The sequence below is a fragment of the Cupressus sempervirens genome, chromosome 9, assembly GCF_028749045.1.
Source record: "Cupressus sempervirens isolate cs-2001-9-10 chromosome 9, ASM2874904v1, whole genome shotgun sequence".
Lineage (NCBI taxonomy): Eukaryota > Viridiplantae > Streptophyta > Pinopsida > Cupressales > Cupressaceae > Cupressus > Cupressus sempervirens.
The window spans coordinates 52,454,645-52,526,733 of NC_143126.1; positions in this window are offsets into that span (position 1 = coordinate 52,454,645).

Here is a 72,089-nt window from a genome sequence, read left to right on the forward strand (position 1 = left end):
ACATAAATCTGGAGAATATTTCTCCTTTTAGCACCTCCTCTCAAGCTCCAATCCGAACTGGCTTTTACAATGCCAAAAATCTCCTTAAATAGACCCCGGAGAGTTAAGGACTAGGAGTACATTCTAGAAAGTGCTAGTAGGCATCCACCGACAAAATAGAAGGTTCCAGAAGTCGCGTTAGAAGTCGGTGCAAATCTAGAAGAATCCAGAAATGGTAGCCGAACTTCCTTACTTGATGTCTCCTTCCTAAATAAATCCTTCCACCAGACCAAAGATCTATCAACTAACCTAGACTGAGCTAAGTAAGGCCCTCCTGAGCCAATATGAACAGTATTTGAGGAATCATTAGGGCCAGAAATGGTGCAGGAGCACCCTTAGGATGAACTCAATTCCTAGTACAAATTTTTGTTTAAGGAATCAAGAGTGAGTCAAGGATGTAATAAGGGTTAATGAGAGCCTAATTTTATGTTTTGACTGATTTTAAGTTCTTTAAATATTTTCTTAGTCATCCAGTGCTTGGATACCAGTGGTGCCCAAAGTTGTCATTCAAGTGCAAAAGTTGCCAAGTGAGTCAAACTTGGTCAGCAAGTCAAAACATGGGTCAAGGATCCTAAAGGGCCTAAAATATGTCTAAATAGATTTAAAATTTTATTGGGTATCATTTTATATTAAACCAAGGCAAGGAAGCCAAAAATTTCTTAAAATTGTAGAAAGTTGCAAAAGATGTCAACTTTGCAACATTGTAACAATATTTTGCAAGAGGATGCAAATCATGCCACATAAGATGCAACCAACCAAGAATAAATTGGGCCAATTGGAGAATATCTATTTAAATCCATTTCAAGCCTTTAGTATGGTTGGATGGTCAATTTTACAAAAGGTGTATGCCACTATCTTGGAGAACTAATCATAGAGTTATGAAATTTTCAATATTGTGTGTGTTTTGGATTGAATAGGAAATGTTTCTAGTTTGATTATCTAGACAAAGTAATTTTACCTTTTTGTTTATAGGTTGGGGGTTTCTTAATAATTTTGGAGTTCTCTAATAAAATTCTTTTAGTCACTACCAGTTGTTGCCAATAATTAAGTAGTGCTTTGAAAATGGAATCTAGTTTCTATTACCACAATTGAAAATTCTTGAAACTCAGAGTAATGGAACTAGAATAAATATAGTATAGTTATAAAAAGGTTGGAGGAAAAATCATGTTGTCTTTTATTTTTTCTAGAAATCCCTAGGTGAGCCTAAATAAAGCTTGACTACATTGTACAGTTGGAATGTTGATCAAACTAGCGAAGGATAAAGAATGAGTTCAATTTTTGAGCTGAGGAAGGAATGATGAAGAGTAGAGAATCTCTCAAAATGAGCTTATAGAAATACCAATCTATTTCATAAATATTTGAAGGAAACCACCAATGACATGGTTTTGAACCCTTAAAACTCTCAAAAACCCTAGGTGTCGGGTCCAACATTCTATCGAAGTGATCTGAGGGGAAGACATAGAAAATCCTTTGAGTCTTCTAAAAGCGTATTCAAAAGTGGAATTTTTTGGTGGGTCACTAAGAGAAATTGGAGAAAAATTGCAAAAACTATATTAGGAGGCTTAATTGAGGGCTAATAGGCCTAAGAAGAGTTTTGGGATGGATCCAAGATACCACCCAAAGAAAATATTTCCTCAATTTCAGTTACCCTACATGCTCACAAGTCCACCAAGCTTAATAGTGAAGCCTAATGAAGGTCAAGTGTCAAGGAGAGGAAGAATAGGGTGAAAGGAATGCTTTGGATGTTTTTTCCTAGTAGATGGACATGTAATGTTGGGGAATAAACCTAAATGGTTAGGAGAGACCTTAGGGATCCTTGTAAGGCTTATTTTAGGCTAGATGTACATTGCCAAACTTAGGGCTTTTCCCATCAAGAAATTGCTAGAAAGAAAAAAGGTGCATTAACTTCATTCAAAAATTTAAAAAACTCACCTTTGGTATGTCCCTAATCTCCCTTATAAAGAGGTTCATTAGACCCTTCCGAGGAGACTCCATTTTTAACTTTTTATAGAATCATAAAAATATCGATTCCATACATCATCCTTAGGTTAGTATTTAATTGTGGTCCTTTTTTGAGATTTTATATTAATAGGTTAGTTTCTAGGTTAGATTTAATAAAATAATTAACTAATTAATTGCTAGAAGTTACTCCCATAGGGGATTTTTGAGTAGTTAATAACAACAAAGAAATGCTTTATAAGATTAAAATTTTTGCAATATAAGGAATCTAATTGAGTCAAGTTTAATCAATTAGATTTTATTTATCTTTTCTTTCATTTCTTTTATTTTCTATGAGATCTTCTCTTTTGTACTTGTACATTCATAGTGTCAACTAGTAAAGAAAATTATAATTCATTTGCATATCTGATGTAGCTCAAACCCATTCAATCATAACACATTAGAAAATAATAACAACATATATTTTTAGAATGCAAAATTATTCATTCCATTCTTCCAATTCTACTCTACCTCTACAATAAAAGAAAACAACCCTTATTACAAATTTAAAAATTACCATATTTGGCAGATTTTTGGGAACAACATTTTTTTTCATTTTTAGTAATTTTCAAAAGCCATCCTATGAATCTTCATTTTCCCAAGAAAATCCCCAACTAAGGCAAGACAAATTGCCAAATAATAACTTAAATCAAGAATATGATTTTGGATTTATTACAAAAATAATTTTCTAAAAAAATGGGAAGAAACACAAAAAAGTAGTTCAGAGGTTAAGATGATATTTTAGGGTTCCAAAAAAAAATCAAAATAGCCACCTATCAAGCTAAGCTCCATTGGAAATCCAAATAGTTACTCATGCAACAACCTATAAAACTTTAGCTAAAACCCATATCTAAGTCAAAAGTTATGACTCCTAGAAGTTGATGCATCATTCTCCCCTTCTTGAAAGAAACACAGCTCTTGCAAGTGGCTATATGTGAATTGTTTCAATTTTTTGGATCTAACTAGATTATTACCAACTCTAATAACCATGTACTCCTATTTTAGGTAACCCATCCTATTGTATCAGGTATATGTTATGCTAGCCATACCTTGTAGAAGTAGTATGCTTGTCAACAATTTTGGCAATTCTTCTTATTGGGAAGGCGATGTTGCCAATCCACTCCTTGGATGCAATCTACACTAGGAACATCTCCATGGAATGTGTATAAATTAGAAAAAATAAAAATAGGGAAGATGTCAAGATTTGATGGTAAGATAACCTCATAAGCATTATCATTAATCTTTTTGATGATTTTGAAAGGCCCAATCTTTTTATACTGCAATTTATGATATGCGCCAGTAGGAAACCATTCATGCCTCAAGTAAACCATCACTAAGTCACTTGTAGAAAATATTTTTTTCCATTGAGTAGAATTTAAAACAATCTTGTAACTCACACTACTATCCTATAACTTATGCTTGACATCTTGTTGGAGTTGGTGAAGGTTTTTAGCAAAGGCAACTCCATCATCACTAATTTTTTCTCCCAAGGGAAGTGACACAAGATCTAGAACACCTTGAGGGTTTTGGCCATAGACAATTTTAAATGAAGATTTTCTAGTGGATCTATTAACATAACTATTACAGGCAAATTTTCCTGGGGCAATGGCAAGTCCCCCTATTTAGGCTTCTCCCTCACAATGTAGCATAATAGATTTCCCAAACTCGAACTAGCTACCTCTATTTATCCATCAATTTGAGGATGATAAACACTACTAAACTGTAACTTTGTTCCTAATTTCCTCTAGAGAGTCCTCCAAAAATGGCTCAAGAACATAGTGTCTCTACTAGAGGTAATGATCTTTGGAAGTCCATGTAAATGAACAACTTCTGAGTAGAATAGTTTTTCTATTCTAGTTGCATCACTAATCATTTTCCAAGCAATAAAGTGGATCATTTTGTAAAATTGATCAAGAACCACAAAATAGAATAATTACCTCAATAATTTTGTGGGATATCCAATAAAAAATCCATATTAAAGTTGGTCCATGGTTCAGTGAGTATCAGTAAAGGCATGTGTTATCTTATATTCTATGAATGTCCTTTAGCCACCTGACAGATTCTACATCTTGCCACATATTTAGTGATGTCCTTCTTTATTTTGTGCCAATAATACTTATCTTCACCAAGTTTATTGTTTTGTCCTTGCCAAAGTGTCTAGCGAATCCACTGCTATGAAATTCCTTGAAAATATTTTACTTCATAGACTCACCTGGTAGGTACATAGTTTTTAACCTTTAAAGAAGTTTCCATTAAGCATAAAATAGTCACCTTTCACATGATCCAACTTACCAGAAGATGAAGCCTTTAGATGTTCTACAATTTCCCAAAAGTCATCATCAATTTAACACAAGGCCTTAATAGCATCAAAATGAGTTACCTTTGTTTCCATTGTGGTTAATAGTGTAGCATGCCTGCTCAAGGCATCAACAACCTGATTCTCTTTTCTAGACTTATGTTTAAGAACAAAATTATAGCCCTATAAGAAAGACACCCACTTGGCTTGTCAACTATTAATCCTCTTTTGTGTGTTAAGATATTTTAGAGCAATATGATCAATAAATAGCACAAATTCATGTCGGGCTAGATAGTGCCTCCAATGTCTTAATGTTTGAAAAATTGCATAAAATTCTAGGTCATAGGTAGAATAATTCTCTTACTTCATCCAATTTCTTGATAAAGAAGGATATGAAGTAACTTGCTTGACTAAGAATAGTGCCTATCCCAACATGTGGAGCATCACACTCAATTTCAAAAACTTTTTCAATTTTTACAATTGTCAATATAGGAGCTTTTGTTACTTTTTTCTTCAAGAATTTAAAACTCTCTTCTCTATCTATTGTCAATGTGAACTCCCTTGCTCTGGTACAGTCTATTATGGGTACTGCTATACTACTAAAATTTTGGATATAAAATTTCTATAGAAAGTTGCCAACCCATGAAAAGTTCATACTCCTATTATATTCTAGTATTTTAATAGTTAAATTACTAAATTAAGTGAGGTTGTAAATAATTTTAAAATGCAAAAAATGGGTTATTGCAAGAATCCCTAAAAGAGGTTTATCCTCTTTACATGTTAACTGCTAGCATAGTGTATGATGTGGTCCACTTCTTAGAGATTGTTATTTCAAGTTGTAGCATTTATTTACATGTTACTTGTTACTAAAGTTTTCAATATTACTTTAATTAGAATCATTTTTTTTTGTATTTTAATTTGGTCATATATATGCCAAATATTGTTTATGATTTTTAGGCCATTTTTGTTACACATGAGGACATTTGAAAAACTTACATCATTGTTTCACTATAGAATTTGACACATACAATGTAAGGAAAGTATTATAGGGTGTTGGAGATGATGGAAATAGGAGGGAACCTATAATTTTAGGCTATATTCTCACCCATATATCATAGTTGTATGAGAAGTAACTATTTGTGTCCATGTAAAGTCGGGAATTGATAGATTTGTCCCTAAACAGAAGAGGGGACTTGACCTACTCGTGTCCTTAGAAGAGAAAAGGGGTTTTGGAAACATGATTGTCCTTCCATGGAGTGAGGAGGGAAGTATTTGAGGATGATTTGTCAAGAGCTTGAGGACATGTTTCAAATACTTAGTGGAGATGCAAATTTTCAAAGGAATGACATCTCATGTGTAGACATATTAATGATGATTAAATTTTTACAACACTTGAGGAGATGCTAGCCATAGTCATAGGATATGTGGACTTTAAGATGAAAGAAACCTCATTTAAAATATTGGTGGGGGCATTTGACACAATCAAAGGAGATGTGGATTTTTAGAGAAAATGTGTTTCATTGTGCAGAGGAGGTGGCAAAACTCATATTATGAAGATAATTTTAGTTTTTGTTGTTAAGGGATTCACTGATGTGATTAGTTCAATGTTTCTTTAGTGAGCAAGGATGATTATTGAAGGGGCTTCATCAAAGTCTCTTGAGGGTTGGGTTAAAACCCTCATAACTTCCACTCTTAATCCAATCAATGTAATAAGGGGTAGAATGTTGGAGTTTTTACATTAACAGGTTAGCTTATAGGTTAGGTTTAATAAAATAATTAGTTTCTAGAAGTTATTAACAAAAGTAATTTTTTTGTAGTTAATAATAGGAAAGAAAAACTTTATAAGAACCTACATTAGGCATTATAAGGCATCCAATCAAATCCAATATAATAAAATAGCATCTGTTTCACATCTTTAGCATTATTTTATCTAGTTGAATCATAGTTACTTTAACAAATTTTATTCATCTACCAGTGCTCAATTTTCTTTCCTAGTTTGATTTATAGGATTTATTGTTCTTTTCCTTTGTGTAAGGAGAGTACGTGATATTGTTACAAGTATAGGAGGGGATTTCTCATCTCAAAAATAAAGGAAAGTTCCTACCTTTAGGTTTGGAAGGGATGAATGTAAACATTAATACAAAATTATGATATTTGATGATAAATTTTTTTTTTCTAAACATGTAGCACCTTTTGAAAAATGGAAGGATTTAAAAAGATGAAATTATCAATACTAATCTGGATCACACAATTGTCTCTTTTTGTCTTTTCAAATGACTATACCATGAAATGAAAAATACCAAGATTAAATAAAGGTCATTAAGAAAGAAAAACTAAATTTTTGATTCTACAATGGATGATAAATACTTAATTGTTAATGATGTTCAATAGAACCTATGGACTGTAGTGGAGAAAAAGTCAATGCTGCAATACCTTAATAATACTATGTATTCCGTAGAAAATGTAAAATGGAACTAGTCTCTATTGGAGGAGAAAATTACTAATCTTAGTGAGGTTCTTCAAATTTCCATGGACTAGATCCATAAGGTTATAAAGAATACACTAGAAAATGTGAATAAGATGGTCAATGCCCTTGACAAAGAATGCCAAAAAAAGTAGATTATAGAGATAGATCAAGATAAAGGTCTAGAAGTATCTATGCCCTGCAAGAGGAAAATAGCTAACCTCAAAAGAATAAATAATAATTCCCTTATCGAGCTTAAGAGCCTTATGAAAATTACTTAAGATATGATCAACATGGAGGAACAATAGTTTTAGGTTCCTAAGAAGCTAGCTTAATATTTTGTATTTTTTTTCTTTCCAATTCTTGTTGTCCTTTATTTGGTCCTTTTGTTGGATCCTGGCTACCCCATAATGGTCTTTCTTTTGGGTAGCTCATTTTGGTTATGTTATTTAATACTCTATATTTTTTGGATTGTGTAAACTAATATATCTCTACATATATTTTAATAAATATTTATCGGTCCCTTCAAAACATATTTTATCATCCTCCAAAATTAGAAATAGCAAATGTGTTATTCCCCTTAAACTTATTATCAAAATTAATATTAAAAACCCATTAAATTTTAAGAATAGGGGTTTAAAAAGGAGGAGGTTTTCCTTTCATTTTATTTTATTTGAGTAAGATTATTCTATATAATATACAATTTTAAATGTTTTCATGTCAAAATTGATATATGCAATGTTTATTTTATTCAATATAAATTCCATGTCAAAGACCTTTATAGATACAAATTTATTTAATTTATGTATTTCTATTATTAAAACTATGTCTTAAGATCCCATTATTAGTTCTTTATCAAGGTGGACAAAAATTTGCAACATACACCCTCATGTGTTATTTAGTTTACCTCAATAATTCAAAATATCGAAGAACTTATGTTGGTTGAAAAGAGATTAATTTCCCCTTCCTCATATAAATGTTAGAATGTTGATTTCATATATCACTCTATAGCTTATCCCACTTTCCACGATGTGTAATGCTATGATTAAAAATATTCTATAGAATAATTGATCTTTTCAATCCTAACTCTGATTTCCTATCTAAGAAATATGTGCAAATGAAAATGATAAACCCTAATAAATAGTGTCAAAAAAACAAAAAAAAATTGAGACACGCGATACTACTACATTGGATTCTATGATATACAGAAAGTAAAACTAGCCCTCTTTATTCATTTATATCTTGATTAACCTATATTTGGGCTCAATATTTATTGTGAAGCTGCCAAAGCTATTGGAAAATTTGATTTAATTTATGTCTTTAAAAAGCTCCATAGACAATCTAATGAAAATTTTGAAATTTAGGTTTGAATCTTCCACCTACTATCAAAAAACTATTTACACATGACTATCTCCCACCTTGAACCCATTTTCACTTTTGTATTTTTAAGGATTATTTATTTAAACATAAAGCATGGAGGATTATATGATAATATATCTCTATAAAATCTATAATTAACTTCTATATCCTCTTGTGAAAAAGATTAAAGATGTGGGAACTTATCTTGAGTTGTCCTTGGATTATATTGGCATGATTCTTTTTCATTTTCTACTAATCATTGCAAAGGTAGAGATGACTATGCTATTCTTGTAAGTACACAACTAGTTAGTTGTAGTCTCGATGTTCAAGATGTTCATAGGTTATTTTTCCTATATACTGTAAATTTTAATATCTTGTTGTATTTATAAACTTGTTTTTGCAACATTAGATAGCAACCAGGATGATGGGGGGTTGGCCCTGGAGTACACAAACAAGGCTTTAAGATAGCTAGAGGTTACCTCCCAATCAACTAACTGATACCAACTTTAAACTTCCAAAAGCACATAATGTCCATAACCAGATTAATAGTACTATCAGTCCTTAAACTAATATGTAGAAATGATTGAGAAATAAATGAACAACACTTAAACATGTCACTACTATTAGTCCTAATAAATAATGAAAGCATAAAAAATAAAACCTCATAGGGTACTAAGTTCATAGTCATTAGGAACAAAAAAACAAAAAACAAAACACTAGTCTCAGGGCTAGCTACCCTCATTCTATTCATGATAATCTTCCTTCTTTTCCTCAAGCACATCCTGATTCACATCCTCCCCCTCCACCTTGACTAGTTTGTCCAAGATAGTCTTTAGCTACTCCTTCACCAGAAACCCATAAATGGAGCAAGTTCTCTCACTTTCTTTGCCCAGATTCTTCTCTTCTTTACTTGCCTAAAAAAAGTAAAGGGTGGTGGCTATAGAATGCATGAATTTGGTAGAAAATTCCACCAAAGTATCAAATATCTTGTAGACACAACTTTTATTGTTGGACAGATCCCTCATAAACTTCTTAAGCCTATCTAGTCTAGCCTTACCGTAGGTCAATCTATGACAATGCTTGTCATTCTTCAGACCCCCACCTTTAGGATTTTCTTTCCCAAAGGATGTGATGTCTTCCCTCCTACTTTTATTTGGGGTAGCTTTGAGGGTGTCAGAGGTATGAGAAGGGATAAGAGGGTTGGGGATAAGCTTGGTGTCCTAGGGAAGTCTTCTTTTTTACAGGTTTAACATCAATTTCAGTAGATTCAGAGCTCAAATCATGCATGAGAGGGTTAAATTTTTCAATCTGGAAGCATTTACTGGATTACCTAGCACTCTACTTACTCTTTCTAGTGTCTAAATCTGGCTCGATGAGGCTAATATTAACCTTAGGTCTAGGGGTTTTCTTTATTTTCTTATGGCTAGGGCTAGGGCCAAGGTCCAAAGAGACTTGGACAGTGATAGAGGCTAGGGGTTTAACCAAGAGCAACGAGTTTTGGGTGAGATGTTGGGTGTATAGTTTTTTAGTAAGCCCCTAATGGACGAAGTAGAAGGTTTTACCTTCCACGTGTTTGCTCTTAACCTTATAAATACAATCTTCCAATGAATGCAACAAAAGAAATGGGAAGGAAATGTGGTCCAAGTTTCTAAAGTGATTAAGAATGGGGAAGTGGTAATAATAGAGTACTTGGAAGAGATCCTCAAGGGTGATATACCACATAATTGCATAGTAGATGATATTGCAAGGTTTAGAAAGGGCTTTCCTTGAAAACCCATCATGCATTCACACTGACTCATCCTTGAATTTGAAGAATTTCCACAGACTAATTTTCTCATTAACATTGGCCTACCTCCTTCAGTTCTTTCCTTCCATGGTAAACTCTCCAACCCTTGCAATGGTTTCCTCTGAGATTTAAAATCACATCCCATTGACAATCACCTTCTTGTCCTTCCAAAAATGGAAGAACTGCATAGAGACATTTTCATCGTGCTTCAGCATCCCTTCCAATAAATGGTAAGAGGCCACTCTCATGCAAGTAAACCATCACCACTTTGTTGTTACAGATCTAATCCTCCACACTCCACTGATTGAATGCAATTTCTAGTGCCCATGCCATCACCCAGATCAACTACCAGCTCTTTAGAGTTTTCCAACATGGTCTTGTTGTAGGTTTGGCAATTATCAAATATATAGCATGTGTTCACCATTGAGAAAGAAGAAATTCTTGTAGTAGATTTATTTTTTATTTCTTCAAAAAAAAAAAAAAAAACGAACAAACTATATCAAAATGAAGTGATGACAAGAAGAAAGAATCATTTTAAGACACTTAATTTTATAGATAAAAACTTAATATAATTTTAAATTATACACACACTAGAAAAATATAAGAATCTTTAATTAAACTAATATAAGCAAATATAAGAAAAATACATATTTCAGATATCTTAAATTAGATTATTGAATTGAAAGTCATTTTTTGATTCTTAATTTGTATATATCAAAAAGTATGAAAATATTTGAACTTTTATTTTAAATAAACAACAAACCATAGCCATAGAAAATTATATTTAAATTTTAAAACCTATGAAATTCACTAGAAAAAAAAAAGAGAACCCTCATAAAAAAAAATCATCTAAAGCCTTAAAGAACTAAAAGATAATTACCACCCATATGAACTCTAGACCTTTAAACTCTTAGAAATTGAGCAAATGCGAGAGGCCTTCAATGAGATTATTTAGTTATCTTTCATTGTAACTCTATTATAATTGTCTTGTTAAGATTTTTTAAAAATTTTGTTTATATTTCCTCTTATGTAGGATACCATCATGTAGATCATCATAAGTTGCATATACTAGTTTTCCAATATAAAATCAAATAGTTTTTCTATTTGCACAATGTCTCAAAGTTGAGAATAGTCCACGTGTTATACTAGATTTTTCAATACCTACCACTAAAATGGAACTTCATGATTTTATAGTCTTTAATAAGACTAGAATTAGATAATACTTTGATGACTCATAAGCTGGTTAAGAAACTAGTTTTTCAAATATAAGTGATATTCAAGCGATCAGTCACCATTATGTTTAAATGATATTATTATGTTTTTTTCTCTTAGTGATTCTAGTCCAGCTCCACTCAGCATACTCCTAGCATTCTCCATCAAGGTCTTGTTCATTCTTTCTATAGCTCCATTGTGCTATAGAGAATATGGAGTTTTCTTCTCTCTTTTAATACCCCAATGTTTACAATATGTGTCAAAAACATTGAAGCAATATTCACTGCCATTATCAATTCTCAAAAACTTTATCTTATTTCCACCTACAACTCAACCATTGCTTTAAATTCTTTAAAATGACTAAAAACTTCATCTTTTACTTCTAAGAAAATAAATCCATGTTCTTCTACTAAAATCATCAATGAAGGAAACATAATAAATTGATCTACCAATAGAGGAAGCATCAACTCAACTAAATACATCCAAATGGATTAGATCGAAAATACATGAGGACCTATGAGGACTTGAGTAAAATTGAACACAATTTTGTTTACAATAGATACAATGCTCACACAAATCAAAATCAAGATTGCAGTTATTCAAAAAATCAATAAGGTTTTTGTTCTTTAAGGTTTGTAGACCTTTTTCACATAAGTGGCCAAGTCTCTAGTGCGATAACATAGTCTTCTTTGTAGGTAACTTTGACTCAGTAGATAGAGCACCCCTGGGAACCTAGAAACCATGAACATCTATTGAATGAGATACCCTCTCTAAATTAGTCCTCTTCATAGCCTTATTAGAAGTACTATTGCACTCAACCATGCATGCATCAAGCTAGTTCAATGTACATAATCTACTTCCTCTTGATATTATTATAGCACCTCTCACAATTTTCACAGCTGCTTTTGAAAAGTATACATGCACACTTTCATCTATTAGTTTTCTAATAGATAAAAAATTCCTTGCTAGTCTCAGGCTATGCAAGACACCATCAAATCTTCTAATTCTACCATCAAAAAATTTCACACAAATACTTCCATGACCAACAATATCATGAACTGAGCTATCACCCATATACACCTTACCACCATAAAATTTTTCATATTTACTAAACCAATTTCTATTAAGAGTCATGTGAAATGATGCACCTAAGTATATCAACCATGCATTATCACCCGCATGAGTGGCCAAGGCTATGATGAAAGAATATCCATCTTCCTTCTTAGACTTAGAATCAGAATCTTGCTTCTTCCTTTTTTAATTTTCCTCTTTGGAGTCATTTTGGAAGTGTTTGGGTTTGCCAAAATTCTAGCAGATTTCCTTGGACTTACCACAAGATTTTTATTTCCCCTTATTCTTGGACTTAGAATGACCATGTTGCTTCTTATTCTTGCCTCTTTCATTTGATCTTGCTTGAACACTCAAAGCCTCTTTGGCATTCAAAGAGACCTTCCTTCTCATCTCTTCAGAAAGTAGAGAACCAGCAACATCCTCCATCTTCAAGACAACTGAAGTTCTCCTTATGGCCATGAAAATTTTGTAACATGAGTCTATCAATGAATATAATAATATTTTGCCTCTTTCTTCTTCATCCATCCACACCCCAATTGAGGTCAACTAAGTCACCAACATATTAAAACTTTCAAGGTGCTCAGAAATCTATCCACCTTCTTCCATTCTCAAGGAAAACAACTTATTCCTCAAGAACATCTTGTTCACAAGTGATTTTGCTTGATAGATCTCACTTAGCCTCTTCCAAATCTTCTTTGTGATAGTTCTTCATGGACATTAATCAATATAGAGTCTGTAAGACACAATCTGATGAGACTTTTAGCTTTTCTATTTCTCACATCATACTCTATAGCTAAAGTTGGATATGTGGTTGTTAGCTTCTTTTCATTGACTACATCCCATAGATCCCAATCAATCAATAAATCTTCCATCATCAGCTTCCACATTTCAAAGTTTGTGCTAGAAAACTTCTCTATATCAGTCCTCCCTAATGTACTTTCCCTCTTTGCAATCTTGCAACACAAAAATAAAAAGATCTACACAAGCTCCCACTCAAACCATAATTAGCTAAAAAAAACCCTATACCCAACAAATAGAACCAAAATTGGCCAAGCTTTGATACCACTTGTAAGGTAGAAAAGGTGTATGAAATCACTTCCTACACTAATCTTTCAGAGGAGGATTATGAAAATTCAACTAACTATTGTAAAGATCACAAGAAATGCATAATAACATAATCAAAATAACAATAAACTCATAACACAATGATTACCATGGGAAAAACCCTTTTGGGATAAAAATTCCACCCTCTAACACCCACACAATGTTTTCTCAAATTTGGAAGATTACAATACACTTGCAATGCATCTTGTTATAGGAGCACGTCACCACAACTCGAACTCAGGCTTAGACTTAGACATACTCCTTCTAGCACTAGTCTTGCAAACTGAACTTGATGATTCAAACACCTCCCCAAGCCCTCCTTTTATAGTGATTTTCCACTAGGAAACCATTTTTGGTTTTACAAAACCATGAGCAAAACATCCATGCCACATGTTACTCACTTGTAATTTGTAACTCCAAGGATACCATTTTTGTCCATAATTTTTTCTTCTAGTTTAGACCCCCATAAAAGTCATATAGTGAATCATTTAAACTCTAAAAATAGCCCTTCTACATTTTTCTAGAGACTAGAGACATTTTCAACAAATCATACACCTTTTTCCAACTTATAAACATGTGGAAAACTACCACAAACAAATTCTAGAATTTTCCAACTATAATTTTCTAGAGTTTTCCAATAAAAGAGCTTGCAAAGTTGAGACACAATTCTCAAATAATTCAAAGTCAAATATTATTTTTCAATGCTACAAAGTTTCTTGATATGTCCATCCTAAAGTTTCTTATCTTGTTTTTTCCAATTCAATGTTGAATACCTTTCAATAGGGAGCTTTGCCAATTTTACCTATCATTGTATGAACCAAAATTGTAGGACACTTGTAGACCATGATTAGGTTTTCTGGATTATGAATCAGATTATACTTTATCCAAATATTATCAAAGTAGATGAAAAGTATGGATGATCAATTAAATTGGTTTCACAAATATAAGTGATTTGTATTGAGGGATGGCTCTCGGTTAATTTTAGCCTAACTTTATATTCTCCTTCATTATGAGGCCATGTCAAGGGAATTCCTTATAAATGCCATCAAATTCTTTTATCATCCCATTTCATTCTCTATTTATATTTACTGCACTCAAACTTTTATAACTAAGGAAATTTGTGTATCACAACATCAAAAAGAGATCTCTGTGTTAACTAGATAGTAGAGAATTCTATTTATTCTTTTATCCAAAGCTTCAAATATTTATAATGAGTGTAATAATAAAGAGTATGGAAACATATCCATTGGTTTTGAGCAATCCTAATATCATATCTCCAAAGAAGAAAAGTAATGAATATTTACAAGACCAAACAATTGCAAACAAACTAAATATTTGTGATACATGGAGGGATATCTAGGGTGAAAAGAATTGGAATGGCATGATTGATCCCATTAACCCAATTCTCAAAGTAGAGATGCTTAGATATGGTGATTTTGCATAGCAGTGCTATGATGCAGTTGAGAATGATACCTCTTCCACATCTTATGGGAATTGTAAGTGCAACAAAAGCTCTCTCTCTAGAGACTAGAATTTCTAAATTGTGGTCATGGATATGAAGTTATCAAACATGTATATCAAAATATGAGTCTTTTGGACTTCATTTTTTGTGAGGAATCAAGTGAAGGAGTTACCTGGATGGGTCGTACTGTGACTTGTAATGACCCAGATGAGATAAATAAATTAGGAAGATGTGACATAGTTGTTGCATGGAGAGGGATGGAGACTACCTTTCAATGGATGAAATTTTTTAGAGAAATATTGGTTCCTATGATGACTTCAAAGGCTATGACATGCTCCATGATCCAAACCATTTCAAATCTAGATGTGACAATTAAGAAGGAATTTCTTAGTTGTTATACTTCCACCAGCAAGAACTCAATAAGATGCAAGTTAGTACAAGGGGAATCGTAATGGGTGAGATAACTAGATTGGTGAAGGAATATAAAAAGAAAGGAGAAGAAGAATGGAGCATAAAATTTAATAGACATAGCTCGAGAGCTACACTTGCAACTCTAAGCACATATGATATCAAAGAAATCACGGTGAATGAATATGGTTTGAGCTCAATTCTCATAATAGTGTTTTACTTTGTTCCTCCTCATGTGGTGAAACTCTCATTTGCATAGCATATGGAGGAGATTGGTATCAAAGTGCTATGTTTGGTAAACCATGAAGACTTGGCTTCAAAAATTCCTAGGTTTTTTTTGAATGAAAAATTGGGATGGCTGACAAGGATTTTGCACTAACTTCCATGGATGTATGTTCATATGGGAGTCAAGATTAGTTTAGATAGTAGTAGGTCACCTCCTTTCCTGAAGAGCATCCTCAACCCTGCAAATTTTCACAACTGGAAGGTTTATTTGCACACACTCGATTTCTTTCAAAGAAATAACAAATTCCCTCTAAAAGAGATCTATCTCTAGATAAGAAATATTCTAACTACTTTGACCCTTGTTCCTCTTCCTTAGATTCCATTCTAACCTAATCTTTTCTATCCCTAGTCAGTATTGTTTTCTTTTACCATTTCTTGCTTAATGTTATTATTGAAGGCATGCATTCTTTGACTTGTGACATGCACCACTCATTGCTCAAAAATGCATGCACTCACCACTCACCTCATGCATTCAAAATTTGAAGCATGTGCATCTATTTTATTTATTTCATGCATGTTGCAATTAGGTTCGTAGGAATTATTTTTAATTATTTTTAAATTAGTTTGTATAGTATGCAAAACTATTATTTTTGATGCGATCTCTTTGCGTGTTATTGTTTAGAATTTTATATTATCTTCCTTGATAAGACATCAAGGTTAAGTGTTTTAGTTTTTCTTTATAATGTATTCCATTTTTTTAGAATTTTAACACATTCAATAAAAATAGAGTTTTTTCTAATTTCAGTTGTTCATTGTTTATGATCTATTTTTTATTTCTTTGATTATTAGTATAGCATAAGAGCTTTTATTTTTAGATCTTCAATTGGTATCAGATCACGTTGTAGAATATTGTTCTCTTGGAGGCAAAGCAATGGTTTTCTCTAAGATCTTTCAGAATGGCAACTGGTGACAACTTTCTATTCTAGCTTCCACTATTTTCTAGAGACAACTATGAACATTGGAGTATCAAGATGAAGACCCTACTATTATCTCAAGAACTTTGAGAATTAGTAGGAGGATACACCAACCCTGCAAACTTGAATGCTTTAAATGCCTTAACACAAGATCAACATAATTAGTTGAAAGAAGAAAAGAAGAAGGATAATCAAGATCTTTTCCTAATTTAAACTTGATTGGATAACATTCTATTTTCAACCATATAGCTAGTATAAAAAAGTCAAAGGATACATGGGAAGTGCTTCAAACAACATGCCAAGGATCTAAGAAGACAAGATTGGTGAGACTTCAAACCCTTCAAATGAGATTTTGAAAATTTAAGGATGAGAGAAGCTGAGTCCACTCATGAGTTTATTATGAGGGCTCAAACTATTGTTAATCATCTTAAAAATCAAGGGGAAGATATCACAGAGAAAAAATTTGTATAGAAGATTCTGAGATGTCTTCCTCTAATGTTTGATCCAATGGTCATATCCATTGAACAAAGTAAAGATATATCTACTTTCAAAATTGAAGATTTGATAGGTTCTTTGAACTCACATGAAGAGTGCATGCATCATTCAACAGAGAATCTAGTGCAAGCATTCCAACCTATAGTCAAAATTGAAGTGAAACCTTTAGCCCCATTTCAATCAAACAAAACTCAAGGGGAGTCTTCTACATCAAGAGGACATGGTAGAGGACAAGGGAGAGGAAATAACTGAGGAAGAGGAAGGAGTTTTGAGAATCAAAGAAGTATTCAGTGTAGATATTGTGAAAGGTAAGGATACTATGAATCTGAATGTAGAAAGAAAAAATATGATTTGAATAAAACAAGAGCCAACTATACTAAAGAATCTCTTGAAAATATAAAGCAATCTATTTTCTTTACATGCAATTTGGAAAAAGAACCTCAAAAGGATGTATGGTTTCTTGATAGTGGGTGCTCAAATGATATGATAGGTAAATTTGATCTATTTGTCAAATTAGATGAATCTATGAGAAGTCAAGTCAAATTTTGTGATGATAAAGAGGTTGATGTTATGGGAAAAGGTACCCTTGTAGTGAAAACTAAGCAACGAGAAATTACTTATATTCATGACACCTTGTATGTGCTGAAATTAAAGCATAATCTTTCAAGTATTGGGTAGCTTGTAGAAAAAAATTATAAAGTTATTTTTGAGGATAATTGTTGCAAAGTTTTTGATAAATCAACTAACCAGCATCTTGTAGCGAAGACTTGTATGATAGAGAATAGATTCTTTCCTCTCACCTTGGTTTCTACTAATATGCATGCTTTTAAGCCAACCATAAATGATTCATGGTTATGGCATCAAAGCTATGGTCATTTACATTTTTAGGGCTTAAATTTGCTTGATAAAAAGGACATGGTGAGAGCACTTCTATCATTTAGGAAAAGAAGAAGTTTGTTTAGGGTGTTCTCTTGGTAAGAAACACTGAGAGAGTTTTTCCATGAGCAAGTCATGGAAGGAAAAATCTCCTCTAGAGCTTGTGCATTCTGACATTTGTGGTGCTATGAAAGAGGAATCCTTAAGTAAGAATATCTATTTCTAACCTTTACGAATGATTTCTCATACCACACATGGGTTTATTTTCTTAACAAAAAATCTAAAGCACTTGGATGCTTCAAGCATTTCATAGCTATGACAAAAGAGAAAAGTGGGTATTCCATTAAAATACTCAGAATAGATAGAGTGGGATAATTTATCTCTGAAGAGTTTGCTAATTTTTGTGACATAGATGGCATTCAAAGACAACTTACAGAAGCCTTTACCCCCCAACAAAATGGTATTGCAGAAAGAAATAATCGTAACATTATGGAGATGGCACAAAGTATGTTAAAGTCTAAGAGCCTTCCAAATTCTTTTTGGGGAGTTCCAGTGATAACCACAACTTATATTTTGAATCAAAGCCTAATAAAAGTGCTTTAGAATATCACTCCAAAGGAAGCTTGGAGTGGACACAAGCCCTTAGTAGCTCACTTTCACGTATTTGGTTTCCCTACATATGTTCATGTTCCTGTTCAAAAGAGGAAAAAATTGAATGCCAAATCCCAACTTTGTATCTTTGTGGGATATTCAAATTCCACCAAAAGATATAAATTTTATTAACATGACACAAAGAAATAGATTATTAGTTGAGATGTGGTTTTTAATGAAGGGGGAGTTGTTGGAAGAATGAATGTTGTTGATATTCCTATTGGGGAGTATTTTATAAACATGATTAGATCATTATCATGATGATATGTTACATTCATGACTACAATTGTCATTGATGTCAACATAGTAGTTTTCTATGGTATTTGATAGAAGTACAATAGAAAGATCAAGTTGGTATGGATAGATAGTTGAGCATTTTTTACCAAGCTAGGTTAAAGGGAGATATTAATAAGTGTCTAGTATATGCAGCTAACCTCAGAAGAATAAGATATTAAGTTTGGAAGAAGTCATGCAAGTTTTGGTAAAGACTATTCTAAGATAGAGTTTACAGATGCATTTTATAGTAAACTTTTTATATCTATTGGTAGAGTTGTTATTCTAAGAAGCCAAAGTTAAAGATGTGAAGAAGACATATTGGTGATGACATAGCTAAGCTTGGTCATCATAATGATACGTTTACATAAATTTATTTAAGTTGCAAGTTGAAAGATTAATATTATGACTAAGTTTAATGTGTTAATGTTGTCCTATAATAATTAATTGAGAAGGTGTAATAGCTGAATCAGGGAGTTGTTTTATGGATTCAACATAAAGGAAGGACATTTTCCTTTATCATGGATGGAATGAATTAAATGATTGTAAGAAACACAAAGAGAAAAATGCAATGATAAGTAGAGCAAAGTGAAAGTGAAGGAAACTTCATTTCTAATGTTTTATTGTGTGATCCAAAGTTGGATACTTGGTTCTGAGACTTGTGACCTAGTCTATAAGGTCTAACAATCATTGTTCTAGTTGAAAGGATATAGTAAAGAAGGTAAAGTATAGTACATACAATTTTTCTACAAGGAAGAGTTGAGAGATCAATTGGATGGTGAGTTCAATGATCTTTCCCCATAAGGTATTTTGACAGTATGTCCTTCTATCTTCTACAACTCCTAATAGGGTTGGCACAACTCCTAATAGCATTGGAATATTCTAACAAGGATTCATAGTCTCCTAATAGGGACTCATATGTACTAAATGTTGTAATAGAGTCCTAATAGGGTCCATCCTATAAAAAATAATATTTATATTAGTACATTATCTTATGGGCATCATTCCCATCAAGGTTTTGCCTCTAATCAAGGGTTTCCCTATTTAACATATCTGGTGTAATTGTGTACGTGTATCTTTGTGTGGGTTTTGTTTACTTTGGTTGAATGGTTAAGTTTATTTAAGGTGGATAAATGTTTTAATCATTGGATAACTAATTCACACCACCCCACACCCCCCCCCCCCCCTTAGTTATCTTGGTGGACTATTGTTTCTGCCAATTGGTATTAGAGCATCAAGTCCTTGAAGATAAAGTTTAACAACTTTGGGAGATCCATGGCAAATATGTTTAGGAAAGATAGTCTGAAGTTAGATGGAGAAAATTATGACAGTTAAAAGGAAAAGATGAAGACACAACTACTATGCATGGATCTAGGATATTGGATTTTGACAAAATCAGAAAAGACAGTCATTGCTGAAAAAGATTTGGAAACTTGTATTGAGGAAGAAAGATATCTTTGCATGTGTGACATGAGAGCTAGAGAAGCACTATTCACTGTACTTCCTAAAATTGAGTACAACTAGGTAAAGTCATTTGTTACTTCTCATATGACATGGAAAGCTTTGGAAAATAGTTTTGAAGGTAATGAAAATTATAAGAAATTAAGGTTACAAAGTTGTATTTTTGCATTTCAAGATACTAAAATGATGAAAGATGAATATATAAGGACATATATAGGAAGGATATCAGAAATTATTTTAGGTTTTAGATCTTGACAAGGAACCAAAGAAGATGTGAGGTGATATGGAAGATATATAATAGCTTAACACCATCATTTAATTCAGCAATTAAAATGATATAGTTGTTGATATCTTGTACCAAAGATTTCACAAAAGAGACATTGCCTGGAAGACTTAAAGTAGTTGAAAATGAGCTTAGACAATCTAGAGAATTGACCAAAATAGAAACAAATTTTAGTGCGTTGAATATTCAACCTATCTTATCAAGGAGCACAAGTTCTAGAGGACACTTTTCTAGTAGCAACGAATTTGATGAGGATAGAAATATTAAAGAAGGAGTAGCCCTTCTAGTAAGAAGAGAACAGGATGCTAGGAAAATCTTCAAATGTTGGACTTGTAATGAATATGGTCATTATGCATCTAAGTATCTTAAAAGAGAGTAAAAGTATAAAGGAAATTTCAAACCTAGAAGAGATAGAGAATGTTGGTGTGCAAATGAAAAAGATGATTCTAATGAATAAGCAGTAAGTGTTAGTGATGATGAAATTGGATTTGTAGCTATTAAAGAAGAAAGTCTAGAGAAAATGGCTTTGGTATCATATGTTGAAAAGAAATTTGATTGGAAAATTGACAGTGGTTGTTCACATCATATGATTAGTGATATGAAGAAGTTTGCTGACTTGAAAAGTCATGATGGAGGCATTGCTAAAGTTTGAAACATTGCAATATGCCAAGTTAAAGGTATTGGATCTATAACTCTTGATGGTAAAACACCGAGGATGTATATTTTCTTGATGGTTTGAAGCATAATATTTTGAGTGTTGGAAAACTAGTGGATAAATGTTATTAGTTGCAAATCACAAAGAAGACATGCATGATTAGAGAAAAAAATGGAAAGGTAATTAGAATAGGAACTATATCCAGAGATAATATATTTCAGTTGAATCCTATTGAAATCACATGTTTGGTTACAAAGGTAGATGATAGTTGGTTATGTCATAAGAGATTTTGTCATATAAATTTTTACAGTATTGTAAAGACTAGTACTATGTTTACAGTTAGAGATTTTCCCATGAGTGTAAAGCCTACTAACACAATTTGCAAGGAGTGTATTTTGACAAAGCATAACAAAACTTCTTTTCCCAAAAAGAAGTTTACTACTACAACAAAATTAGAGATTTTACATAGATATCTTAGTGGTCCTATAAACACTAAAGGATTATATGGTGAAAGGTATTTCAATATTTTAATGGATTAATTTTATAGAATGATGTGGGTTTCATTTTTTAAAGAAAAATCTGAGGCATTTAATAAGTTGAAGATATTAAAAAATAGAGTTAAGAATGAATTTAGTATGAAGATTAAAATTTTAAGATCAAATAGAGGAGGAGGATTTAATTCAAATGAGTTTAACATCTTTTGTGAAGCTAATGGAATCAAAAGATAGTTACTAGCTCTGAGAACCCCTGAATAGAATGGCATTGGAGAGAAAAGAAATAGATCTATAATAGAAGAAGCAAGAGCTATGTTAGATGAGAATTATGTATCCAAGATATTTTGGAGAGAATATTTGAATACAATAGAATACACTATGCACAGAGTACAAGTCAGGAAAGACACAAACAAGACCCCTTATGAATTATGGTTTGGTCACTCACCTATAGTTACGTATTTCAGATTTTTCGCTAGTAAGAGTTATATCAAAATAGATGATGATATTGTTAAGTTTGATGCTAGAAGTGATGAAGTTATTTTTCTTGGTTATTATTGAAAAGAAAAGCTTATAGATGTTATAATTTGAAAACTAAGACAATTATGGAAAGTGCAAATGTGAGAGTTGATGACAAATTCAAGATACAAAAAATTATAGTTGATTACAATTTAGGTGATGAGAATGTTGTTACTAAACCAAGGAGTAATGAAGTATTCTTTAAGAATAACAATGATTTTCCAAATGAAGGAGAGCCAAGGTAGGAACAAAGCTCGGGACTTTCAACAAAGCTAAGAGTTGAGATAACAACTCCCACTTTGGGTAAGAGTAAGAGAAAAAAATCATCCACCCAAGTAGATCATCAAAAGCAAAGATAAAATTGTGATGAAAAGAAGTAGAATCAATGAAGAACTATGTTTGAAACAAAATGGGTATTTAGGAACAAGATGAATGAACAAGGTGAAGTTGTAATGAACAAAGCAATATTGGTATGTCAAGGTTACATAGAAAAAGAAGGAATAGACTATGATGAGACCTATGCTCCTGTGGTAAGAATATAATTAATAAGGTTACTCTTAGCATATGTAGCATATAAGAAATTCAAAGTATATCAGATGGATATTAAATTGACATTTATAGATGCAAAACTTGAAGAAGAGTTATACATTGAATAGCCTAAAGGTTGTCCTTTAAAAAATGAAAAATAAATAGTATAAAAATTGAAGAAAGCATTGTATGGCTTGAAGCAAGCACCCAAAACCTAGTATGCAAGGTTGGACAAGTATTTGACAAAGCTTGGATATAACAAAGGTATGGAAGATAGTAATCTATATTGGAAAGAAATTTATGATGGATTGATGATTTTGGTAATATTTTTTGATGATATCATATTTGGAGGAAATGATGATGAAAATGAAAAGTTTGTAGAAAAAATGGAGAAGGAATTCGAAATTAGCATGATATGAGAAATGAAATAGTTTCTAGGATTATAGATTATACAGGACAAAGAAGGAATCTTTATTTCTCAGACTAAGTATTTGACAGATTTACTAAAATGGTTTGGTTTGGAAACAAGTAAACCCATTGGAACACCTATGGTTACTAGACGCAAGTTATCTACAAAGGATAAGACATGTACTATTGAGTAGAAGAAGTACTGATCTATGATCGAGGGATTGCAATATTTGACTCACACAAGGTCAAATATAGTTAACATAGTTGGAATTGTTGCAAGATTTCAAGATAACCCTAGAGAAGCACATTATGCAGTAATCAAAAGGATATTTAGATATCTAAAAGGTGTTAACATTATAGTTAAGTTTGTTTATTAGTGACACAAACACTTAATCAGATCGCTAGAAACTATTGAGCTTATCTTGTAGTTTACAGTGTTCCAGGAACAATATTCAGTTCACACCAAGAAGCATCTACCAAGTTAATGATTATTGGTGTAAACCAAGCTTCATAGTGTTTACTGAGTTCCTTAGTGAAAACTATGTTCTCTAATGTTTATTGAATTCATAGCTTCAATAATAAGAAACTAGTGTTGGTCAAGCTATGCAGTGTCAACCAAGTGATTCAGTTTATACCAAGCTTGCAGTGATAGTGTTGACCAAGCTATGCAATGTCAACCAAGTGATTTAGTTTATATGCAACGTTTCATAGTGTTCGCCAAATCAACAATGTAGATCAAGTTTATACTACTTAGAATTTATTAGTATGAGCCAAGCCTCTACATCTACCAAGTGCATGGCAATACCAAGTGAATAACAATGGTTGTCAAATATCAAAACCTCACCGAGTTTGTCCTCAGAACTCAAGTACCTATAGTTGGGCCAACTTTGTGTATTTTAGTGAAACTTTAATCGTAGCTAACTTTGATGAATTGTAAATTGGATTGGTATATATGTAATGCATTGTATCACATCCAATAAGAGTTTATGAAGATAGAAAGATATGTATAAGAGGAAAAGTTTGAAGTAAAAAGGCTACAAGTACTAAAAGGAGTAGAAAAAAATTATCTATCACAAAAAGGTGATCATTACATTTCAAAGGAATCTCATTCAAAAAATCAAGGTTGTAAATTAGAGATCAACCACTACTTCACCCTAATAGGTGAAATAGTTAAATACTTTCACAAGGTAGACTTAACAATATTTTGTAAATCTCTTTACCAAGTGCATACTTCACTATATGTTTGTAAATCTTTTTGCAAGATGGACCTACCAATCCTTATTAATCTTAATAGGACATATCATTAGAAGTGATTATTATAAGGCTTAATAGGCCAAATTATACTACAGTACTAAAGCTTTTGGGTATCATCACCACCCCACTTTTGCTTTCTAATTAGAAGGTCTCTAGTTTACCATATTGTGTGTCAAAGTGTTATGAATGTTTTAATACTTTCAATTTTTTCATGCATGCAATTAGATTAGGTTACATATGAAGGATTAATTGGTGAATTAAGATTAAGTTTTATTGGTTCCTAATTCACCCCTCCTCTCTCAATAACTTAGCCTGTCTTATATTTCTAACAATTGGTATCTGAGCTTTGTGATTCTTAAGGAATAAATTTAACAACTTGAGAAAATATCAACAGCAATGGAGGTATTAAAACTTGATAATGCTATTGGGAAACTTAAGAAATCAAAGGAAAAACTCTCTCAATCCTTAAAATGAAGAAAATATCTTGTAGTACAGATGAATGAAAAACTCTACACTGAAGAAAGCATTGAAGATATTCATTCAAGAAGTAATTTAGATGAAGCCAATGAAGAAATCAAAGAACTATTAGAAAAGGCTAGTAACCTTCAAGAAGAAGTAAGAAAGCTAAAAAGTAAATAAGAAATCTAGTCAATCAGATTATGTGAAGTCATGGAAGAGAAAAATAAGATAGAAGTAGAAATAGAAGGAAAGAAAAATGAAATTCAGCATCTATCCCTTCAATAGGTAGACTTCATTGATCAACTTACTAGTGCAAATGAAGAAATAATGAATCTAAGATTAGAGAATGAAAGATTGCAGAATGATCTAAACACTAAAAAGAAAACCAATGAGAGGATGATGAAATCTCATGTAGACATGAATCAATTAAATGAGAAAAGCCAATACAAATAGAAAGGAAAAGTAGGAGTTGGATATACAGAAGACAGTGAATCATCCAAGCAAGGAGCTCAAAATAATCAAAGACATACTTGCAATCATTATGGTGAGTTAGGTCATACATCAAACAAATGTTGAAGGGTAAAGCTAAATTCAGTGGAAAATGTTAAACAATGTTGTAACTATTTAAGACTAGGCTCAGTTACTGAGAGGGGAGGGGTCAATTAGTAACTTCTAAAAATTTAACAATTTAACTCTTAATCCAACAATCCCATTAGCATATACTCCATCACATATAATTTGATCTAATTGCATGCATATGAAACTAAAAGCATGAAATCATTCATAACATTGTGACACAAAGATTTGGTGACCCATAAACCTTCCAAATAGAAAGTAAAAATGGGGTGGTGATGATATTCACATCTTTAGTATTGTACTATAAAGTTAGCCTATTAAAGCTTACATAGATCACTTCTAATGATCTGCCTTGTTAGGAGTAATGAGGACTGCTAGATCCACCTCATGAAAGGATTTACAAACATACAATTAAGTATGCACTTGGTAAAGAGATTTAGAAAAAAAATTTAAGTCTACCTTGTGAAAGGATTTGACTCACCTATTAGGATGAAATAGTAGATGATCTTTGATCTGCAACTTGGTTTGTTTAATGAGATTCCTTTAAGTACTAATTACCTTGCTGTGATAGATATGTCTTTGCTACTCCTTATATCATTGTAAACTTTTCAATTCACTCTTTTTTCTCTTCTTTGATGATTACATTGATTTCACACTCATACTCATCACTTTGGATATGATACAATACATTACATTATACCAATCTAATTATACAAATTACAAAGTTGACCACAATACAAGTTACCAAAAGTATTACAAAGTTAGCCCACATGAAGACATTTAGGTCTGATACTTGGCATCCACTATAAATGCTCAACATCATCATGCACTTGGTAGATGTAGAGGCTTAGTACATACTAATCACTTCTAAGTAGTCTTGAACTCAGTCTACACTGGTGACTCAGTAGGTACTATGAAACTTGTCATATAATCTGAGTCTCTTGATTTCTATTGTATAACTCAGTAAACACTATCACTTTGAGCTCAGTATAAAATGATTCCCTTGGTTAACACTGAGTAGCTTGGTTAACATCAAACTCACATCACATACACTGTGAAATCGGTGAACATGCATAGCTTTTCTTGCACTAGTAAACTCAACATACACTGAGATGCACAATTTACATTGCTAATTTTCACTATAATTGTGACTGCTCGATAACAACTATAGAACTTCATGACAATTGAAATACTTGGCAAACATTGATAGCTATACAAAGAGCTCAGTAGATATATACAATCTAAATAATTTTGTATCACTAATAACAAACTTGATTGATATGTCAACAATCTCCCCCTTTGTCATTAGTGACGAAACCACTTATCAGCCAAAACTAATTTCAAAAAGAAATTTCCTGAATACCTTTTATCCATCACCTTGTGATTCTAACTCAGTAGAGTATACTATTTTTTTTTGCGATATTTCAAAATTGATTTTTTAAGGAATATATCTATATATGTTAAGGTTCTTTATATAGTATACTATATATCTTCTTGCTATATACAACGTATCTCTCTACACATAACTTACCACCCCATTGATTTTTCAATTTATTGCACGATCTCCCTCATAACATATCTCTTTCTCCAATATATGTTTTCTCCCTCTTTTTGACATTAATGCCAAAGATTTATTCTATTTATTTACATAGTAACACTAAAATGAGTTAGAAAATTTGAATGTACCTTGAGAATGCTCGCGAAGGTGTTATCCCAATTATCTTGCAGGACCTTGCATGTGTGAAATGCAATTTGAACCTCTGCTAACAATTCTATCATATGATCTGTAATGGAGAAATTATTATCATGGATGAGAGTTTTTGAGTGTGTAATATGTTTTTTCAGTGCATCCATGATGGGAAGAATCATATTTTGTATTTCTATCAATGTTGATCTTATCATCACTTCTTTTCTAAGAAATTCTACTTGCATATTTGATATAAAATTTATCCTTTGAAAATGTGTAGAGCTTGAACTAAGGTCAAGTTGCAATTTCTGAGCACTAGCCTTCAAATCTTCATCTATTTTGGACAATTTGTCCTTTATTTGTTTAGTAAACTCAGAAACATCACAAAGCTTTCCAAAACATTAAGACACATTTGTACAAGATGCTTCTAAATTGGCCAAAATTGTAAAAAGTTCTACTTGATAAATGGCTATCTGCTAAGCAATGTACTCCAAAATTTATTATCAAACTTTTTCTCTTCTTATTGTACTAACTTATCTTTTACCTCGATATCTTTGTTGAATTTCTATACTGCCTCTGCTAGCTAGTACAAAATTGGTTGAGAAGAGTCAACCTCAATACCTATGGCCTCTACCAAAATGTTCTTTGCATCTTCAATTATTTTAAATTCATTATCTCTCTCCTCTCTTAGTTTCTACTATTTAGCCTTCTTTTGGAGGAGTTCACCAAATAACTACATTTGGTCTAAAGTAAGCTTGGAAGTATCCCAATTTGGGATAACAATTTCCTCATCTAAATTAATTTCTTCCTCCAGCTCTTTACCTTTACACAAAAATATTGTCCTCAATTGAACCTTGGGCTCAACTGTCCTTACACTTATTGCTTTTGTACCTAAAATAGAAACAATTGTAGATATGCTAGGACTAGCTATAAAAATTAATACTGTGCTAATTCAAGGAAAATTTATAGAAATACCTTAAGAACCCAAAATTGGTGTGCTCAAAATTAAAGGGGCCAAAACTGAAGTACTCAACTCAGTTGATGAAGGAAGAGTCTATAGCTTGATAAATGAAGTAGAGGTCACTTTTTTTAGTGATGTGCTGAGTTGAGTAGGAGCAAAGACTGATTGGATGTTTGGATTGGTACTGGTGGTCACAATAAAACTTTTTGGGGCTATCTCTATGCTTGATATTGTTACTAGTTTTCTTGGAGAGTGAGGAGGTAAGGCAATGACTACTACAGCTATCTTCACTAGATCAATCTCCTCATCATTTGGCTTTGCTTCCTCAGTAGCCTCTTGTCCTTGATCCTCTTCATCTTCTTCATTGTCAAAATGAGTTGCTTCTTCAACATTCTCTTCTTCATCTTTCTCCTTATCTTCATCATCATCATCATATTTTACATCAAGTAGAACATCACTTGGTTTATGTAATAGATAAATATTCTTCCAAGTGTTTGTTGCATTCCTTACAATATGCTCAAAGTCTTTAATCAAAACTAGACAAGTATTAAACTTTAGTACCATTTTTTCTTTAGTTTTCTTCAACGACTCTTTTACCTCAATATCAAATATGCTCGATAATAGATGCCTCAAGGTTTGCCCATATATGCCTTTGATGGTTTGCATGGCAAAATCCCATTTTGGCTTAATCTTTTCCAAAAATTAATTAGGAATTTGAGAAGCAAGCTAGTTTGGTGAGTATTTCCATTTACCCATCTTATCCATTACTAGGTCTTCAATCTACTTTTGCTCCTTTGATATCCTAATTTCATATTTTAATGATTTAAAATTTGTTATTCCAGCTTCTAATTCTAGATCTTTTAATCTATCTTGGAAGGTAGGTGAAGGTTTCGTAAATATAATATTTCTTCCTTACTTGTTAGATTTCTTTCTTGAAGACCTCCTTGTGAAAACTACAGTGAATGACTTGGCTAGCTTGGTAATAATTACCTTGCCTTTCTTCCTTAGATTTTGCCTCATCCTTTTGCTTCCTCATCTTCACCTTTTCCCTTAGTTAACAAAAGGGTTGAACTAAATTTTATTTTTGCAATTCTCTTCTTCCTTTTCTTCACCGCCTAAGGAAGCTTTATTTCAAGTTCAATCCTAGCCTTTGCTTCATCATATGTTCCAAAATATGTAGCCTTAGGATCAACTAGCTCATTGACAAGAGCTTCAATGATGTCTTTAGTTTCAACACTATTAACCTCATAACCAAAAGGTTTTACCCATGCAATTCTAGGCTTAATTGCCTGAATATAAACTTTGTCATATCCACCATGAAACATACATCATCCTTATAATCTACTACTAGTTTCTTCGGGATTTGGAACCTATTTTTCATTTTCTCTTTGAATACATCAACATAATTATCCATAATACTAATATAATTTTCACTCATTTTAGCAGTAAAATCATTTATTTGATATAACATAGGCACTTATTTTCTCCAAACAACAGTACCTTTTGAAGGGAAGAATTTCTAAACATAAAAGAATAAACAAGTTAACAAGGAACCAAACTTACATGGTTATTCTTTGAAGTTCTTATGCTTTCCATATTTTTGTTGAATGGTTTCAAGAATAACTCAACAAGGTTGAATGAAAAGTTGTTCTTTACCACCTTGTATGCCAAGTATATAGCTTTACATAACATGCTTTTCAACTTGTTATTTTATGTGCAATGACATGAATACAAAAACACAATTCTATATCAGAAGCACTACTGATTTTCATTCCTCTTCCATCCCATTCTGCTACGGTTTTCCTTTCTAATTCTATTTGACCTAGGTTTTTTTTTTTTGTTTTGGCCTTAGCTAGAATTGGGAGACCAAGGATTCGATTAATAATCTTCTTTGTGATCAACACTGGTTGTTCTAACCACAACTGACCATTATGCACCTGGCTAAGCATAAACCTAATCTATTTAACTAAAAATTCATGGGGCATGTGAGGGATATGAGTTAACCCTTTGGTTTCTAGGTGTTGGTGCTCAATTTTCAAAACTTCATTCAACAAATCTTATCTAGGGCATCATCCATTTCCAATATACCAATTTCTTGAATAAAACATTTGAAATGATTGCGAATAACATTGATTAAAAGTACCTTTGGAGGGATTTGAGATTATGCTCCACTTGGATCTAGGGTTTTGGTGATCATAGGAGTGAGCTTGAAGTCTAGTACTTTCCATTCTACTGCACGAACCAACATGTCAGATCCTCACTTAACCTTGCTACTACTAGACACCATCTTCACTCAGTGGGGTTTGAGGGTACTCAAAAACTTTCACTAGAAATTCACTCAAATCACTTGGAAGCTCTGAAGATTGCACTTTCACAATAGCGCTCAAAATTTCACAATAAGAAATGATTTTGATTTCATGTTTTTTGTTAAATTTTTTCCATAAATTCTTAGTACAAAATGTAGATCGACTTACATCGTGTTGACAAACTATCATCCACTGCGCTTATATTGAACACTTGACAAAGTCTTCATGACTCGGTAACCATAAACATCTTTATTACTCTCGACCTTTCTTAGTAGAGTCTATGACCCAACCTAACTTGACAAAGAAGATAACTTGGTAGACACTTGTACTCAGCAATCCCTTTGTATCCTAAATACTGATTTGGATCATTTTTCTCTTTAAATCTAGAGCTATTTTGCATGTCCTCTTTGGTAGCATAGTTCTAGTTTCTCCTATGATAATTTAAGTAGAAATGATAGAGTCACCCAATTCTTGAGTTACTTGATCATCATTGTTTGGACTTATGTCCCCGGTAGACTTAGGAACCCATTGTTGTCTCATCTATTTTTGGATGTTATCAACTTTTGCCTTTTTCTCATCTTTAATTTTACTAGTATTCATGTAGTTCTTGGTAAGATGACCAAGTTCTATACAAATGAAACATCTTTTAGTAGTGTCTCTTTTGCTCAAATGATTCTTTGCACAATTTATTCCAACGTGTCCAAATTCTCCACAATAATGACATCTACACTAGGTATTTTAGTCCCAACCAAATATTGCATTCACAATTTTCTTTGTTGGATTCAATACCTTGGTTTTTCATTCTAATGACTTGTGTCCATTTTTCTTACATTTGTGATATTTTCCTTCAAATCTTGGTTTCTCTTTGCATTCATTAGCCTTATGATCATGTTGATTGCAATTGTAGCACTTTCCATTGAATTTTTCTTTTCCGTTGCTCCAACATTTGTTTGATGTATGACCTATCTTACCATAGTGATTACAACTAGGTCTTTGATTCTTTTGAGCTACTTGCTTGGATGATTCTCCTTCTTGTTCATATCCAATTATTGCTTTTCCTTTTTGCTTATAGAGGTTTTATGAATTTAATTGCTTCATGTCTTCTTGTGATTTCATCATTCTTTCATTGAATTTCCTCTCAGAGTTCAGATCATTCCATAATATTTCATTGATTTTGTTTTTAGAATTTAGATCATTTCTCATTCTTTCATTTTCAAATCTTGGGCTTATCTTTTCCTCATTTGTATTGGATAGCTAATCAATAAGGTCTACTTGCTGAAGGGATTGGTTTTGAATTTCATTGTTCCTTCCATCTATCTCTTCTTTTATCTTTCTTTTTTGTTCCATGACTTCCCATAACCATACTACCTGAATTTCTTACTCTCTTTTAAGTTTTCTTACCTCTTCTTGTAGGGAACCATTCCTTTCTAGGAGTTCTTTGATTGCTTCACTGGATTCATCTAAATTCCTTGAACGAAGGTCTTCAATTCTTTCTTCAATGTAGAGATGATCATTCATTTGAACTGCACATTCTTTTCTTCTTTTTAGGGATTGAGAGACTTGCTCTTTTTCTTTCTTGAGTTAGGCAATAGTCATTTCCAAATCTAGCTTCTCATTATCAATATCTTTGTCATGTCTAAATATTTCCATAGCCTTGATCTTTGCTCAAGCTGTTAAGATTTCTCTTGAGAACAAAAAAGCTCTAATACCAATTGTTGGAAATATTCAAGACTATGCTAAGTTACTGAGAGGGGAGGGATGAATCAATAACTTCTAAAACTTTAACTATTTAACTCTTAATCCAATAACCCAATTAGCATATATTCCATCACATATAATCTGATCTAATTTCATGCATATGAAATTAAAACCATGAAAGCATTCACATCACTATGACACAAAGATTTAGTGACCTAGAAACCTTCCAAATAGAAAGTAAAACTGGGGTGGGGATGATACTCATAACTTTAGTAGTGTAGTATAATGTTAGCCTATTAAAGCTTACATTGATCACTTCTAATGATCTACCCTATTAGGAGCAATGAGGACTACTAGGTCCACCTTGTGAAAGGATTTACAAACATACAATTAAGTATGCACTCAGTAAAGAGATTTACGAAAGACTGTTAGGTCTACCTTGTGAATGTTGGAATATTCAAATATGGAAAGAGTAATTATGAGAGGGGGTGGTGAATCATAAGTATCAAACTTTAGCCAATAATTTTTTTAACTAAAAGTAAATTGCATGCATGTAAATACATCAAATAATCATGGAATAAAGCACATGCATCAATAACTCATAACACATGAATTTGGTAACCCAGAAACCCTCTAGTAATAAGAAGGTAAAACTAGGGTGGGGATGATACCCACAAAAATTACCGCAGCAATATTGTTCAACCACTTCTAATGGTTTTCCCTGTTAAAGGCCTGCCCTGTTAAAGGCTTTACACTATGTCAATAGTGACCTAGTTAGATGATTTCAAACACTTAACATGAAGTATCACCTTGTTAAAGGATTTAATCACCTAGTTAAAGGTTTTATCGAAATAGCTATTAAGCTAACCTATCACCATAGGATTTTCATTCTAATACAATTTCTAGATAGTATTAGGTACAATAAACCTGACTGATTACAATCCTTGACTGTTGATTCCAGGCACTTGTTATGCTTTCTCTGATCTGGATCCTTTTTGCGATATGATAATCCTCACTTCTGAAAATATAACTCCTTGCGAACCCTTGTATGTATTCTCACACCTTTTATTTTATTACCTCTTACATTTTACAATGAAGTTTCGTCTCCCTTATAAAGACATTGAAAATTTAGGATTAGGTGTGGATCTACGATCCACATTCAATCTTCATTTTCTGCTCAATACTTATCTTTTGCTGATTGGTTGCATCCCTTTAGCATTTTTCTTATTGGCTGCATGCAAATTGCATAGGAAAATTAAAAGATTCAATCTCATCATTAAATCCTTTGAGATTTACCTTATGTTGGCTATAAAAACTATTTGCATCATAGTTTGTGCAATTACAAACTCTTATGTTGATATACTGAGTTACTCGGCTCCTGAAGTATTGCAAATACTCGGCACATACTATTTCCTGGATAGCTCGGCACCTTAACAAAATTGTATTGCTTGGCACCTTAAGTAGCTCAGCACTTGTTAACACTCGGTATTTGATTTTCACTTGGCAACAGTTGATTTTCACTCGGCATCTGATTTTCACTCGGCAGCTGATCTTCACTCAACATGCATGATGTACTCGACATCCAATGTGAAATATGTTTAAGTGTGTCGGCACTCAAATGTCAAAAACCATTATAAGGTTAACAATCTCCCCCTTTGACATGAGTGACAAAAACACTTAACCGACCTTATAAGTACATTTACTTATCTGATTGGTATGTACATATTGAAAACTTTGATCAAAATTTGTGACTTACAATCTTACAATATTTATTTCAAAAATTTTGTAACTCCCCCTGAGTTGATTGTGTCTTATCTGTATATCAATGCTCTTCCTTAGTATTTTTTTTATATCTCCCCCTTATTAATCTGTATCTCCTCCCTTTTTCCGTATAATTCCTTTTTAATCTCCCCCTTTTTTGACACTTATGTCAAATAATGTTTAAGGATTAAGACCATATTTGGCCAAGAATGTGCTATTTACCTCCATAATCATTCTGAGAGTTGCATCCCAATTATTCAAAACAATTTCTAGTGACTTATGCTGGATGGTAGTCTCGGTAGCAAGATGAACAAGTCCATCTAATGTAGAAAGATTTGGATCTTTCTTGAGTACATTTTCAGCATATACTTGCTCTTTATGGAGTATTTCTAAATGTGGGATAATGGAGGACTGGAGTTGTATTAATTTGGCCTTGATATTGACCTCATCTGCTGTTAATACTACTATTTTTTTATTTGTGTGAAGCGATTGAGAAAAATGCTTCACACTTTGAGCTAGATCACTTGGTAGTTGCATGCTTGAAATGTTTAAGTTTCTTTCCAAGCTCAGTATCTTTTGGCTTGTTTCTTGTGTGAAATATGAAAAATCACACAACTTTTTGTACAATGAGAATATATTCTCAAGTACCTTCTTCACCTTATCAATGAGCTTTGCCAATTCTACTTGTGAAAGTGTGATTTTTCTTGATATTTTCTCATTCACTTTCCCTTGAAATTTCTTTTCTGACCATTCCATAAGTTTTGAACTTGTTTCTAGGTCTTCATTTGTCACCTGGTCAAAAATATCTATTAATTGCTCTGTGATATGCTTTGACTCATTCGGTGATTGCAAACTGAAGGCATCCATAAAGATGTCCTTGATCTCATAAAGTGTTTGCTTATTTTTATACTCTTTCCTAAGTATTTCCTATCTTTTCCTTCTATTTAGTGCATCCTGCACTTCATTGATTTGATCAATGGTTATTGATTTTGAGTCATAACTTGGTATGACTATCTCTTCATCTAATTTAGGGTCTCCATAATGAAGTACCCTTGCAATTTTGGTAGTGTTGGATGATGATACTAAAATTTGTAATGGCTTGTGTGAAGGAGTCCCCGAGGTAGGCAAATTTATTAGTGTTTGTATTGCCTCCTATTCTTTAGGGGTTTTCACTGTTTCCTCCTCCTGTCTATCATGGTCAATTATTGTTATTTTTGAAAGTTCACCTTGTGTTTGTACTGTAGGATCAGATGTAATAGTTTGCCCTATTTGTTCTTTTTCTCGTTCTATAGTTGCACTTTGCTTTTGTCTTGCAGCATCAATTATACTTGTTGGTTTTTCAAATTGACTACTAGTAGTTGTGATAGAAGGTGGTTCTTGTGTATTCACCTTATCTTTAACTGCATTTTCTACTAGTTTCTGTAATTCATCTATACTGACCAATACTGGATCTGCACATAATATTGCTTGTTGAATTAATTGGTCAAGAATTCTTTTCAGATCTTCTGTAGTTAGTGGATTGATATTCTCACTAGAAGTATCAGGAACATTAGTAATTATTATTATATTTGTAGGTGAGATGGATGCTTGTGGAGGGCTAGAGGGTGGCAATTGTGTGTCTTGCACACTTTGATCTGGTTGCTCCTCTTGTTCAGCTGTTGCCATTGTATCCTATTTTTTTGTCTTTTCCTCGTTTCCATCTATCTTTTCTTCTTCTCTCTTCTCTTCTTCTCTTCTCTTTTCTTCTTCTTCTTTCCTCTTTTTCCTCTTTTCTATTGGTATGGCTGCTTCTTCCTTGCATTCTTCCTCAAGAAAATATTCAATCTTTTTATACAAATTCTTCCACGATTTTATTGTTCTTTGAACAATCTCTTTCATTCTGTTTTGAAGTATAAAGAATGCCCTGTATTTGGGTGTGAACCTATTATTATGGCTTTTGACTGCTTTGCTAATTTTTTCTCTAGTCAAATCTAGCAATACACTGGCTAGGGTTGATTCCCTCATCTCCTTCTCCATTTTTAGACAAAAATGCCATCTATCTTCTATGATTTTTGACAAATCCTTTGGCAATTGGCCATCTAGTTCAAGTGGAGTGTACTTGAATTGTGCCATCATCCCATACACTATTTCTTCTATCTTATTTTGTTCCTCTTTTGTAAATTTATTAAAATCAACTTTATTTAACTTATTCAAGTCACCATTTGCAATCTTTTTGCATAACATATCAACTGATGAATTGCTTACCTTTTATGTTTGCTTTGCTGTTGTTTGCTCTTCTTCATCAGTGTCAGGTTGAGCGACATACCTTCTTCTTTTCTTTGGCTCTTCCTGTGATTCCTTGACTTTTTTCTTTTTGGTAACTTCTTCTTTAGTCTTTTGAGTAGAGGCTCTTGTTGATGCTCATGTTTTCGGCTTTTGAGGTGATGGAGCGGCAGCTTTCTTCGTTCTAGGCTTGGCTGAAAGCTGTTCTGATGCCTTTCTCTTCTTTGGCTTAGCTTCAGTTGGTGCTTCCTTGGCTTCCTCTTCCTCTACACCTTTCTCCTTGTCTTCTCCAAGACCTTGAGTTAGATCCATTGGCCCTTGTTCCTGCTCATCTTCATCCTCACTATCTTCTTCTTCTTCTTCTGCCTTGGCCTCAATTTCCTTGCCAAACTTCTTCTTGATCTTCTTGATCAATTTATCTTTCTTCTTTAGTGTGGAAGCAATTTTTAATTCCATATTTATTTTTGATCTTACCACATCATAAGTGCCAAAATGTGGTGCATTTTTATCTGCTTCCTCTGCCAATAATGCAGTTATAACTGTTGATGCTTCATCAATATTGATTTCATAACCAAATGGCCTTAGCCATCTTACTCTTGGTATTACTGCTTGAATGTAAGTAAAATCTATGTCAACTAAGAAACATATATCATTAGTATGCTTTTCTACTAAGGATTCTGGTATCCTTGACCTTTGCTTCATGGATTTCTTGAAATCCTCAAAATAGCTTGTCATCAAAGTATCAAAATTTTCTCCCATTTGCTCAATATATTCATTAATTTGTGCAATGATGGTTCTGTCATTCCTCCATGCTATTTTACCAAAAGAAGGAAATTCATTCTGTACATAAAAGAATATGCAAACTAGGATTGCTCCAAATTTTCATTGTGTGCCCTTTGTTCTTCTTATAGCAGCTAGATTTTCATTTATCTGTTGCAATTGCAGTTCTACAAGATCATAAGTATGATCCTTCTTCACCAATTTGTAACCTACATCTACTGCAATGCATGGTACACTATTGAGTCTACTAGATTGATAAAATTTGTGAGCAATGACTCTAACAACAAACTCAACTAAAGGATCCTTTATAGTGTGAATTGCCATTCCTCTTTTATTCCATTGTGCACCAGTATTCCTTTCAATGACCTCCTTTGATTCACTTCTTAGTGTCTTGTACTGGTCTAGGGTTTGGTACCCTGTTACTCTATGTATAATTTCCTTTGTCAATTTGATGGGCATACCTTCTAACCATAAGTTTCCTCCATGGATTCTACTTAATACAAGTCTAACCCATTCAGTTTTGAATACGGTAGGAAAATTTTAAACTCGGGTCAAACCCTTTCTTTCAATGATTTTAAATTCTTCTTTCAGTACTCCATCTACACATAGTTTATCATAGGCTTGTCTAATTTCCATGTCTCCTAGGGCTCCTATCTTGCAATTGTAACATTTCCTCACATCTTGAACCATTACAACTTTTGGGGGAATGTGGGAAAGAGCTCTAGCTGGGTTGTTTTTATAAGAAACTTCGGGAATAGGGCAAAAGTTTGGTTATTTAACTTCATTTGAAACTAATGGGACTTCAAATGACTCTTTTCCTTCAACTTTCTTTGAACTTGACATCATTTTTGTAAACTAGGGTTTATACAACAAATGGGTATGAAACTACGTAGCTTGGCACAGACGAAAATACCTTTAGATGGATGAAAAATGTGTTGACTGAGGTTGCAATCTACTTGAAATACTAGATTCTTGCTATGAAGTCACTCAACTCTCTTTCTTCTCCTTTGCTTCTCGATCGCGATGCAAAAAACTGATTAAAATTGCGATAATATTTCCTAATTTCATCGCATTAAATGCTCAACTACCAACTCGGCTTCTAAAGAAATTTTGACCTAACTCGGCTTCCACTATTCTTCACTTTACTCGACTTCCATTGGAGTTTTCCAACTCGGCATCGATTTTTAGCTCGGTTGTTGTTGGGAGCTCGGTATCTGTTTTAACTTAGCATCTAAAGGTAGCTTGGCATCAACATTTACTTTTGTCTTGACATCTTGTTTTATGCAAATTTATACTTTGCTTAGCTTCTTTGTCTTGGGACTGATGTATGATATAGCTTTGTATATCAGTCATATGTACTTCTTATGCTTATTTTGATGAAGTGTGATCACTTGACCCATTGCGTGAAGTGATCCCTCCACTTGATGTGTTGCACTCATCTTTCTTTATCCAAGTCTTGTTCATTTGCCCTCTTATCCTTTCAATGTGAATCTTTTGTTTTCCTTTGTTATCTTCAGTTTTGGGTGCCTTTGATCTTGTAGGATAGTTTCTGCTGATATGACCAGTTTTCAAACAATTGAAACATGTAGTTTGATTCAACCAATTTTTTTAGTTCCCTTTGAAATGTGTTCTTATGCAGTTCTGTGGTATATGTCCATATTCTTGACAATACTGTACCTGGTGTTGTAATCCCAATGATAATGACTTCCATTCCCTTCTATTTTTGCTGGTTGATTTGATGTCCACATAGGTTTTGATCTCTATTCAAATGCCCTATGTCCATATTTTTTGCAATTATAACAATGTCCATAAAATCTTTGAGTCCTTGTGACATTGGATCTGCAATTTTGTGTCATATGTCCTTGCATGTTGTACTTGTGACAGAAACTTTTGGGTATGTTTGATTGATTAAATCTTTTGCTCCTGCACACATTAGTTGTATGTCCCTTCTTATTGTAGAAATGACAAGTGGGTTTTTAATTCTTACCTTTATCACTTCTTTGTTCAGCACTCTTTGATGATTCTCCAACTTCAGTGCTATTGTATCCTAGTCCTGATGTATCGTGGGCAAATTTTGGTGATTTCAGCAACTGTTCAAAATATTTGATTGCTTCACTTGATTTGTTGAGATTCTCTACTACCTCTTTTTCTTTGTTCAATTCATTCTACATCTATTCATTTTGCATCTTTAAGGTAGAGATCTCAATATCCTTTACATTGAGTTCATGATGAAGGTTCATCATTTGGGCAAGTGTATCCATCTGCATGTTTGAGATCCTTGTCAGTTTAGTACATTTTTCTTCAAGTCTATTTGTAATATTTCTTTTGTCATTTTCCAACATCACTTTGTCTTCAACTGCTCTTTTCTTGTGTTCAGTAATTTCACATATCATTATGGCCTGTGATTCATGTTCCATCTTGAGAGATGTTATCTCATCTGCTTGAATTTTATTTTTCTCCATCAGTTCTGCTATTGCTGCATCAAACTCTTTAGTGTCTCCACTAGAAAATATGTTGGTGGTATCAATCTCCTTGTAGTGTATATCAACTTGTTTAATGAGTTTCTCAACTTGTTTTGGAATTCCTCCAAGCTATGCAAAGCAAGTTGCACATCTATCACCTGATTTTCAATGATCTTTCCAAGTTTGAAAGCTTCCATCTTTAGATCTTTTCCTCCAAGCTATTAGGCTTTCCTTAGGAGAACCTGGACAATGCTCTGATACAAATTGTTGGAATATTCAAATATGGAAAGAGTACTTATGTGAGGGGGGGTGAATCATAAGTATCAAACTTTAGCCAATAAAATTTTTAACTGAAAGTAAATTGCATGCATGTAAATACATCAAATAATCATGAAATAAAGCACATGCATCAATAACTCATAACACATGAATTTGGTAACCCAGAAACCCTCTAGTAATAAGAAGGTAAATCTGGGGTGGGGATGATACCCACAAAAATTACTACAGCAATATTGTTCAACCACTTCTGATGGTTTGCCCTGTTAAAGGCCTGCCCTGTTAAAGGCTTTACACTATGTCAATAGTGACCTATTTAGAGGATTTCAAACACTTAACATGAAGTGTCACCTTGTTAAAGGATTTAATCACCTAGTTAAAGGTTTTATCAAAATAGTTGTTAAGCTAACCTATCACCATAGGATTTTAATTATAATACAATTGCTAGAGAGTATTAGGTACAATAAACCTGACTGATTACAATCCTTGATTGCTGATTGCAGGCACTTGTTATGCTTTCTCTGATCTAGATCCTTTTTGCGATCTAATAATCCTCACTTCTAAAAATATAACTCCTTGTGAACCCTTGTATGTCTTCTCACACCTTTTATTTTATTACCTCTTACATTTTACAATGAAGTTTCATCTTCCTTATAAAGACATTGAAAATTTAGCATTAGGTGTGGATCTATGATCCACATTCAATCCTCATTTTCTGTTCAATACTTATCTTTTGCTGATTGGTTGCATCCCTTTAGCATTTTTCTTATTGGCTGCATGAAAATTGCATAGGAAAATTAAAAGATTCAATCTCATCATTAAATCCTTCGAGATTTACCTTATGTCGGCTGTAAAAACTGTTTGCATCATAGTTTGTGCAATTACAAACTCTTATGCTGATATACTGAGTTACTCGACGCCTGAAGTATTGAAAATACTCAGCACATACTATTTCCTGGATAGCTCGGCACCTTAAGTAGCTCGGCACTTGTTAACACTTGGTATCTGATTTTCACTCGGCAACTGATCTTCACTCGGCATCTGATTTTCACTCGGCAGCTGATCTTCACTCGGCATGCATGATGTACTTGGCATCCAATGTGAAATATGTTTAAGTGTGTTGGCACTCAAATGTCAAAAACCATTATGAGGTTAACAGTGAAAGGATTTTACTAATACACCTATTAGGATGAAATAGTAGATGATCTTTAATCTACAACTTGGTTTGTTGAAAGAGATTCCTTTAAGTACTAATCACCTTTCTATGATAGATATATGTCTTTACTACTCCTTATATTGTTGTAGCCTTTTCAATTTTCTTTTTCTTCTCTTCTCTGATTATTACATTAATTTCACACTCATACTCACCACTTTGGATATGATACAATACATTACATATATATCAATCAAATTATACAAATTTCAAAGTCAACCACAATACAAGTTACCACAAATATTACAAAGTCAGCCCACATGAAGACATTCAGGTTCTGAAGACTGACTCAGTGAGGTTCTGATACTCGATATCCAAAATCAATGCTTGGCATCATCATGCACTTGGTAGACATAGAAGCTCAGTCCTTATTGATCACTTCCAAGTAGTCTTGAACTTGGTTTGAACTAGTGACTTGGTAGATACTGTTAAACTCATCATATAAACTGAGTCTCTTGGTTAACACTAAGTAGCTTAGTTAACACTGGACTCACATCACATACAGTACAAGCTCAATAAACACTACATAGTTCAACTTGCACTAGCAAATTTGGCATACACTAAGATGCATGGTTTCCACTACTAATCTTCATTATATCTATGACTACTTGGTAACCACTGAGATTTTTCTAAAGGACTTGGTAGCAACTATAGAACATGATGAAAATTGTAATACTTGGCAAACACTGATAGCTATACAAAGAGTTTAGTAGCTATCTACAATCAGTATAAGTATGTGTCACTAATAAAAAATTTGACTAATATGTTAACAAAATAATTGCAATAAGCATGGTCATAAAGCTAATGAATGTAAAGAGAAACATAAATATGAAGGAAAATGTCACAAATAAAAGAAGTATGGGCACAAATCTTCTAAATTGAAAACCAAGATACTAAATTTAGTAGAAGATTTTGTAAAAGCTATATTTGGTTGGGACTAAAACACATGCTACAGATGTCACTACTATGGAGAATTTGGACACATTGGAATAAACTTTGTGAAACATGACATGAGGAAAAGAGACACCACTAGAAGATGTTTCATTTGGACAAAACTTGGACACCTTGCCAAGAACTATATGAATATTGGAAGAATTTAATATGAAAAGAATGTCGAGGCTAACAACATCAGAAAGTAGATGAGACAACAATGGGTTTTGAAATCTCCTGAGAATGCAAGTCCAAGAAATGAAGCACATGTCACTCAAGAATTTCTAATTGATCTCCCACAAAGATAAATAGAACTAAGATTATGTAGCAGATATCCTACATCAATTCCAGCTAGTTACAAGGTAAGATCCATATTACCATTCAAAATGCAAAGGGATCACCATGTGTCTAAGGAAATTTTGGACCTTACTGAGCTAGGTCAGGTTGCAAGACCCTAATGAGCAAGGTTAGGAGTAACTAAGTCATTGTATGGACACTGATTCGTGGATGGCTCTACTGAGAAATTAGATTGAACGAAGTGAAAGATAGTCTATTATCATGCAAGTAAATGTACCAAGAATTTATGGTGATTGAAAAGTGAAATTTGTTAAAAAGGATGAAATCAAATTCATCATGAATTTTCAAATAACTGTATGAGTAGAGTGAGTTTTGTGCATCCAAGAAATCTATGAAATTTTTTGTTGAAGTTTTCCATGTTTTTGTAAACCCTGCAGAGCATGGCATCCTGCAGCAACAAACCTAAGAAGGTGTCTGAGATTTTGGGACAAGGAGTTTAGTGGAAAGCACCAAACTTCAAGTTGAGTCTAGCAATTGCAAAAATGCTTGATCCAAGTAGAGCTCAGTTATAGATTCCACAAAAGGTACTATTGGTTAATGATATTCTCTCACATTTTCATTGTTCAATTTAAGACATTGGAACCCTAGAAATGGATGAAACTATGGAAAATCCATGTGTAAATGGTGTATTCAAAATCTAGAAACTGAGGGTTTAACCCACATTCTAAGTATGCCTCAAGACTTCCAGATAAAATGGACAAGGTTTATATCGTTAGATATCTACATAAAAGGTAGCTATGTTTGGATCAGCCTATACTCATAATGAAGAAAATGATTCATTGAATCATGGGGATAGCAATATTGGGCAAGGAAAAGACTACCAAAATCCTAAGTCATGTAGAACTAGAAAAGAAGAATCTTACCAAATGGGATGGAAGAGTTCTGAAGTTCAACTCTATAGCTGACATGTAGCTAAAGCTTGGAGTTCATGTAATAGCACACAAATTATATAGCTCCAGTCATCTCAATTACATATCATGTGAGACAGTTGATATCACTCTCAAGGTGGTGAAGAACAACATGTCCTTTGACCTTGCCAAGCTAATGTTGAACCAATTCAACAAGAACATGGAGAGAATCAAAACTTCAAATAATAACCCATGTAAGTTTGGATCACTTTTAACCTGTTTATGAACTTATTCGTGAAAAAAAATTTCCCTTCAAAATGTATAGTTGTATGGAGAAAAGGCGTGCCTATACTATACTAGATCAATGAGTATATAATAGAGATGGGTGAGAACTATGTCAACATCATGGATAATTATTTTTATTCATTCAAACAAAAGATGAATAACAGATTCAAAATTCCCAAAAAACTTGTAGAAGATTACAAGGATGATGTTTGTTTTATGGTAGACTATGACTAAGTATATATACAAGCTGTCAAACCTAGAGTGGTGTGGTTTAAGGCTCTAGGCTATGAGGTTAACATTGATGAAACTAGGGACATCATTGAGGCATTGTTGAATGAACCTATAGATTCCAAGCCTACATATTTTAGTGCATATGATGAAGCCAAGCTAGAATTGAACTAGAAATAAAACTTCCTCTGGCTATCAACAAAGGAAAGAAGAGGATAGAAAAATTGAGACAAACTAGTTTTTCTCTCCTATTGACAGAAGGTAAAGGAGATGATGTGATAGAAGATGAATCAAAAGATGAGGCAGATGAAACTAAATAAGAAGAAGAAGAGCCAATCAAACAAAAAGGTAAGGTTATCATAATCAGACTGATGAAGTCATCTACTACAATATTCACTAGAAGGACATCTAGAAAGAAATTGAAACTGGGTGAAGAAGAAGAGGATGTTATTTTTAAATAGCCTCCAACCACATTTCATGAAAAATTGAAAGAGATTGATTATGGAACTGGTATGGAAAATTTTAAATCATTAAGATATGAGACCATAAATGCAGAGGAGAAGATGCGAGTTGAAGACATGATTATTTGTAAACTAGATAAATGGAAATATTCACTAGACCAACTTGCACAGCAAAATCCCAATGATCTAGTGGAAAAAATCAAGCCAAGATGGGAATGTGCCAAGAAAACTACAAAAGATATATATTAGCAAACTCTAAGGTAACTCATGATGAATCTTAATGACAAAGAATTAAAAGAGTCTAGAAAGCAGAATGAACAAAAACTCACTTTGAAATTTAACACTTTCTTGATACTAGTTAATGGCATTGAATATGTGGTGAAGAATGCCACTAATACATGAATGAATATCTATAATCTTCATTAGAAGAGTGATTTTTCTATTCATGTCAGTGATAAAAAAGATGATGAAGATGAAAAGGAAGAAAAGGCCAATGATGATGATGATGAAGAAACAAATGATGACAATAAAGATGATTTGAAGCAAGAATAGGAAGCCACCAAGGAGAATCTCCCTAAGATTTAGAGCATTGAGGAAACCAACCTTGAGAAGATTGTAGCAATATTTATGGCATCATTTCCTCACTCTCTGATCAAATATTTAAAGCCATCAAGCTCAGAGAAATATTATGCTGAGTTGGTTGTGGAAAAAACTACAAATCCAAGCACTCAACCAATCTTTTCACCTATTTAGCTAAGTACTTCATTGGCTGAAGTGATCAACACTTCACCTACTGAGTAGTTAGTGCTTCCTCCTTCATCAGATTTGACTATTCAACAACTAGGTACTTCTACAATTAGTGTAATATCTAATTTTGTTGCTGCTCTTTCTATTTCCACTATTGTTACTATTCCCAATGTACAAATCATAAGTACAAAGACAGTTGAGAGAAAGCGTCAACCAAGTAATAAGGTTTCTAGCAAAGGTGAAGATAAGGAAGAAATCATTGATCTTGATGATGATTTAGTTATCTCAAATTGGGATATCTCTACTCTAAATCTTGATCAAATGCATATAGTAGGTGAGCTTTTGAGAAGAAAGCTAAGCAATAGAGGCTTAGAGAGGAGAGAAACAAAGAAAATCAAGTGCTAGAAGATGCAGAGAACATTCTAGCAAATGCAATCAGCATTGAGGTTGATACTTCTCAACCTATTTTGGCTCAATTAGTAGAAGTTGTTTAGAAATTTAATGAAGATCTCAATGGATAAGAAAATAATAATGCAAAGAGTAGATAAGAAATTTGAAAACAAATTATTGGAGCTAGCTACATAGAATATTTAGTAAACTATGTGATACATCTATCTTTACTTAGGAAATCAAAGATAAACTCTACAAGATAGGTCAAGACCTGAAGGAAAGTGCACACTAGTTGTCACTTGACCTAAGCTACAACTCTACTCATTACATAAAGATCAAATTTCTGACTGATATGCAAGAAAAATTGCTAAGGAAAGAAGCTAAGATAAGGGCCACACTTGTAGACATAAAAGGCATGATTCTTCCAAACATGGATGCATTGTAAAAACACATTGCATGTGCCAAAACTCTCATCCATGAAAACAACTTCTTCATAGTTGATTACATGATGGAGTTATCAACAAAAGTTTAGATTGCATTGCATACAAGGAAGGTATTATAAGAAAATTGAGACAAGACAATGTCACTAATTTTAAAGGTATACTCTAACTTCTTGTCACATTATGGTAATACCATGTAGCATACACCTTTTCCATTTATGTGGGTATGTGCAGAATCATGGTGTGCCAAAAAGTGGTGATGTAAAAAAAATAGAGTTTGAAAACATATGTCCCTATGGGCCCTAGGACACCTAGAGATGCATTTGGTTGGTTCTAATGAGTTGAGAGGGGTCATAGGTTAATGTATGACACCTCTCGACACATTTCATGACAACATATGTCCCTAGGGGACCTAAGGCCCCTAGGGACACATTTGGTTGGTTCCAATGCATCGAGAGGGGTCGTAGGTTAACTTATGACCCCCCTTGATGCATTTTATGACAATGTATGTCCTTAGGGGGCCTAGGGACCCTAGGGATGCATTTGGTTAGTTCCAATGTGTCGAGAAGACTATGACCCCTATTGATGCATTTCATGACAACATATGTCCCTAGGGGTCCTAGGACCCCTAGGGAAGCATTTGGTTGGTTCAAATGCATTGATAGGGGTCATAGATTAACCTATTACCCCTCTCTACACTTTTCATGACAATGTGTGTCCCCAGGGGACCTAGGGAACCTAGGGACACATTTGGTTGTTTGAATGCATCAAGAGGGGTCATAGGTTAACCTATGACCCCTCTCGATGTAGTTCATGACAACATATATCCCTAGGGCCCCTAGGAAACATAGGAACACAATTGGTTGGTTCTAATGTGTCGAGTGTAGTCATAGGTTAACCTATGACCCCTATTGATGCATTTCATGACAATGTATGTCCCTAGGGGCCCTAAGACCTCTAGGGACACATTTGGTTGGTTCTAATGCATCAAGAGGGCTCATAGGTTAACTTATGACCCCTCTCGACTCATTTCATGACAACATATGTCCCTATTAGCCCTAAGACCCCTAGGGATACAGTTGGTCCATAGGGACATATGTTCTCATGAAATGCATCGAGAGGGGTCATAGGTTAACCTATGACTCCTCTCGACATATTTCATGACAACGTATGTCCCTAGGGGTGCTAGGGCTCCTAGGGACACATTTGGTTGCCTCGAATGTGTCAAGAGGGGTCATAGGTTTTGACACAATTCATGACAACATATGTCCCTAGGGGCCCTGGGACCCTTAGGGACACAATTGGTCTATTCTAATAAATCAAGAGGGGTCATAGGTTAACCTATGACCCTTATTGATGCATTTCTTGACAACATATTACCCTAGGGGCCCTAGGAGCCCCTGGGATGCATTTGGTTGGTTCTAATGTGTTGAGAGGTGTCATAGGTTAACCTATGACCCCTCTGAATGCATTTCATACCAACATATATCCCTAGGGGCCCTAGGTCCTTGAGGGATGAAATTGGTTGGTTCAAATACATTAAGAGGGGTCATAGGTTAACTTATGATCCCTTTCGACTCATTTCATGACAACGTATGTCCCTAGGGGTCATAGGTCACCTAGTAACCCAATTGTTTGGTTTGAGTGCATCGAGAGGGCTCATAGGTTAACCTATCACCCCTCTTGACACATTTCATAGCAACGTATGTCTCTAGGGGTCCTAGGGCCCCTAGTGAAAAATTTGGTTGGTTCCAATGCATTGAGAGGGGTCATAAGTTAACCTATTTTCCCTCTCAACACATTTCATGACAAAGTATGTCCCTAAGGGTGCTAGGGCCCCTAGGGATGCATTTGGTTGGTTTCAATGTGTCAAGAGGACATATGACCCCTACTAATGCATTTAATGACACCATATGTCCCTAGGAGGCCGAAGACCCCTAGGGACAATTTTGGTTGGTTCTAATGCATTGAGAGTGGTCATAGGTTAATCGATGACCCCTCTTGATGCATTTCAGTATAACATATATCCCTAGGGGCCCGAGGACCCCTAGGGATGCATTTAGTTGGTTCTAATGTATCGAGAGGGTCATAGGTTATGCTATGACCCCTCTCGACACATTTCATGACAACGTATGTCCCTAGGGGCCCTAGGGCCCCTAGGAACACATTTGGTTGGTTCCAATACATCAAGAGGACCTATGACCCCTATCAATTTGTTTCATGACAACTTATGTCCATTGGGACCCTAGGACCCCTAGGGACACATTTGGATGGTTCTAACATGTCGAGAGGGGTCATAGGTTAGCCTATGACCCTTCTCAATGCATTCCATGAAAACATATGTCCCTAGGGGCCCTAAGACCCCAAGGGATGCATTTGGTTGGTTCTAATACATTGACAGGGGTCATAGGTTAACCAATGATCCCTCTCAAAGCATTTCATGTCAACAAATGCGAGATGTATTTGGTTGATTCGAATGAATCAAGAGGGGTCATAGATTAGCCTATGACCCCTGTCATTGCATTTCAAGAAAACGTATGTCCCTAGGGGCCCTAGGGACCCATTTCATTGGTTCAAATGCATCAAGATGACAACATATGTCCCAAGGGGCCCTAGGGCCCCTGGGGAGACATTTGGTTGGTTACAATGCATCGAGAGGGGTCATAGATTAACTTATGACCCCTATTGATATATTTTATGAGAACATATGTCCCTAGGGGTCTTAGGACACCTAGGGACACATTTGGTCCCTAGGGGTTCTAACCCTAGGGACACATTTGGTTGGTTCTAATGCATCAAAAGGGGTCATAGGTTCAATGTATTTCATGACAGCATATGTCCCTAATGGCCTTAAGACCCCTACAAATGCATTTGGTTGGTTGATATACATTCAGAGATGTCATAGGTTAACCTATGACCCCTCTTGACACATTTCATGACAACATATGTCCCTAGGGGCCCTAGGATCCTAGGAACCTATTTGGCTGGTTTTAATATGTCAAGAGGTGTCATATGTTAATCTATGCCCCCTATGGACATATTTCATGACAACATATGTTCCTAGAAGTCCTAGGACCCCTAGGGATGCATTTGTTTGATTCTAATGCATCGTGATGGTTCATAGGTTAATCTATGACCCCTCTCGATGCATTTTATGACAACATATGCCCCCAGTGGCCCTAAGACCCTTAGGGATGCATTTGGTTGGTTCTAATGCATCGATAGGGGTCATAGGTTAACCTATGACCCTTCTCAATGCATTTGGACCCATTTGGTTGGTTCTAATCTGTTGAGAGGGGTCATAGGTTAATTGATGTCCCCTGTCAATGCATTTGATGACAACATATGTCCCAGGGATGCATTTGGTTGGTTCTAATGCATCGAGAGGGGTCATAGATTAACCTATGACCTCTCTCAATACATTTCATCACAATGTATGTCCCCCAAGAAGCATTTGGTTGGTATGAATGCATCGAGTGGGGTCTTAGGTCAACCTATGACCCCTCTTGACATATTTCATGACAACATACATCCCTAGGGCCCCTAGTGACCCCTTTCAACACATTCCCAATGGGTCCCTAGGGGCCGATACATTGTTATGAAATGTGTCAAGAGGGGTCAAATGTTAACCTATTTCCCCTCTCGATGCATTTCATGACAATATTATATTTAATAATAATAATATAATACTATATATTCTAATATAATAATAATATATTATTAGATTATATAACAATAATAATCATATATATTAGTAGATTATATATTTAGTAATAATAATAAACATATATATTATTATATATAATAATAATCATATAATATTACTATATATATTTAATAATAAAAATATTTATCATATATATTACTATATTATATTATTTATAATAATTATTATATTTATAACTATATTATATTTAATAATAATCATAATAATCATACACATTACTATATATAATAATAATAATCATCATCATAATAATCCTCTAAAAACTGTTATAATTCTTTAGAATAACTAAGAGGGGGGGTGAATCAGTTATTCAAGGTCCAAATGCCCTAATAATAATTTTTCTACAAATCCTTAATGGCACGTAACTAAAATTAACATGCATGTAATTGAACATTAAAAAATCATGAAAAGTAAACATGCATCACATCATAACACTAAGAATTTGATAACCCAAAAACCCTCTAGGAATAAGAAGGTAAAACTAGAGTGGGGATGATACCCACAAAATAACTGCGCAATTGATTTCAACCACTTCTGATGGTTTGCCCTGTTAAAGACCTACCCTGTTAAAGGCTACAACACATTGTTAAATGTGACCTTGTTAGAGGATTTCACCATACTATTAAGAATGGGCCTGGTTAAAGGACTTTGGAACATTCACTTGGAATGTCACCCTGTTAAAGGATTTACCACATGGCTATTAAACCAACCTAAGTCCATAGGATTTATTTTAACTGTTACAATTGCTAGAGAGTAACAATAATGGCTTTTGATCTGATACAACTTACAACATATCTTGCAAATTACAGATCACACTTCAATTCAATCCTTTTCTTGGCTTTAATCACTACAACTCTGTAAGCTTGTCATCTCAACCTTCGTCACCTTGAGTCTTCTTACTCATTATACCAATGCAATCATATCTATGGTCACCTATCGAAGCAAAGTATCTTTGCTCTCTTCCACCTTAGCACCTTCTTCAACACTTCATGCTTTCATGCTTAACCACCTCTCTCTATTGCTTTGTGTCCTTATGACTCCTTAAATAGAAATCTGGAATACCTTTCCCACTCGATTCTCCCTCTCCATCTTTAGGGTTTCAATAGATTAGGTAATATACAATGTATCTATCCCATATCTTGCTCTTATCTAGAAAATTCATCTAGAATCCAATTGTATTTGTCAAAAATGGTTTACATAGTGTTTTGTGTCACTAACTCATCATTTTTATCTTCTATCTGATTCACAAAATTCTAGATAACTATCATGTCAGCTCAGATCTGGCGAATCTTCAATTTTCAAAATAATGCAAAAACTCAGCATTATTGATTTACTGATGCTCGGCACTAGAAGAAATTATGTGAAACTCGGCATTTGATCTTCACTCGGCACTTGAAGACTGCTCGGCTTCAATTGAGAATCTATTTGACACTAACTAGCTTGCTTGGTTCTCTCTAATGAACTTAGTTAGGCTTTACAAATGACTTTGTTATGCCTTACATCTTTGATGTGTTTTAGTGTGCCAATTCTCTGTGTCTAACATTAATGCACTATTTCATCAATGGCTTAGTTGATCCTTATACTTCATTATGACATCATAACTTCAACCTTTCTCTAGGTACTCTAGTTACATCTTATTGATTGCCACCTCCTTGTCAATAAACCAACTTATAGTATCTGGATCACTAAAGAAATTGTCATTCCTACAAATAGCAAGTTTGACATCAATGACAAAACAATGATTGAAAACATCTTTTACTAGTTCGATTACTCTTTATTCATAAGTTTTTCAATCATTTCTAACATATATTATATTTAATAATAATAATCATAATAATCATACATATTACTATATATAATCATCATCATCATCATCATAATAATCCTCTAAAATTTCCCTCAAAATAAAATTTCCCTTCAAAATTTTCAATGTGGGTGGTTTCCTTCCCAATTGGAAAATTTGGAATAATCAGATACTTGATTTCATATCTGGTATCCAATCTCTAATCAGACACCCAATTTGTAATAGGGTATTCGATTAGGCTTGGTATTTACCAAACCTATTTGGTCAACCCAAAAAATGTGTTTGAGAATGGTTTTACTGACACTTAGACTTAAAGTAGCCATTTGACAATGTTATTTTCATTGAAATTGAATGAAACAGAATGGGTTTTTTTATAACACTCTCAAGATTCCATTGATATAAATTGTTGTCAAATTCTAAGTTTGATAAGTATTTATTAGTTAATTTTTAATGAAGATGGTTGTAAAGTGTTGATTGACATACTAATTTAAAAATAGCTATAACTTTCAAATGGTATAATATTTTTAAATCCAAAAGTTGCGTCACATTCTATGCTTCACCTAGTATAAGGGAAAAAAATTAATTTGGTAAAATGTTCAATTAGTTAAGGTAGTCAGACATGTGAGTTTTTTACTCCAAAAAATTTTTAGTAGAAAATTCATATTTAATTATTTATTTGGAATAAAAATACCAATAAATATGTGTCACGTCTAGGCATGAGTCTACTTTTTATATCTATAATTATATTTAGAAATATTATCATTTGATTTTGATTAAGGTGATCAGATAGACACCTACTTTTTATTTTTGCCCTGAAATTTTTGTAGTACTGCATTAAAATCTAAACTTTTGACCAATCAAATATTTTTTTCTTTACATAAGCCCTAGTAGTTTAGAAACTACATTCAATTTTTTACATATTATTTTCTTACAACTTTTTGATATAAAGTCCAGAACCACTTAAAATTTATGTGTCAAGTTGACATAACCTTGATTTACTAGTTTTTCACTTCCACTTAAGCCCATAGTTTGGTTGACCATGATCCTACATATACCCATGTCTAAAAGGGGGAGAATATGTCATAATGCAATAAAAGGAGAGAAGATAAGAAGAGAAGATGTAATATAAAGAAATCTAAAGTATATTGGATATCTATGTATGGGGGAGCATCATAATACTATACATATACATGTATAGATATTTATATAAATATATCTTACAAAAGTAATTCTGAAATATCTCAAAAATAGAGTATGTTTCCAAGTTAAATGCATAGGATGGAGAATAAATATTGTTTTGAACATTCAATTTTGATTGATAAGTGTATTTGTTTTTGATAAGGTAAACAGGTTTTAAGGGGTCCTGAAACCCATAAGTTTAACAACAAGAAAGGCTGAAAATAAGAGAAAAATCGCCCAGCCAAATCATAATCCTTATGGCTGAAAATAAGCCCAAAGGCCCAGCCCGAAACAGCTGCCCACTAAAAAGGCCAAAGAACCAACCAGAAAAAACGGAAACCAGACAAAAAGCCAAAGCCAGGAGAAACAAAAACCAAAGGATAGAGACCAAACCAAGCAGACTACTTCTCCATCTCGAGCATGGTCTAGGAAGCTTCGGCGCACTCTTGTTGCTCTTCTACCTTATGGTCCTGGGCGTTCGTCAGATCCTGCTCCATAGTGTTGTCCTTGGCTTTATCCACATCCAGCCTATCTTTGTCTCTGTTCTGTTTATCATCTTCCTCCATCTGGTTCCTGTCTTTGAGATTATCCCAGAGAGAGAGGATGTTGCCGTTGATCGAAGCGAGGAGGGAGATCATTTGACTAGCCAGGTTGTGATTGTAGTTCTCATTATTTTTTACTCTCCTCTCCATCAGAGTCTCCCAACTATTCTGGTCACCTTGGCTTTCAGCACCTTTCTTGCTCTTGATTTTTTCCATTTGGGAAACCCTATCTCTGACATCCTCAAGCTCGTGGAAAAGCCATTTAATCGATCTGAAGTTGTCGATCATGCTATTGCGGGCATTGTTCAACAGATTCATACCCGTTTCTCTTGCATTATCAGAAATAGCCACCATAGCCGGGTCAATTAGCTCATTGATTCTAGGCTTCTCGAGGTCGTCCACCAGGAGTTGGGGGTTCATCGCCTCTCTGTAAATTCCCATAGTGGCCGTTCTCACATTGAAGTTCTTCCAAGCCTTCCTTCTGTTATTAACTTGCACTTCCCCCTCAATCTGTCCAGAGTTTTCATTTTCCTCCAAAGGAGGCTGGGGATGTATAGGGGAGAGGGGAATGGGCAGAGAATCCTTTCCCTGACTGCTGGATCGCTCCATGCTCTCTCCTTCCCTCTTCTGTCTTTTTCTTAGTTTCTCCTCATCCAGCTCCTCCTTCAAAACCTTGTCAGAATCATCAGTATCCATTTCCTCCTCCTCCTCAGCAGAGCCAATTTTAGCTGGGGTATGACCTCTAGGGCTCTTTCTGTTGGGTAATTTGATAGAGGGGTAATCCTTCTTATGGCTTTTAGTCTTCTTACCTGAATGCTCAAAAACCTCATCAGAGCTGATGCTCTCGACATCGTCAGAATCTGAGGAAAAACTGGAGCTGCTCTTGTCAACATCCGCCCCCTGGATAGGGTTTTTGCTAATGGTTTGAGCATGGAAATGCTCATGAATCAGAAGCAGAAGACCCTCATGCAGAGCCGGGTTGATGGTAGCTTTCTTTTTAAAACTAGAAATGGCCTTGTTCATCGAGTTAAAAAGATAATATGGGAAGGAGATCTTACTACCATGCCGAAAATGATTTAGAATCACAAAATGGTGAGTCCTAACCCTATCAAACCTGGGGTCTAAGGTTATATATTCAATGACAGCGTAGAGAACATACCTCCAGAGCTTCTTTATAGTATCCGTTACAAAAAATGTCTCTTTCTTGCCCAGCTTGTTCAGCTCTTCAGTGTTTTTCACAAAATCCTTGATAGCATTAGAATACATCTTCTTGTCTTTGAAAAATTTATGCCCCTCCTTCGGAATCCCCGTGACTTCAGCAACCACATCCTCAGTAATTTGAAAGTAGACCCCGTTCACCTTAACCTTTCCATTATTCCATGAATTCACCATGCTGTTAGTGATCTCAGGATCCGAGCCATGAAGTTTCGCGAAGAAATTAGTAACCCCACCCTTTTCCAGCTCTCTCCAAACTTTGGCCTTGTTCTTCCACTTCTGAACTTCCCCCACCGGCTCCTTTCTGCTCCTCTCACCTTTCATGTTTACCTGATCAACTTCCACAATTCTCATGAACTCTGATCTGTGCAAGTTATTTGCATTCAAAAAAATGGTGATGTTTCTTTTATGATACCCATGAATAAACCCCTTTCTGAAAATAATGGTATCGTCCTTTTGAACGTGTCAAAATGTCAGAGGAAACCCCTTTTGCTGGTGCAAATCACGATGCCAATAATGGCACTTACCATTTAATAAGCAATCTTTATTATCCATAATTGCATTGGATTTGAGCCGTCCTTCCCAAGATATTATCTTGGTCGATGAGCAACTTTGCCTCCACCGGAAAATCTTTTCCGGCATGCCAAGATAGATTATTGGTGGCGTTAACCCCTTTATTAGCAAACCAATCAGCGACTGGGTTTGCCTCTCTGTAAACATGAGTGACGTGGACTTCATCGAACTTTGTGAGAGTGGCGCAAGTCTCAGCAATTATGTTCGCAATCGTCCACGAGGGAGGGGAAATACCATTAATGGTATTAATAATGTTTTTGGAGTCCCCCTCAAGCCAGAGTTTAGTAATCCCGGCTTCAAAAGCCAACTTGACCACCTTACTCGCAGCTCTAGCTTCAGCCAGATGAATAGTCTGGATTCCCCGCGGGGAAGCAACGGCAGCTATTCCCTCCCCATAGCTATTTCTTATTGATAAGTGTATTTGTTACTAATGCTAAAGGGGAAGATTATTGACATTACAGTCAAGTTTATTTATTAGTGACACACACACATAATCATATGGTTAGCAACTACTAAGCTTATCTTACAATTTACAATGTTAACCAAGTAATTCAGGCTATAGTTGCTACAGAGTTCCATGAACAATATTTAGTTCACACCGAGTAGGATCTACCAAGTTGGTGATTATCAGTGTAAACTGAGTTTCATAGTGGTTATGAAGTTCCTTCATACAAACTGAGTTCTCCAATGTTTATCAAGTTTTCACCTTCAATAATGAGAATCTAATGTTGATTGAGCTATGTAGTGTCAACTGAGTGATTTAGTTTATATCGAGCTTGCAGTGATAGTGTTGACTAATCTATGCAGTATAGACCAAGTGATTCAATTTTTATCAAGCTCACAATGATAGTGTTGACCAAGCTATGTGCAATGTCAACCACATGATTTAGTTTATATGCCAAGTTTCTCAATGTTCACCAAGTCACTAGTATAGACTAAGTTCAAAATACTTGGAAGTAATTAGTATGAATTGAGCCTCTACATCTACTGAGTGCAGGATGATGCCAAGTGATTGGAAATGGTTTCTAGGTATCACAACCTCACCAACTTTGTCCTTAAAATATGAGTTCCTGTAGTTGGGCTGACTTTTGTGTATTTTGGTGAAACTCGTATTGTAGTCAACTTTGGTGAATTCTAAATTGGATTAGTATATATATAATGTATCGTATCGCATCCAATAAAAATGTATGAAGATAGAAAGATATGTATAAGATTACAAGTGCAAAGTAAAAAGGCTAAAAGTAGTATAAGGAGTAGAAAAGGTTTATTTATCATAGCAATGTGGCCATTACACTTCAATGGAATCTCATTTAGAAAATAAAAGTTATAGATCAAAGATCAACTATTGGTTCATCCTAACAGGTGGAACAATTAAATCCTTTCACAAGGTAGACTTAACAATCTTTTGTAAATCTCTTTACGGAGTGCATACTTCATTGTATTTTTGTAAATCCTTTTACAAGTTGGACCTAGTAGTTATTATTGCTCCTAATAGGGTAGACCATCATAAGTGATCATTGTAAGCCCTAATAGGCCAACTTTATACTACAATACTAAAGTTTATGGGTATCATCCCTACCCTAGTTTTACTTTCTATTTGGAAGGTTTTTCAATTACCATATTGTGTGTCAAAGTGTTATGAATGTTTTAATACTTTTAGTTTTTTCATGCATGCAATTAGATTAGATTACATATGAAGGATTAATTGGTGGATTAAGATTAAGTTTTATTGGTTCTTCATTCACCCCTCCCCTCTTAGTAACCTAGCTTATCTTATATTTCCAATAGAAAGAAACACCAGAATTCATATTGTGGTATGATAGATCTAATGATTTCACTCTATATGCTTATATTGATGCTAATTAGGTAGGAAGTATCGATGATAGAAAAAGCACTAGTGGTGGAGCCTTCTTTTCCTCGAGGAAGATTAGTTTCTTGGCTAAGTAAGAAGCAAGATTGTACATCACAAAGTATAGTAGAAGCAAAATATGTTACAACAACAAAAAATTATAATCAAGTTATTTGGATGAAGCAGATCCTAAAGGATATAAGGGTAGATTCAATGAGCCTATTGTCATACATTGTGACAACACAAGCATAGTAAAAATATGTCTAAGAATCTAGTGTTGTATTCTAAGACCAAGCACATTTCTATCATGCATCACATGTTGAGACAAAAAGTTGCAAAAAAAGAAATTAGATTGGAGTATGTAAGAACTAAAGAGAAGATTGCATATATTTTCACTAAGCCTCTTCTCAAAGAGACTTTTGAGTATTTGTGAGGTACACTAAGTGTTATGACCCTTCCTACATCAGAGTAGATGATACAAGAGTGCATCAGTCTAGCGTAACTTAGCACTATTGTTTTTCTGGACCAAATGTTAATGCTTCTTGTATGGGGGAGTATCTGTGATGGATAGAGTCATCTAGGACTCATGTTGGATGTTATTTTAATAGTATCTTTAGACACTTGAGCTTTTCAGAAATAGTTGTTTTAGTGATTGTTGGTTGCTAAAACCTTTGACATTGATGTCAATGGAGGAGAAGTTTTGCATAAAAAATAGATCATGGAAAAATATTTTGGAAATAGTAAAACATTTGGAAAAGTACAACAAGGAATAATGATTGATGAAGAGGATTTGTAAAGTAAGGTTAACAGTCTATTACAATTGGTATTATTGGAACTAGACATTTTTCTTCTATGTTTCCATCAATGCCAAAGTGGGATATTATTAGAAGCATGAATTTTGATGATATTCCTATGGGCGAGTATTTAGAAACATGATTAGATCATTATCATGATGATATTTTACATTCATGAATGTGTTTTTCATTGATGTCAACATAAAAAATTTATGTGGTATCTAATAGAAGAACAACAAAAAGATCAAGTTGGTATGGACAGAAAATTAAGCATTTTTTACAAAGAAAGGCTAACATCAGAAGCATAAAATATTAAGTTTAGAAGAATTTATGAAAGTTTTGATGACGATTGTTTTGAGATAGAGTTTGTAGAGGCATGTTCTAGTAAACTTGTTATATCTCTTAGTAGAGTTGTTATTCTAAGAAGCTGAAGTTAAAGATCTAAAGAAGACATGTTGGTGATGACATAGATAACATTGTTTGTCATAATGATACATGTACAAAAGTTTATTTAAGTTGCAAGGAAAAAGATTAATGTTATCGCTAAGTGTAACATGTTCTTAATGTGGTCCTATAATAATTAATTCAAAAGGTGTAATAGCCAACTCAGGGAATTGTTTAATGGATTCAGTATAAAGGAAGAAAATTTTACTTTATCATATATGGAATGGATTAAGTGATTGTAAGTAGCCCAAAGAGTGGAATGAAAAGATAAGAAGAGAGGAGAAAAAGTCAAAGAAACTTCATTGCTGAGGTTTTATTATGTGATCCAAATTTAGATACTTGGATCTAAGGTTCCTGACCTAGTCTACAAGGTCTAATAATGATTGGTCTAATTGACAAGATAGAGGAAATAAGTTAAAGTATAGTATATATAATTATTCTATAAGGAATAGTTGAGAGATTAGTTGGACGGTGAGTTTTGTGATCTTTCCCTAGAATTTGTTTGGACAATGGGTCCTTCTATTTTCTACAACTCCTAATGGGCTGAAATCTTCTAGCAAGGATTCAAAGTCTCCAAATGGGGACTAATATATAGTAAATGTTTTAATAGACTCCTAACTAGGTCCATCATCTTGTGGGCATAATTCCACTGGGGTTTTCTCTCTAATAAAGGGTTTCCCTAGTTAACATATCTAGTGTAATTATGTATGTGAATCTTTTTATGGTTTTTTTTTTCACTTTTGTTGAATAATTAAGTTTATTTAAGGTGGATAAATTTATTTTAATCATCAGATAATTGATTCAAACCCCCCCACCATCTTAGTTATCTTGGTGGACTATGTTTCTAATAGGAGAATGGCAATGGAAGAAAATAGTTCAACAATCTACACCATTCATCATGGGTAATTAACATGTTCAATTCCCTCCTCTCCCTACAAGCTCAAGCCCAAGTCCACCAAGTTTCTCTTGAGGTGAAAGTTTAAACTCACAATCTAATCCAAGTTCCTCACAAAAGGTACAAAGTTGAAATGAAATATATCAAAGGAGAGAAACTATGGATCCATTTTCTAACTTTTCATTGATAAGTTGCATTCAAGTTGAACCCTCTATGTATGAAGAAGCTACCATAGGACCAATGTGGATTGATGCTATGAATGAAGAGATGCATGTTATTGAAAAAAATGATACAATGGAATTAGTTCCAATTTTAAAAGGCAAATAGATAACTAGTGTCAAATGGATTTACAAGGTCAAATATCATGGTGATGATTCTATGAAAAGACACAAAGCTAGAATAGTTTCCAATGGTTTCGCACAAACACCTAGAATAGATTATTGAGATACTTTTGCACCAGTTGCCAAGTTTGATACAATTAAAATTGAATTATCTATTGCTTCTTAAAACAAGTGGCCAACCTATTAGGGGGGTGTAAAATCAGCTTTCCTAAATGGCTATATTGATGAAGATATTTATGTGGTTCAGCCTATTGGCTATGAAATTTTAGGAAAATAACACTTGGTTTACAAGCTGAAAAGGAACTCTATGGGTTGAAGAAATCACCACATCCTTGGTATGCATGAATTAATAGTTATTTCTTGAAGAAAGGATTCATTCAAGTCCTTCAGAGCTAACCCTTCATATCCAAAATACTGGTAATGATATTCCAATTGGTTGCCTTTATGTTGATGATCTCATTTTTATAAGTAATAGCCCATCTCTCTTGGAGAAATTCAATGAAGAAATGAAACAAGCATTTGAGATGTCATAACTAGGACTTATGCATTGTTTTCTTGGGGTAGAGATGCAGAAACAACCTAATGGTATATCCTTTTCTCAAGTCAAGTATGCTGCTGATTTATTCAATTGGTTTAGAATGATGTCATGCATGCTAGTTGCTACCCTTGTAGCCCATGGTAAAAATTTAACAAAGGATGATCCAAGTCCCCATGTTGATCCTACATTATATAGAAGTTTGTTTGGGAGCCTCGTGTATCTTACTACAATGAGACCTAATATTATGTATGTCGTGAGCCTCATCTTTTGATTTATGCAAGTTCCACATGAGTTTCATTTGCATGTTGTAAAAAGAATCTTAAGCTATGTGAGTGGTACAAAACATTTTGGTACTCATTATTCTCCCAATGATAAATTTGAGCTAGTTGGTTACACGGATTTGGATTGGGCCAATTCAATGGAAGATCAAAAAGCAACCTTTGGTTGTGTTTTCCCACTTGTTTCTGGAGTTGTTTCATGGATTAGTAAGAAGCAGACAATTGTGTCTCTCTCTTTAGTAGAAGAATAGTATATTGCAAGAGTAACAGCTAGTTGTCAAGTGATATTGGTTTGAAGGATTATGGAAGATTTGCATTTGGTTCAAGACAATCCTACAACTATTTTTTCTAATAATAGTAGTGCCATTGTAATGACCAAGAATTTATTATTTCATGATAGATCAAAGCACATAGAAATCTATCATCACTTCATTTGAGATTTGGTTCAGAATGGTATAGTGGACTTACAATTTTTCCCAACTTCTAAGACAGTTGTTGATATCTTTACCAAAGCTCTCACTTCATTTTGTTTTACTACCTTAAGAAATCAACTCCATCTCATTCACATTGTTCATCTAGGGGGAGATTGAAGACATGCATTCTTTGACTTGTGGCATGCACCATTCACTACTCAAGAATGCATGCATTGCATTCATGCACTCACTGCTCATGCATTCACAATGTAAAGCATGTGCATCCATATTAATTTAGTATATTTTATTTATTTCATGCATAATAAAACTGCACATTGTAGTTACCTTCATAGGCATCATTTTAAATTATTATTTAATTAGTTTTCGTAGTATGTAGAAATATTATTTTTCATGCAATATCTTTGCATGTTATTGTGTAGGATTTTGTATTACCATCTTTGATTAGTAGTCAAGGTTAAGTGTTTTAGTTTTTCTTTATAATGTATTCCATATTTTCAGAATTGTAACACATTCAATAAAAATAGAGTATTTGTTCTAATTTTGATTGTTTGTCGTTTATGCTCTATTTTTTATTTCTTTGATTATCAATATAGCATAAGATCTTTTAATTTTAGATCTTCAACTACTTCCTAATTGTTGTTTCAATTGATCTTATATGAAAAGTTTTATTACATAGTTGAGAATATTTTGATATTTTTAAATTTAGATTATCATATTTGTCTATCTATCTTATATATGATAGAAAATTAATTTGAGATATGAATAGAACTATTTTACTATAAGATTTCCTGCAAAAATGACAAAAAAATCCATATAAAATTTAAATAATAAATAAGATAAAATAAAAGAAGTTCTTGATTATCAAATTGTATCATATACATTTGTAATAAACTTTCCACCTTATTTTTTCTTAGTCTTCATTTTCATAATCATTTTCATAATTATATTAAAATAATATTTAATTTATTATTCACGAGATATTTTATTATGGAAATGTTACACTTGTATTTTAATAACCTTGACTTGGTGATGAGGATAGTATTGATAAGATGAAATTAAGGAAGCTAAATTGGATTATTAGAGTGTAATGTCCCCACTTTAGCAGTTGTCTAGTTGTGTGGTTGTTAGCCTTTTATTTTATTTTCTTTTATTTTATTTATCCCATATTGCTTGTGTAAATTGGTCACCCATATGAAGTAGGAATATAAGGAGAGCTTGTGGCTATTGTTAGGGAAGGTGAAATATGAGAAGAACATGGATGTGTGAGTTATAGATCTGTCTTGGTATTAGAGGATTTCTATACTCTCTTGTGACATTCTAGACATCATTGCCTTGGGGTATGGCCTTTGGAATTCTTTGCTATCAACTTCATTAACAAACAACTTGGGTGCATTTCTAGCTACACATAGATTGGGTGTAATTAGTGAATTGAAGAGTTTTTTATGTATTTGATTTTATGATGTTGGAGTAATTAGTGAGTTTTCTATCTATTTAATTTTATTAGTTTGAAAACTAATATTATTTCAGTAGTAGTTCAATCTTCAGTTTGCATAAATTCCTTCTTGTTCATGTTATGTTGTTTCAAAATCTATGCAAGAACATTAAAATCTTTATCAATAGTTGGTTCAATTCTTTGGCATTTCTTGGATGCCCATTATAGTGGTATCAGAGCTATAAGTCTTGCCATCCTATGGAGGTCATATAGGGAGTTTGGAACAACCAAATAGAGGGAAAAGTGTTTGAAAAAATGTCAAAATAGTAAAAGAAGAAATTAAAAAGGCCAAGCTTTTATTTTTGAGCATGCAATAGGGGTGTTATAATTTTTGTAATACCAAAGCAAGACAAAGTAGGAGTTCAAACTTGTAGAGTGAATAGTCTAGTTCATCTATGTAGAACGACATACAATCTAGTCATACAGACATAGAGGAGATATTCTTTAGACAAGATAGAAGTATGGGTGACCAAGATTATATGAATATAGGATTAGGTGGATGCAAGAATACCAATCTAGATTAGGAGGAGGTAATGTTCAAATGGTCACTAGGTATGTTAGAGGAGGGGCAACATATGAAATAGGAGCAGAATAACTAAATGGATATGATGTTGCAACTTATGGCTAAATAGATGGGTGTCAATATTAATCCAGATGATTCCAATAATAAAAACAATAACAATGGGGGAAATGATAAAAATAGGGGCAATAATAATAATAGAGGCTGAGACAACAACAATGGTCCTGAGAATAACATTAATGGTAATAAAGGACATTGAAACAATGGGAATGAGGCTAACAACTTTAGACATGTTGCATGCCTAGCTTGAACAATGAGCTCAAAACCTCTTCTACCCACCTTCACACCTAGAGATCTAGTTCAACCAGTTAATGAACTATAGTTTGTGAAGTTACAAGATTAGTTGAGGAGGGATTGGGAGGCTAGTGGACTAGAGTTTTAGGTAGATATTCCCTTTAGAGATTACATGGACATGAGGATGAGACACATGCCCACATTAGGAGGAAGAAATCAAAACTTTGAGCCGAGAAAGAAAGTTGGGAATTTTTTTTTACCTTACTATGATGCTTCATGGAAGATGATTGTATGAGCTTGCATGCAGAAGGTAGATACATACCTCCAGCTGAATCATATGCCTAAGGAGGAGGCTACCAAGTATGTAGCTATTCATTTGGATGGTCCTACACATTAGTGGTGGTACCATGGCATGCTAACCCTAGGACATAATCAAATCACATCTTAGAAGGAGTTCACTGAGAGACTTGTAGAGAGATTTGATACTAAAGATCTCAATTTATAGTTTAAGGAGTTGGAACAACTCAAGTAGTGGGAATCAATTGAGACATATATTAGTGAATTCTAGAGGTTAGTTGTGTTGGTCACATATATTTCAGAGAGGAGGTTAGTATTTTTTTTTATGGATGGATTCTCAGATCCCTTAAGGGGTTGGGTCAAGGGGCATAACCCAGCTACATTACAAGAAAACACTAAAAAGGCTCGTGACTTGGTACCTTCTTCTTTTAAGAGAAAATTTCAACACAAAGATTCATATATGAAGAAGGACAAGGAGAAGGACAAAAAAATCTTTTCACAAGGATGCTCAGCTAAAAAGGGATAATAAGTTAGATAATGATACCCTGAATGAGTTGACGAGGAAGAAGCTATGTTATTATTATAGAGAGCCTCGAGACTTGTCTCATAAGTGTCCTTTCAAGGCTAAGGAAAATAAAATTGAGTATTTCTTAGTAGAGGATTCACTATTAGAGAGGGAGGATCAAGACTCTGATTTAGATGAAGATTGCAATAAAAAGGAGAGTAGCATTCTTGAGGATGAGAAGTTATTAGCATGATTAATGAGGGCTCCGATGATAATCACATTTAAGGGGGTATTATCTAGGGGTAGAAAGTGATCTCACTCATTAACACTAGGGCTACACATAATTTCATAGATGCACAATTGGTAGCCAAGAGAGGTTTACAGACCAAGGAGCATGCTAGGTTTAGAGTCATGGTAGCTAATGGTGACAAATTATTATGCAATTAGAATATATCTAACTTTCATATTAGGTTTGGAGATGGCTATGAGTTGGAGGATGAGTTCTATGTAGTAGACATGGGAGACTATGATGTCATCCTTTGCATGACATGGATGGCCTTGCTAGTCAAGTTCATGCTCAACATAGGAAAATTGGATATGAGGTTTCAGCATGAGGGCAAAATTGTTGTACTTAGAGGACTTTTAGATGGGAGTTGTAGAGTAGTCTCCTTGAGGAGTATATAGAGACTTTTTCAACATAATGACATAGACTGGGTAGAAAAATGTTTCACTATGCTAGCTTCATAGGATCCATAGGTTAAGATTCATCCACTAGATATCTAGGAGATACTTGATAGGCACACTAAGGTATTTAGATAGATTCTATATCGGGTTCCTCCTTATAGGAGGATAGTGTATGTTATTGAGCTCAAGGAGGGAGCCAAACCATTTATGATTACTCCTTATTGTCATCCTAAGAAACACAAGGATGAGATAGAGAAGGCAATTATGGAGTTGTTGGAAATGGGGCATATCAAGCCTAGTAAGAGCCCCTTTTCTTGAATAGTAGTGTTGGTAAAGAAGAAGGATGGGATGATGTGCATGTTCATTGATTATAGTGTTTTAAATATGAAGACTGTAGTGCCTACCCTCGTTTACATTTTTCTAGATACATTGTTGCTATCATGGCCGAACTCTGTTAGGCCAATTTTATATTGATGGTTAGTAGCATTGTTTTGAGACTATCAGATATTGTGCTATGGATTTAGTTGATATATAATGAGATTTCTTAGACTCTACATTTCATGTATGCATGATGATTATTGCATTATTTTTTGTTATTGATGATGATTAGTTAGATGGTTTATTATCACATGTGTTTTCTTATGGATATTTACCCCATACCTACATGTGTATGTTGTGCATGTTTGTTCTCTTTATGTATGGCATTTCTGATGTGGTTAAGGAAGGGAGTCGTACTCACCTGCTAGTCTGGATCTACATGATGCACCACTTCCTTCCATTGCTTGTTTATCTTAGCATATATATATTGTATGGACATGCATTGTATTTTATGCAGGTTGTAGGTACTAGGTATCGACTTCCTTGAATTACCAGGATGAGCATACCCTATCGCACTATCTCAATTGTAAGAGAGGGGAGATAAATTATCAAGTCCAAATCCTAAACCCTTAAACTAATTGTCCTAGAGAGGTAGGAGAAGTATCTAAGATGTTTTACCCACTGAATGCATCAGATGACATAATTCGTGATTTTTAATCCCTAAGACTAATTTTGTGTGGATTGTTCTATGATGGGTTTTCATATTTTATTTTGGAGGTCTTTGGAGAATATTCTATTAATTAAGTCTAAAATTAAAAGATTTAATTAATAATTTAATTGTTCTGGGAAAAATTAATATAATGTTATGATATTTTGATATTTTGATTTTAATTAATTAAATGGAAATTAATTGAGTTAAAGAATTAAATAAAAGAAATTATAATTAATAATAATAAAAATAATAAATAAATAATATTAATAATATCAATAAAAGAATTAAAATAAAAGTTATAAGTCTACCTAGGAGTAAGTGTACCTCTTGAATGCACGTGTGTCTACAACAAAGGAGTTAGCGCACAAGTTAAGCACATGGTATGTACAACCTTGTGACTCATCTAGAAGGTTGGAAAAAGCTCATGCTTAGTTGTCAACACTTATCTCATCTTTTGGTTGTTTCTAGAGACATTCTAGATACTTCCTAAGAGTTCTTTATATTCAAGCACTCCTAGAAGCTCGGAGAGCGTGTTTGGAGGACTCGAGAACATTGGAGAAGGAAGGATCTTGCTCTATAGATTCTGAGGAGAAGTGATTTAGCATCAGTGTCCAGGTAGACACTTGTGATTTTTGCATATGATATTTCACTTCTTGCACTTCCTATCTTCTTCGTGTCTTCTGAATGCTTTCTAAGGATTTCATGTGTTTAAATATCTTGGTTGTATGCATTCTTGCCATGGGTAGTTAAATTTCTAAATGAGAAAACCACATTATGCATAGATCTGAGGAATTTATTGGATTGGGGTTTAAAATGCTATTAGAAGGATTTAATAGGTAAATTTGAAAAAAAATGATCATGATAGGAAAATTCTTATTTTAGAAAAAAAAAAATTGGAAGGTCTTTTCGTTTACAAATTATGTATATATTGCATTATTGATATATATATATATATATACATATATATATATACATATATATATATATATATATATGTATATATATATATGTATGCATATATGTATATATATATATGTATGCATACATATATATACATATATATATATATATGTATATATACATATATATATATATACATATATATATGTATATATATGTATGTATATATACATACATATATATACATATATATATATATATGTATGTATGTATATATATATATATGTATGTATGTATAGATATATGTATGTATGTATGTATGTATGTATATATATACATATATATATTTATATATATATTTACATATATATATATATATACATATATATATGTGTGTATATTTACATATATTTACATATATATATGTAAATATATATATAAATATATATGTATACATACATACATACATACATACATACATACATACATACATACATACATATATATATGTATGTATGTATGTATGTATGTATGTATGTATGTATACATATATTTATATATGTATATGTATATGTATATGTATATGTGTGTGTGTGTGTGTGTGTGTGTGTGTAATATCAAATCTATAAACGCTATTAACAAATGTTCATATAAAATTATACATATTAAAATGCTGCATGTTAAAACTTTAGTTTGGAGTGCATTTAGGAAAGTGTTTATAAAATAAAAATAAAAAATTAAAATAATTTAAAAAATAATAATATAAATGGGGGTGTGGTAGGATACCCCACCCCCGGTTGCTTCATGTTGCAAGTCTGCGAGATCGCAGAGTACCTGCAATCCGTAGTGTACCTACGATCCACAGGCCGCACATGCGATTGTGCCAGTAGTGATTATGACTATATCTCCATTGGATTTGAATTTCAAAACACTCAAATTTAGTAGTATATGTATGTTATTAAATGTTATTTAAAACATTCATTATTTAATATTATTGTTTGTAATTTCATATGTCATTTAATATATAAATGTTAAATATTATATATTTTAATTTTAATAATTAATAATTATTATATCTATTATAAATGAAACTTTAATATTAGTTTTCTTCTTAATAACTAATTGTCTTTTAGATTATTAATATAAATTTAATTCAATTGTTTAATTGAATCCAATATTGTTCTAGAATGAAAGATGATAATGAGGAGAAGTTATTATTCGTTCATGTTTAATTTGAACTCGATGGGGGAATATTTTCCAACTACGTATTTATCTTATAGGCACTTTAGAAAATTTGAATCTAAGAGTCATGGGAAAATCTTTAACTTATTAAAAAAAATCCTTGGGTTAGTAAAAAAAACGTACAAACATTTCCTCATTTGATATCTAAATATGAAATGAACACTAGAACCCTATACTTAATTCAACTTTGTAATTCTAGCAAACCCAAACATGTGCTTGTATTTTGTGCTTTCTCTATGCTTCTTGTTTTGGGTTTGGGTTGACTAGTTGGTTGACCAATTATATAACATCTTCTAGAGGCTTGGGGGTTATGAATTGTGATGTCATGATGATGTCTTTTGATTTTGATCTTTATTAACCCAACCATGGTTATGATATGGTATGATGATTGATGTTCTTTCCGTTCTTCTTGTGTAAGTTTTGATATATGTAACCATTTATGAGTTATCGATCAGTTGTATTTGGATTACTTTCCAATTGCCTTGATGGGACTGAAGTGTTTATTTGATCTTGATGATGTCATGATGTGAATGTTTTGACTTGACCATTTTTGAGTCTTCGATTAGTATTATTTGCTTGATATGCCTTTTTGGTTGCTTGTTGAGAACCAATGGATGTTATGATTATCATTGATACCTTCAGTTGCCAATAGAGAACTATTGTGGTTATGATTAACAATGGATGCTTTTCAGTTGCTCATGGAGATTTGATGCTTTTATTGTGGATTATCTTTTGGTATTTTTCCAATCGCTTGTATAGGATTTTGGTGATTTTGTGATTTATGATTCCATGAGCTTAGGGTAGGTTATCTACTTGTAGTGTCAGGAAGTGGCTTGCAATGAGATTTGGGGCCCTAAGTGGCCGCCAAGGTAACTCATTGTAAGTTGTTTTATAAGTGAAAACATTACACCTAATACTGACTTAAATGAATCTAATAAGATAATTGTTTGTTCTTGCCCATGCCTCAAGTGATAGTACAGACTAGGATGGGAGTAGAGAGAATGCTTGGTTGTGACCTTGCATTCTATAGTATGCCTCATTAGTATTAGAGGATACTAGTGGCCACATAGGGATCACTAGAGGGTTGGGGTCTATAGAGAGACTACCAGGGTAACTCTAGCATGATCTGTGCAATGACACTTTCCTGCTTACATAGTAGGTTTCCTACATGTCTTTGTTGTGCCTCTGGGATTAGATGTCAGTTTGTGATTGGAACCCTTGAGTTAGTATACTTTTAGGATTCCTGGAATTAGAGAGTATTTGTGCTATGAGATTTGATATCCTATTTGGGACTTGAGATTATCTCCTTAGCACGGTGGGAGTGGACCATTTAGGTTCCACGTGGTCAGGTGGTAGTGCTTTTTCACTCTTACCATTTGAGATCCGTCTGAGACATCATGGCTGATGCATTCTTTGTTGGCATCTATCTTCATGGATTATGATGGTGGACATGTATCCTTATATTGATGATTAACATATGATAGATGATGTTATTTACTTATCTTATGCTTTATCTTGCATGTTAGATTTATTTTTGCATATGATGTAGTATGTTTTAAGAGTGACATTCCTACTATGATAATACCGATGATCTCTTATGTGATTTGGGATGTTACACACGAAGGGATGGCTAGGGCTCATGATGGTCTAATGATGCTACTTACGGTTGGGAGGAACTGTGCACTTAGATAATTAAGTGTTACAATTTATGGTTATTGTTTATGATGGATGTTTATATCTTCTATGATGATGTATCATGTATCGAATATGGCTTCATTTATTTTATTGCACTTGCATCATGGATTAGAATAGGATGATGTACTTTAATTTCACACATGTATATTCTTTTATGTCTTTCATACCCTGTAGCATGTATAGTGGATGATTGAGCATTCTGAAATGTAATTTACTAAGGGACTTTTGGAACAAAAGTATATTGTTTTAAGAACATTGGACTTTTCTTTATTATTTTATATGGTTTTGGTATTAGATGGAAATTAATCTTGGTTGATTTAATTGTGATTCAACATCAAGGGATCCTTAAAGAATGTAACATACTATGTATGTTTATGTTTACCTTCAATTGAATGTTTTTATTGCTTCTGCTACTAAGTTGTGACTGGTTTTTACTTTTATGATTCAAAAAAAAAAAATGCTACCAAACTTAGTGAAACTTTAGGTTAATTCTTTTGGATCCCTTGGTGGGGCGTTAAAAAGACCATTAAGAACATATATCCCATCCCATGGATAGATGAGCTAATTGATGAGTTTCATGGTGCATACTTTTTTATAAAGATTGATTTACCGAAGAAGTATCATCAAATTAGGATGAGGGAGGAGGACATTGAGAAGAAAACTTTTTGGTGTCACTATGGCTACTTCGAGTTTTTGGTTATGCCATTTGGGCTAACTAATGCCCCTTCTACATTTGAGAGTTGCATGAATCAAGTTTTAGGATGCAACTTTAGAGATTTTTCCTAATTTTCTTTGATGATATTTTGGTCTTCAGTAAGACTTGGAGGAGCATTCACAACATCTTGAGATGTTGTTGTCCATTTTGGAGAAAGAGTCACTATATGCCAAGGAATCTAAGTGTGAGTTTGGGTTGACTGAGTTATTATACCTTGGGCATATCATCAGCACAAATGGAGTTTGGGTAGATGCTGAAAAAGATAGATCTTTGTTGATTGGCCTACTCCTATGAATCTTACACAGCTTAAGGGGTTCTTTGGTCTCTACAAGTTTTATAGGAGGTTTTTTAATGGATTTTCACATATCGTTGCACCCTTGACAAACCTGACCAAGAAAGGGGCCTTTGCATAGATAGTGGTAGCTCAAAGAAGCTTTGATCATTTCAAGAAGATAATGTCATCATGTCTATTACTAGCTCTAATGGACTTCATGAATCCATTTGAGCTTCATTTTGATGCATCAAGAGATGGGATTGGGGTAGTCTTGATGCAAGAGAAGTATCCCATTGTTTTTGAGAGCAAGAAGCTCTATGGAGTGGAGAGGAGCTATTCCATCTATGATGGGAGATGTTAGATATTATGCATGCATTGTCCAAGATTTGGTCCTACCTAGTTGGGGGAAAGTTCATTATCAAGATTGATTACAACAACATCAAATACTTCATGAGCCAATGTGATTTGAATGATAGAAAACAAAAGTGGATTACAAAGTGTAGGCCTATGATTTTGACATTGATTTTTTCAAATGTAAGAAGAATGTGGTGGAGATGCTTTATCTAGTAGGCCTCATATTTTTTCTCTAGTTGAGATTATAGGAGATTGGAGACCTTCTAGCAGAGCTTCTAGTTTAGCACTTGAGGTTGTTAGTGGTTTTTCCTATAGATTTAGCACTTTTGGTGATCCACCTACCAAAATCATTATTAACTATACATCTTATTCCAACAGTACTAGGGTTGCTTCTTGATGCTCCATCAAAATTTAATTTAGCCCACCCAGTTAGTGGTGGGATCCATTTACATTAGTCCCTTGCCTCTTTATTCTTCTTTTCATAAATAAGATAAGATTAATTTGGTTTTTCCAATTCATTTTCATTAATCCATCCCATAATGAAAATGATCCTTCCTCTTTTAGGGTTTTCCTTAGATGAGCATTTAAAGTTTCAACTATGCATGCCTCAATTTTTTTAATAATCTCATCTTCTATTATGTCCTTGTCATGAAATATTCTTCTCTTCCTTTCTTTCCATATTTCTCACATAAGGTTAGATGGACACATATTCCATAATTTTCTATATATACAATTAATATTGTCTATTGGCCATCCCTTAAGAAAATCTTTTAGGGATCCTAGCATAGGGGTAGTCCAACCCAACATCTGACTAAGTGAATCCCAAAAATATTGAGTATATGGACATCTATATAAGATATGATCAATATATTCATTGTCATGCTTACATACCACACATCTTGATGGTTCCTCAATACTTATCTTACCAAGTCTATTAGTAATTAGGATCCTATTTTAAGATGTCATCCACAAAGAGAATCTTTCCTTTGGTAGACAAGACGAATCCCAACATAGTTTAAGTGGGATGTTCACTTCTTCCCATCTCTGGGAATGTGTGATAACTCTATATCCATTTTTAACACTATACCTACCATCTTTTGATGGTACCCAAATGAGTTTGTCATTTCTTTCTAACTACTTTATTTTCCATTTTTGAAAGATTTTTTCATATGCCTTTTTTATTGTTGGTTCCACATTTATATTCTACATAGATTTTTATTCCATCTTATAATTCCATTAATAGCTTTTTTAGTTTTATAATTGCTGACCTTGCTTTCCCACAGTTTAACTAATTTCTCTTTGATGCTAGTTGGGATCCCCATGCTCTCTACTGAGGGGTAAACATCCCATGAATCCTCCCATAAGAGAGCTTCATCACCATTCCCAACATCCCATGTGAGATATTTACTAATAAGGGCTGTTCTTTTTGCTATAAAATTCCAACTTTTGAATCCTTTAGGGAGGGTCCTCATTCTAAACATGGAATAGAGATCATTTACATTAAAGTATTTGTTATACATAATTTTATATCATTTATGATCCCTTTCTACAAAGAGATGCTAAGTAAGTTTAGCCCCTTATGCTTCATTTTGCGAGCTTAAGTTTTTGATACCTAAGCCTCCTAATTCCTTTGGCTTACATATATTTTCCCATTTAATAAGCAATAGTTTTTTTGTGTTCATCAATGTTATTCTAGAGAAAACTTTTGACTTTTTCCTCAAGCTTCTTATTGATATTTTTTGATGATGGTAAGCAAGAAAGGGGATATGTTGGGAGGGTGGATGAAATTGTTTTGATCTTAGTAACTTTACCTACTTTAGCGAGCCATTTATCTTTCCGCCCTCCTATCCTTTTATCCATTCTATAAAGAATATTATGCCATCCTTTGTTAGTTATACTACCTTTTTTCTATCTATATTCCTAAGTATTTACATGGCAATGTACCTCTTTTATACCCCATAATGTTACAAATCTATTTTTCCATTTCAGGTTTAGCGATCATGAAAAATATTTTTGATTTTGTTGCATTTAATTTTTGACCTAAAGCTTCCACAT